At 36.5% G+C, this 72,089-nt stretch overlaps 2 protein-coding genes across 7 annotated transcripts; one reads left to right on the top strand and one right to left on the bottom strand.

Annotated features, from left to right (window-relative positions):
• Nucleotides 1–31,353: 31,353 nt before the first annotated feature.
• On the top strand, nucleotides 31,354–55,824 carry LOC306852620 (myocardin-like; the record flags this gene model as incomplete). 6 transcript variants are annotated; one of them, XM_079389599.1, is made up of 14 exons in its annotated part: nucleotides 31,354–31,543; nucleotides 37,827–37,892; nucleotides 41,202–41,257; nucleotides 41,671–41,746; nucleotides 42,070–42,234; nucleotides 46,028–46,203; nucleotides 48,318–48,413; nucleotides 48,552–48,832; nucleotides 49,761–49,905; nucleotides 51,592–52,455; nucleotides 52,885–53,025; nucleotides 53,642–53,770; nucleotides 54,859–54,916; nucleotides 55,307–55,824. In XM_079389599.1, exons 1-14 carry the CDS (start codon nucleotides 31,489–31,491, stop codon nucleotides 55,822–55,824), a joined length of 2,826 nt encoding a protein of 941 aa, XP_079245725.1. In that variant the 5' UTR covers nucleotides 31,354–31,488. The 6 variants fall into 6 exon arrangements, with proteins under 6 accessions (XP_079245725.1, XP_079245726.1, XP_079245724.1 ...); XM_079389600.1 differs by having other exon boundaries at nucleotides 52,879–53,025; nucleotides 55,370–55,824; XM_079389598.1 differs by having other exon boundaries at nucleotides 52,879–53,025.
• A 1,202-nt stretch (nucleotides 55,825–57,026) lies between these two features.
• On the bottom strand, nucleotides 57,027–71,647 carry LOC306852621 (dual specificity mitogen-activated protein kinase kinase 4-like). The gene is made up of 13 exons (XM_079389604.1): nucleotides 71,338–71,647; nucleotides 70,557–70,592; nucleotides 68,319–68,351; nucleotides 67,849–67,951; nucleotides 67,420–67,594; nucleotides 65,291–65,410; nucleotides 65,080–65,199; nucleotides 64,276–64,327; nucleotides 64,012–64,139; nucleotides 63,857–63,934; nucleotides 62,818–62,966; nucleotides 62,650–62,695; nucleotides 57,027–61,652 (listed from the first exon to the last, which is right to left on the bottom strand). Exons 1-13 carry the CDS (start codon nucleotides 71,429–71,431, stop codon nucleotides 61,539–61,541), a joined length of 1,248 nt encoding a protein of 415 aa, XP_079245730.1. The 5' UTR covers nucleotides 71,432–71,647; the 3' UTR covers nucleotides 57,027–61,538.
• Between the last annotated feature and the right edge of the window lie 442 nt (nucleotides 71,648–72,089).

Below are 72,089 nucleotides of genomic sequence, written 5' to 3'. Positions count from 1 at the left end.
ATAAGTCACACAGCAGAATGAAGTAAATATTTTCAATATACCCATGCCGTTGTTTATTATAGAATGGCAAAAGCTCTAAATCTTGCCAAATCTTCAGTTAGAAAGTCATTCGGCTCATGCTGCGACACCTTTCCCTGCATCTGTTTACTGTGGAGAAGCTCGTCTGTAAATACGACACGTTACTAACACATCAACAGATTCCACCTCGCTTTCCCATCTTATGGGAAGCTTTTATTTATATGTTGTCTGTCATCGGACTCTGGCCGACACGTGTTACTGTTTCTGAAATCATTTGTTGTGTGGATTTAGTGGTGCATAACTATAGGGAAATTATTGGAAAAAATATGTTGTATTAAAACAAGAAATGTTTGTAAATTGCATCAGCAGTACTGTCAAATGAATAAATCCTCCATCAATTTTGGCTGATATTTGTGATATTCCATTTCCAGATAATGAATGATGTTATTATATTTATATTTAGCGTTGAGAAAGTTAATGTGCTTGTTTTGCGTCAAAGGGAGGAAAAATGTCCTCATAGTGAATTACTGTGTTTTCTGATTATTATTATTATCATTAATAATAATAATGTGTTATCTCGGGTCTCAGGTGATGTATATTCTTTTCTATTGTTCACAATTTTGTTTTCTTCTAGAAAAGAGTTTATTGAGATACCTTGTGCATTATTTAGAGCTGCTTTTGTATTTCAAGCTGTTTTGATTTTATTGGCCAGATTAAGAATTTATTGTTATTAATTAGCTGACTCAAGAAAAGTATTTGATATATACTTATCATACAGTATGTCCTCATAAAAGTTAAAAATGCTGCTGAAAATGTTCCAGGGGAAAATCTTGCCCTTAAATAATGAAGCGAATTGTAGATTAGTTGACAGATGAAATCTGAAAGCAGCGACTCTTGTCATGCAGCACAGGGTCGTTATACAATGAATAGAGAAAAAATCATCAGTGTGTTAATTCTTTCACAAACTCATCCCTGGAAGTCCTGGAGAAACACCAACATAAATAACACAAGCAATGAAAACCTCCCATACATTTGGCAATCGCTCAACTCAACTGGTGGTCAGTTTGAAATAAAGTGGGAGAAGAGAAAGATTAAAAATGACACGGAAAAGAAAACACGCCTCATAAAACTGCATTTAAATGAATTCTTAAATGAAAGCTGTAAATTTATGTAAAGATATTTTTAATGCTTTTGAAAGACATCTCTCTACTGCTGCACTTATTTGATCAAAAGTACAGTAAAATCAGTAATATTGTGAAATATTACCATTTAAAATAGCTGTTTTCTATATGAATATGAAGAGTCCGTTTTTAATAATTCTCAGAAATCATATTTTTTCATTGTGCATTCCAATTAATCTCAATCAAACTACAGTTGGGTTATTTTGACTTATTTACTATGCGTATGACTTATTGACTGATTTACTATGATATACACAGAGGTGATGATGAATTCCAGTGCATCCCGATGGCCTTTAGTTCATTAGCGTTCCTCCTCCTGTGGGATGTTTTACTGCGGTACTGTCACTGACTCGCATGTATCCCTCACCATTCATCCTTAAACGCTCACACGCGACATAATGAGCAGGATTGCATCTGTGACGGAGGCTTTAAAGAGCTGCCCATCAGTTAAGAGTCTTTCTTCAGTCTGTGTGGTGAGAGACGCTTGATCAGATGTTTCTGTATCCAGAATATTCTTTTGTTTTGGTTTGGTTTGACCTCACCTTGGTGCACCCTTACATGAGAAACAAGATCAAAATGCATCCCATCCAAAACATTCCTTAACTTGTAAAAGATATTGGCAAGTTATCATGACTAACCGGCTTTATTTGTAAAATATAAACCTAATACACCATACATATTATACTCCGTGATTCCGAAGGTTTTATCAGTGCCGTGGCTTTTTGGCTTGTCGAATGTGCAATAAATTGGTAGTGTGGCTTTGATAACATGACTATTTTTACAAGCCATGACATTTTTAGGGAATTAATGTCCTTGAGACATCTAAGTGCTTTTGAAAACACAGCTTATTAAAGAAAACAGAGCTGTATGTTTGGAGTGCCCTATGCGGTTTGTTTCTGTAGATGGTGTATAAAGAAGTCTTGGCTCGTGGAAAGGAAGCCGAATGCCTCGTTTTTCACGAGGACACATTGCGGAGGCCCTCAAAGCTACTGGATTGAGAGCGTTTGTGTTTAAGGTCCGTCATTGTGAACTCAGTAAATGAATGTCACGGTGGAAGGAGGCGCATTTGTTGAGCTTTAAGAGAGCTTATGCTTTATAAACAAACAGAAACGATCTGCTCGCTGCTCAATATCTGCTTGCTAAAACAGATTTGAAGGAAAATCAACAGCAAAAGGTCCTGTTTGTTTCAGAAACACATTCTGTGGCTTCAGTTCAAGGCTTCTTAAAAATAAAGGTTTGCAGAGCAGTGCCGTAGATTTTTTCATTTTAATGATCTAAAGAGCCTTTTTGCACTATTAAGAACCTTTAGTGGTTTCATGGATGTTAAAAGGATCCTCTTGGAACCATAAATGTCAAAAAAGAACGAGTGTAGGCGATCAAAGATAGTCCAGTAAATGACAATGTTAAAGGTATAAACCAAAGATTTTCTCTTCATTTACTCATCCTCATATCTTTACAAACCTGCATACTCTTTTTTTCTGTGGAGCACAAAAGGAGATGTTTAGCAGAATGTTCAAACTTACATTGAGATTAAATGGTGATAAATGGACAACGAACAGATCTAATCATCATAAGAGTAGTTCATGTGCACTACATTTCAAATCTTTAAAGAATATTTCAGCCAAAAATTTAAATTTGCTGAACGTTTACTCACGTTCAGGCCATCCAAGATGTTTTTATCAGCTGTTTGGACTCCGTCTTGATTCTGACGGCACCCATTCACTGCAGAGGAATCATTGGTGAGAAAGTGATGCAATGCTCCATTTCTCCAAATCTGATGAAGAAACAAACTCATCTACATCTTGGAAAGCCTGAGGGTGAGCACATTTTCAGAAAATGTTCATTTTTGGGTGAACTCTTCCTTTATGGCAGCTTTGTGTGAGAACCAGGCTGAAATTGAAATCGCTATTTATTGAAAGTCTTGTTTGACCGCTGTTGTCACCATTTACGTTCATTGTATGTATTACGTTCAGTCTCTACTTTTTTATTCCATGCAAGACATGGGGGTGAATAAACAATAACCGAATTTAATTTTTTTGGTGAATGATCCCATGAACATGTTTGTCATCTGATCTTGTAACATTAAAGTCATTAAAGTTTATGGGTCCGTGGCGTGAATGAGAAATGATCTGTGGCATCACATGTTGAATATGACTGTGTTTTGATGTGTGTGTTTTGGCCTGGACAGACGGCAGCTGATTGGGACAGAGAGGAAGTGTGAACAGGGCAATGAATGCAGTGAAGAGCAGTGAACAGACTCCAGAGTCCAGCATGAGGAAGCCTGACCGTCATCGCTCCTCAAACACAGAGCACAAGAATGGTGAGTGCATCATTACACCCGAACAGAATCTGAAATTTAATTCAGCATCAAAAAGCTGAGAACACATGCAAGTGTCTTGTAAGTTGCAATGTCAAAATTTACACATCAGCATGGAAAACACTGCATGGATGACGACTAGTTAACTTGTACAGTCACAATTCTCGAGTCTTGAGTAATTGTCCAAAAGTAACATTGATTATGTGTGTATATACTTGCACTTTAGTGTGACATTAAAAGTCATGCAACAGATGCAATGAAGTTAGTCAAAGTGAGTCATGTGACATGCATTTCTCCAGGACTGGATGTTCTCCTAAATGTTAGTGTACGGTTCTCATTTGATGACTTTTTAGGAACTAATTCCAAACATTCTTGCAAAGCGTTTTAATTTTTAATAGCCATTAACTAAACATTTTCAGAATATTGCATGGGTTTTTTGTGTGTGTGTGTGACAACCTAATGTGAACCTAAAGTGAAATTTAACTAATGCTTATTTTGAGAGCTGTATTTCTTGCTTTATCAACATGCACTGACGTACTGAGGTGACGTTTATAGTCATGAAATCAGAGACACATTTGAGATGCATGCATGCAACATTTCAGCTGAACTCTTGAGATGAGGTGACCTGAGATGGAGGTTAATAGCAGCCATATATCTCGAGTTCTCTCTGCACATCACAAATCTGTCTGCAAAATGCAGCAACATACCTACAAAGAGACACACAGAGTAACTGCACTGTTTGTTCTCTAATAGCACGAGATTTTAGTCCAGAGTACAAAAGTACATGGGGTCATTGATAACCTCATACCAGTTTATGAAACTGTATGACAAACGATTTAATCATTTTCCTTCATTATCTTGAAATGCGAATATTCCTCTTTAAGAAAAGCGTTTATTTTTGCCAATATACATACCAGGTAAATAGGTAAGTATGCAAAGCACAGCTCTGCCAAGAAACTCCCCTGGCCAGATAAAACACGATTGTTTGAACATTTTATTAGAAGCAGCTGATGACTAATCCATGCTGAAATATCAGCGCGCTCTGCTTTTCCACTTCATAGTCTAATCAAACCAGCTTAAATGCCACTCGAATCACAAGGTTTAGAGATGAAAGTATTTGCGGAATGCCGCGATACAAACTGTATTTTTAGAATGATGGATCCCTGGACTCCCGGCTCATTCTGAGAGAGAGACTCGGCTTCCCAGTTTTCCATGATGTCATGTGTGGCGTTTGGGTGAAAGCGATCGAGGGGGCAAGAGAAGGTTTGAGCCGTTCGAGCTCTGACCGTGAAGATTTGTTGTGTATTTGCTTACATTGTTTGGGAATTGTAGCAACACACTTTAATGCTGTTAACAGAACAGCGCTGTTAATCCTGAAGCTCAGTTCCCACATGCAGACATGGAGTGGAAACAGGCATTACATCACAGTTTGTCAAATACTGCAGCTATGCGGTCTTGTTAAACAAAAGTAAGACTTTTCAAGTATGAAAAAGGCACGTTTTGTGCATTTGTTTTGGTCAAATAACCTGACTGAGCTGAATGTAACTGGCCTGAAGACACTCTTCAGCTCAAATAAAAATAAACACGCATGCATTCATCAAAGCCATACATGCATAAATCGAAAAACACTAAAAAATTGAAACTTTATCTCTTTAACTTAAGCTCTACAGATCACTGACCTCAAGCCTCAAATGGAAAAGCCGAACCATCCTGTGACGTGAGCTGGTCTCTTTAAACTGTCACACAGATGCTGTGTGTGGTTTTGTTTAGGATTAACACACATCAGAGTTTCATCAGTAAACTAAATAGACAACACGTCCCTGAAATAATAAGCAATGTGAATCTCAGTTGTTGTGTGCAGCATGTCAGTGTGTGTTGACGTGTTGAGAGGATCCACAGGATGGCATCCTTCACACAGCAGTGGCCGCACATGCTAGCTTTGTTACAGAGATGACACTTCTGTTATAAAATAGTATGTCATTATGAAACTGCATGGCGATCTTCTTTTTTCTGTGGAATACAAAAAGAGATGTTTAGCAAGCTGCTCTTCCATGCAAAGTATTGTATGTAAATGAGTGATGTCCAGCTCCAAATATGACAAAAAGCACCTTAAAAATCATCCATATGACTTGTGCATGTGATTAGATAAATTTCAGTCTGCTCCTCACACAAACTCATCTCATGAGCTTGTTCTACATTCATCTTTCATGAAAAAGAACAGCTTGAATATTATGCTGCACTGCAAAAAAAAATTCCTAACTCAGTATTTTTTGTTGTTTTCCCCGTTCAAATATCATTCTTACAAATAACAATCTTAAAGCTGCAGTCCGTAAGTTTTGCCTCTTTGTCGCATCTCTGTTTGAAAACCTGGAATTGCAGCTGCTTGCGGAATTATCTTCCTTGCGTGGGATGTGCTCCGGCACAGCTCCAGCGCGGATGAATCTAATGTTTTGAGGTGAATGTGTGGCAGTCAGTCACTGCACCGGTGTGGATGTTTACTGTACTTCGCAATTACAGATTCTAGCCGATAATTCTTGGAATATATGACCCAAATAAGAATTTTCACCGTATATTGTCATCTGAACAAGTAACAAATCTGCCACGTTTGTTCTGACCAACTGAGGAAAAAAGCATTACAATGAATCGCACTACTCTCAGGGTTTTGGACTTTTTCCATGTTTTACCCCTGTGTTTGTTCCTTATATGGTCTTTTTCCTTTTCTTGTTAAGTTTATTGATTATTCCTTGTTTAGTTTTATCATGATTCCTTGCACCTGTGTTTTGTAATTATCCCTTGCATTTTAGTTCCTGTTTGTTCTTTGTCAGGTCTACTAGTTGCTTTGATGTGCTCTCGTGGCTATCTTGTTGTGTTTGTTCATCTCCTATGTTGGATTATTCCCTGCGTTTTGTCACTAAAGACTATTTGAAGCTATTTCATGCCTCCTGCGTTCTCCCTGCTTCTACGTAACGTGACAGCTACCAATGGAGATTAAATCTAACGATCGGTTAGCTCATATCACATCAAACCGTGCAAATTATTATTATTGTTGTACTTTATTCTCAAATTATTAATGTTAACTACATCAGCATTGTGTGATTATGAGTATAGTGTGTATTAACGTGTAGATTTCATGCCATTCAAAGAAATTCTTTTAACCCAAAAAGCTAATTATGCTCCCTTCGAACTGGTTTTCTTTAAAATACAAATCTTGTGCAATCCCAGACTATCTGTAATCAGAAGCACATTTAAAACTGGAACATAATTTAATTTAATTCACATGTGTTTCATAAACGCATAATCCTTTCTGGATTACAATCCGCCATCAAAATGATACATTTAATTATTCTAGCTGGTGTGAGAAATATATATATACGATCTATAAACGATCCGCCACCTGCAGGATCCAGCAATATTTATAGAAACAATATTTTACTTCTCAAGTAAATGTATCTTGATTTAAGAAAGTTTAGATATTTGAATTGGAAAACAAGACCAAAACTGCAACTTTTCTGTTAATTGTTCCCTCTAAAAATTGTGTATGTATTTTTATCTCACGATCAGTTTCTGGTTTCCTTTGCACTATTCCTCTGGAGCTGAAGAAAGGCTTTTTGTCAACAAACTACATATGCTTCAGATCATCTCAAAGTGTGTCTGTCTGCTGAAGTGCTACTGTTTACATTTTTTTTCTTCCCATTAAACCATTGTTTGTTAGTTCATTTGTCAGCGAGTGCTGCTGCGGCCTAATAAAACAAAGCGTTTGACGCTGAGTGGATTTTCTTTGTTGTCGTCAGGCTCATTTGTCATTGATCTGAGGAACAGGCTGACTGACGTCATGATCAAAGCGAGACTCGAGCACTCATGACAGGAGCGAGCACAACATCAGCACCAGATTCCAAACACTCTCAAATCAACATTCTTTCCTCCACACTATATTTCATAACCTGCAGCGGCAAAACTCTTCGCTCTGCTGAGGAACGTTTGTGCTTCATGCAAACAATTAGGAGAGAGGAAGTGAATGAGGAACTTAGGTCAGTTCCTATCAAACACGCAGCCAATCACACCACAACGTCTGGACACACATGACTGCATTTGTTTCTGAAAAGGAGAGAAAAAAACTTTTGAAGTTGCTCGTAATTACTCATTAGTGATTAGGCTTTCTTTAATGAATGAGTTCGAGCAGATTGCTTTGCTTTGATTTGTTTAGCATTTTTGTCATTTACCATTTTTAGAAATAGTGATCAGATTTTTATATTTTATTATAAATTATTAAATAAGAATTATAAGTTATTAAAATAAAAAGTGATGAAAATAGTAGAAGAAATAAAGAATGAAGTAACTGTGTTCAGATTTTGTATGGAAGCCTGGAATAAAAAAATAAAATTATCTCAAAATTCTGACTGTTGACTTGCAGTAGTCTACTGAGTTTACACCCCATAATTCTTTTTTTTTTTTTTCCTGCCATGGAATAAAAAATGAAAATGGTAATTGTGACATTTTATCTCAGAACTATTCATTTTTCTTTCTTCTGTGTTTATATCTTGCAGTTTGGCATTTATATCTCACAATTCTCCTTTAATGTCTCATAATTCGACATTGATATCTCAGTTCTAAGTTTATATCTCACAATTCTGTTATCTCATGATACTGAGTTTATATCTCAGAATTCTGTGTTAGTATCTCATAATTCTGTATTTATATCTTGTAATTCTGACTTTATATCTCAATTCTGAGTTTATATCTTGCAATTAGGTGTTAATATCTCATAATTATGCATTTATATCTCACAAATCTGTCAATATCTCAAAATGATGTGTTGATATCTCATAATTCTGAATATATATGTTACAATTCTGACTTTTTTGCTCAGGATTGCAAGGGGGGGCAGGATTGTAAGATGAAAAGTTGCAATTACCTTTTTTTCATTTTTTCATTTCATTGTTGAAATGGCTTCCATGCTTTTGTCTTGTATTGTATATATGAATAAAGCCACCAGCATCTTAAAATAGAAATACCAAGAAGGTACAAACAACATTTGCGGCTAAACTTCAAAGCTTTCTCTCGCTCTCATTGACCCAGATAATAGCGCGGTCGCTCCTCGCACCAGGAATGGATTGACTTTCCCTCTTTGTTTTATAGCCATTTCATGCGAACCCAAATTTGACTTGATGCTATCAGGGACGAGAAACAAAGCGGCGGGCGGCTGGAGGGAGAGCCTCTGACAAAAGGCTTTTTGGCCCTTGTGTTCAAACCAACACCTGCCATAAAATACTTACTTTTACAATCTGGAATGGGTGGAAAGCTGCACTGGGAATCTTTCATGTGAATTCCATGCTGATTTTGTAGCAGCGATGGCTGAGAGATTATTATGCTCATCTGTTTGGAATTGCCGGTGAAGAAGGCTTGACACATCTTCCGAATGTGTGTTTTTCTGAAGCGTCCCCATTGATCCTAAACATCCCGTTGTGTCCGTGTGCCGTTTTCCTATCAGAGACGATTTCAAGAGGCCGAGATCGGCACGAACTGTTTGCATCGCAGTGTCCTCAAACAATGGATTTGTTTACTTCGAACAGTCTCACAACATTTATCAGCTAAGAAAACATAAAAAAGGGAAAAATGTATCGGAAGGAACTGCCAAGGCAGAGCTCTGATACCATCAGCATAAAATAAAAACAAAAATCTCCAGCGTTTTCTCATTAGGCAACAGGTGGAATGTGCCGTAATGCATTATTATTCTGCTTCCCAATTTATGCATGAAATTTCTCATATGAACATGCATCGTTTTATTCAACCTGCTAATGAGGATTAGTTGATGGATTATGCATTTCACCAAATATTATCAAACCCTCATGCTCATAAACATAAACAGAACCACAGAATGACTTTCGATAGAAAAAGTATCATTTTTAATGGCAAATGAAGAATGTCGGCAGCTGTGTTTCTGCTTTTTCCCGGGAGTAATTGATATCACATTGAGTTATATTAGAGTAAAACATTTTGTTAACTATATGCTCTGGGGTTGAAAACATAACTCGGGCATCATTACTCAAATGTTTTGTGCATATGGCAGTGTTCATTGGACTGGACGTTGGTAGTTGATTTTGTTGTAAGCTTTGAAATATTCATGTCCACAGCCAAGAGTTGTTCACCTATTAGGAATGTACAGTTGAAACTGGTTTGCAGCTAATATAAATACAGGCGCTGCTGCTAGAAAAAAATCCCTGTCTCATGAACACATTCACACACCTGCCAAATGAGACGGATATGTGAGAGAAACGAATCGGTGCCGGAAGGCCTGACTGACTCTTTGATTCACTGCAGAATGAATCATGACCAGTGTGTGATCCAGGACTTATCTGCTGCTCTTTTAATCAAATATTAGTCAAATATGTTTGTTCATTCCAGAGATCATTTCATACACTGTATGTGCATATTACTCAAATGAATATTTGAATACTTAGAGATTTTTGTCATTGTTTCGGCATATATTCTACAAACAAATAGTTCATGTTAAGTAACTAATATTTCAAATAAAAGTTATACTGCATAAGATAGGGTTAGGGTTAGATATTATTACTATTATTATTTATTTTTATTTTGTCTTTTTCAACTTTAGTGCAATATGACAAAATACACTTATGTTAAAGATACAATCTACGAAAACAAAACAATATTTTGGGAGAGAGAGCGTTATTATATCATTGAGATGCTTTTATATTTCTGATAATATTTTAAATCTGTTTTTATTTTAATTTTACTTCATATTTTAGTCATTTTGTTGTGTTTTTGTCATTTTTAGTCGTTTTTTTAAAATCGGTGTCTATGAATTTTTAATTCATTTTTTATTTCAGTTTTAGTTTTAGTTATTTTAGTATATTACGCTGAACTAAATGGAAATGAGAAATGTTGACACCTGGCTATGGCAACTAGTTATTTATGTTTTATTTTATTTCAGTTAACATTGTTTTTAATGGTTTTGAGTTTAGTTTCACTTTTATTTTAAGTTACCTCTCTTAACCCTGAGCTATTTTATTTGAAAATGAGATGTTCTAGGCTGCGTTTCCCAAAAGCAACGTAAGTCTAAGTTGGTGGCAATGGGTCTACAGCGTTTTTAGGCTTACGATGCATTTGGGAAATGCAGGCCTATACAGCTCAGCCACTTAAACTCTAAAACCAGCTTTAACGGTTTTACACTAATTAATGTGATAAATACTCCCTCAAAATATTTAACGAGGCTGTTTATGATTGCAAACCCTTCTAGAGAAGTGTGTCCTGAAATGTAGGACAGAGCCAGTGTTTACTGTAGTGACTTCGGCCCGCTGGTTACCTACTCTGTGATCTAATGCAACTGTTTTAAAGCTAACATTTAGACGGAGCAGATCCAGGCAAATCCACAACACTATCAAATAGCCTAATTCTTTCAGTGTTTACAGCAGCTGATAAGAGCTTTCAGCTATATAATATTCTCCGTCCTGCGCAGTCAAACCGGAAAACATGAGGTCATCGCATCCACGGCTCTATTTATAGCCGTTTAACGGCTGTATATTAAACAAAGCACTCAAGAAATTCAATTAAGAAAGCGCTGGGCCGCGCTGACCTGAAAACAACCCGCGAGCTGCTTCAGAAACGCCGTGCGGTGGCTAGCATGCGAGTGCAGCTTAAAGCGTGGATTTTGAGGCGGCAAAGATTAATGGGCACTTTCTTTTTCCAGGTGTTGTATTGTGGATACAAGAGATTTGGGTTGTGAATTTTACCAAGAGAGAAATCCCTTCCTTGGAAATGAAAACAGTAACACAATATACAGGCTTTATCCAGATCAACTGAGAGATGAACCTTCATTCCTCACTGCGGTTCTACAGCATCTCAACACATCTGTGCTGACCGGTCAAAATCACCAATCAGCTCAGATTAGAGACGCAAATAACCATTATTTTGACAGTCGATTCACCGGACAACTATTTCTTCAATTACTCAGATACAAATCCAAATATTATTAATTATTCAAATAATTGTATAAAAAATGAATGTGGTGCAAAACTCATTGTTTGATTAGAATAAAATCAAGAGTCAGTGAAAATAAGGGCAGCAACTAATGATTATTATGATAACTGTTTAATTTCATTGATTAATTATTAAATTTAAAATAAAATTTTAATAAAATTTAAATTATTAAACTAACTGATTGTTTTGCTCTATTTTTTTAAATAAATGTATTATATTTTAATAATTAATTATATTTGGATAACTTCTGATTAATTGATGAAATAGTTGACAGATTAATCGGTTATCAAAATAATCTTTAGTTGCCCTTATTTTAACTGATTCCTGACTTTGAATCTCATCAAACAAACAGTTTTGTTCCATATAATTTTTCCTTAAAATTATTACATTTTAATAATTAATAACATTTGAATTTGCATCTGGTTAATCAAAGAAATATTCAACAAATTAATTGATTATCAAAATAATTTTTAGTTGATTATCAAAATAATTTTTAGTTTTTGTTCTAATTTGAACCGATTCCTAATTTTGAATCAGATCAAATTAGAACTGCAATTGACGATTACAATAATGCAAAATGGCATAAAAAATGGCCAAAAATATATTTGCAAAAATATTTTTCCAAATATATTTACATACAAATGTTTTCTACCAATATATTTTTGGCCATTTTTGTATATTTTTGATAACATATTTAAATATATATATATATATATATATATATATATATATATATATATATATATATATACATATACAATTTTATTTTTTTAAAGAATTTAAAAATGATTTTGCCCTATTATTTTGCCCTCCATATATTTTCAAAGCAAGAAATTACATTCACATTGAGAGAAAAACTATTATATATTCATACAACACATTTGAAAAAAAAAAATCTTAAATTTATTAAATCATTCTAAATTTAGTTTTGATCTTAAAATTGTAAATATATTTTCTTGCCTCTGAAATACATTATAAAATAAGTATGTTCTCAATTTCAAAAATATATTTCATTTAACTTTATTGTTTACAACATATATTCAACATATATTTTGACCAGAAAAAAAATTATTAAAAATTGGGCAGCATCCAGATGGGATTAATTGATAATCAAATTCATTGTTGATTATTTTCATTATAGATCATAATGTATTTGATGGATTAGTTGTTGCAGTCCTATAGTTCAGATCCAGCGTGTGTGTCGTGTAGAGCCCAGTGAGTGACTTCATCTGCTGTTTTTGTGTGTGTTTTCTCAGTGTGCAAACTCAGTGTACTGTGACCAGCGCTGCGCGATTGAGACGAAGCCATCGACTCTAATTCACCAAAGATAAAAATAAACACAGACATTCTTGGTCATTACTTTATGCTCTTTATTTGAGATTCATTCTCTTTTGTGCAGCTCAGGTTGTACATCATGTTCTCCGAGACACATCCTTCAGCCTTTTTAGGTGAAATCCAGCGAAATCTAGTTTGGAGGTTATCAGAAAGCGTTCAGTACTTTCATAAGACTGTGTAAACGGAGTGGCACGGGTCTGTGACTGCGAACAGACATTTCCTCGCAGGCCCAGATCATTCACATTTGTACTGCAGCCGTTTCCAAACATCTGAGAGTGAACTGCAAGAATGAATTCGTGAGCAATGCGACCCAGGTATGTTTGGGGGTGATAGAGGAGGTAAGTTAGAAGCACATGTTAATTTGAAGGGAAGCATCTGGAGATGATGATGATGAGGAACGCAGCGGTGTGAGCGAGGACGGCAAACACACTCGTTTAACACAAACAAAAGCCCACTAATGTGTTGCAGCTTTGCATCAACAGAAAAACAGCGCAATGCTTTACGACTTTATTAGCCAGCGTTTTAATTCATCTCGCTGCCAGCTCAGAGACTCTCAACACAATACGGGACTTTATTATTCAATAAAGCAGCAATATAACCCACTTTACTATTTCCTTTCCAACACGAGAACATGCGGTATTGCTATGATTTGTTCTGCGGGAATCGGCGTGTCGGTGGTGGTCCTGCTTTAATAAAGCCAGAAGGAAGCGTGCGTTTCAATAGGAGCCAAAGGCTGCATTAATAGAGGAATAATTGGTAATGCTTCATTTGAAGCCCTCTCTCACAAAGGCCATGAAGAGCTTCACAACATCCTGATGAAGCCTGGAACCTGCTGATGTCAGGAGATAAAAATGTCATGCAACTGGTGTGAGATCGCATTGATTTGACCCGTTTATTGATAAAAGAACGTATTTCTGAAATAAAACAGATTGAGGAAAAAAAACAAAACATAAATTATAGCATAAAGACTTAAATAATATGCTTAATGCAGTTATTTATTTTGATGCCAAGATACTTATATTTTCTCTTTTAATTTTAGTTCAGCTTGTAGGCACGTTATGTGTTTTTCATCTGTTATTCTTTTTTTATATATAGTTTTTGTTACTTTTTAAAATTCAGTTTTAGTTATTTTAGTACATCAAGTAAACTAAATTAAAATAAAAACGAGCTATTTTGTTGTATTTCTTCATTTCTTCAGTTGTTGTTTTAGTTAACTATAATAATCCTGATATGTAGAATTTTGTTTGAGGATTTGTTGAATATAAATCTGTATTAACCCTTTTGACCTAAGAAAACACTGTTCATCTTTTAACCTTGGCTTACATTTTAGCCTTTCACTCACATTGAAAATCACTAACATTTCATATATTTATGAATGGAGTACAAAAAGACTGGACATTCATATGAGGGCTATTATAGTTAACTTAAACTAAAATTACCATAGATAAAACCATAAAATAAATATTAACTGAAATAAATTTATATATATCAGCTATTTGCCAAGACAAAAGTCATTTATTTTTGCTTTATGCACTAAAATAAAATAAAAACTACTAAAAAGTAACAAAAACACACAACAAAATGACTAAATCTGTAAATAAAATTAAAATGAAAACAGAAAAAATACTAAAAAACTATAATAGTATCTCAATGACACTAAAATTACACTGATACGTGTTTTCTTAATATTTATTGTCCATTTGTATAAGTTTGGCTGTCTGGTTTTCTGCAGCCGTAATTAGATGAATAATGGATGTGATTATTTGTGTTGGCTTTTCTTTTATTTTCTTTTAATACTTTTTCATGTATTATTAGCTAAGTGAATATCTCATCAGAGACAGATTGTCAGATTGTCATATGTGACTGTCTCTCATTAGAAGTGCAGGTCTGTGAGCGCTGAGCTGGATGTGGTATTCATTAAAGCGTAATGCGGTGAATCAATCAAACACTGCCTTACATTTCTTTTGAAAGCTGCCTATCCCAAAAGCCAAAGCAAACACGGCAGATGGGGTCATATTTTTAAAGGTTTCCACTGACATACCAGCAGCTCTGGGAATCAGCTAGAACACCAACAACAAAATACCACTTTCATATTGAAATTTCTGCAGGAGCCAACATCTATCAGACGGCATCGGCTCCAGAGAGATCACACGTCTGTCTCATAACCAACCAACAGACGCGTTTGACTAATTACACTGACGAACAAAACATCTTAGTCTGAGAATAATGCACTCTCATTTCTGAAGATGATGGAATGGAGCTTCTGTCTGTGTGTTTGAGTGACAGCACTGGCTCATCCAATGGTGCGTGTTTGTGGGCGGGGCCAAGCAAACACAAAACGTTGCCATATGGTTCGCATTTGGTTTTCTTTTGGCGAATCAAATAATAAAGTTCTGGGAATGTTCTCTGTCGGTTTTTTATTTGCAACCCAAAACTAACCTTCCCAGAATGTTGCAGGAATCTTTTGTTTGTTTGTTTTTCGATATCCTAAAGACAGCCTATACAGGACATTCTCCAATGGTTATTTTTAGCTTTTTTTATGACCTATACGATATGTTCCATGGGTTATTTTTTGGATTTATTTTTATAACCATGCCAACTATCTTTTCATAGCTTAACATCCGACATCATAATATAATCTCTAATTATTATATTATATTATTATTAATTGTAAGGATACAGACAACATTTTTAAAGAAATATATTGTTTTTGTATATTACAGTAGTAATGCAAAATAAATGAATTTTTGATCATTTTATTTACAGTACAGCTATAGTTTTTATAACCATGCCAACAGACTTTTCATAATCATAAACAACATTTTGCAGCATTCCATGACTAAAATTTGTATAGAAAATTGTAGAAATGAGATCAGTCAAAATGTGTTATAATGATATTATTATTATTGTTATTGTTGTTGTTTTAACTCTAATTATAAGGATAAATACATATATTATTAAAAATAAATATATTGCTTTTGTAAATTACAGTTATACTGTAAAATATATATATTTTTTGATAATCGTAATTTTATTTGTAGTACAAGTTGCAATCAGGGCCATCCTTTGGTGCAACTGGTGCGGTTACACCGGGCCCCGTGCTATGAGGAACGCGATCGCGAATAGACCGAGGGGGGCCTCGCACTGGGCCCCACGTCAGCTATGGTCGGCCCTGGTTACAATACTAATATGTTTATGTTTTAAATTCTTTAAATGTTCAAACCCGTAAGCTTTTACCATTTCAAATGTGAAACGCTGTAAACTGTGAATGTGTAAATAAATTAAACCTCACACACGGTGTATTCTCAAATACATGTTTGGCTCCGATCACAGTAACTCACTGTTTAACATCATCTTAAAATTAAAAATGTGAACAAAACTGTGGTTAAAAAAAAAGCATTTAAATGTAGCTTCACCTGTATATAAATGTGCTTTGTGTCGAGTGTTTCTCGTTGAAACTCAAAATACATGTAAAACCAGTCCGCCATAAAGACACTTTTTGTTTTTTGTTTCATATAATCTGTAATTCTATACAGATATTTAAACTTTCAGTTGACAAGTAGTAATGAAATATATTTCGACGTGCACACTAGTAGTGTTTGTTCAGTGGATTGACTGTCTGTTGTCTCACGGTAATGGAGTTCAGAGAGATAAGCATGAGATCGGTTCTGTAAAGTATGCGGCCAGTGAAACTCTACCTGTCATCACACTAGAGGTGAAAACTCTGAACATATCACACATTCATCTGAACAGCACCTCACACCTCACACTATCTCATCACACACACACACACACATATATATTCTTATATATATGGTTTATGGGTTCATAGGCGTACTGGTTTTTCTACTGTAAAAACCACAGTGTTTTCAGACTGGTCACTCTTGAGATTTTGGGATATTTGACTTTTCATGTTGTTTCAGACAAAAATACACATTTAAGCATTTATTTTATGACACTTTATCTATTTTTTTCTGTGGATTTCAATTCCAATTTGTATCTTTCAAGAGTTTTTCTCTTACATACAGCAAATTTTACCGTTTTATTCCTATCTATAATCTGAAGGCTTTTACTGTAGGGTTTGTTCATATATCATTCACACTGATTTTTTATAAAGGATTTTTTTATGGTGAAAATGTATTTGTTTTCTGTGTGTTAACAGTGTTTTCTGATGTATGGAGTGATAAAAAGAGAAATCCAAAACCTAACAAAACCTAACCTGATCACTGTGACTGTGTGATTCAGAGTCAGTCTGACCACAGCAATAATGTTTATATCTCCACCTCTGCTTTCCTCATTGTTTTCAGTGGAAGAGCTTTGAGAGAAAGTAAGATCACCTGAACTGTAAACTCTAAGAACGGAGTTAAGTGGGACTTTAAGAGCACAGCCGTTTAACCTCCAAACCATGCTTAAAATAAAGCCATTACGGGTGAATTCATACATTCTGATCTGTCTGTCCGTTAGATTAATGAGTATTGAAACAGTCTGAAGGACCTGTGGTGAGTTGATGATGCTTAAATATTCTAGGAGGAATAACATTTAGACATTCATGCATTTGGCAGATGCTTTTCTCTAACGAGGCATGCATTGCATCCAAGGTATAGATCTGATCAGTTCATGCATTGTCTGGGAATCGAACCCATGACTGTGGTGTTGCAAGCACCACGCTCTACTATTTGAGCTGCAGTAATGCTCTAACAGTACTGAGTCATTTTAGTCTCCTTAGGGATAAACAAAAAATGCATGTTTGTAGAATAACAGCATGTAGTTTTATCATGCCAACATAAGCGTCAACACAAGAACACGAGCAGTAAATACAGCCGATAGCTATTCTGTCGAGCATGTGTCGCGCTGGCATAACGGGATCATGTGCTTGTTCAAAAGTATTATCAGAGGCCATTTTCTCATGGGTGTTAAGAGCAAACATATGCCTTCGCATGTTTACTCAGGTTTTCAATCTGAAAAGAAAGCAGAAATGCTGAAGACGTAATGTAGCGAATCAGAGCGATGATAAGCCACGTCATTTCCTACTGACAGCTCATTTAATCATCAGCGTCTCTGCCGTGTATGTTTGCAGTGAACACAGAATGGCAGAAGCTGCCGTTGTCCTTTAAGTCACGGAGGTAAAGTTGGACCAGAGTTTTAGGTCCTAGTTATTCTCACAGGGTTGCCGTACGGCTCCTTCATCTCCGTCAGACAAACACAGGCCGCTTTATGGCATGTGACGCTGTGGGAACCTGCCTGGACCAACACAAATACAGCCTCGGTCCTTCCTCGTTGGGAGGAAAAATGGAGCGCTTGACAGCATGTTTCAGTCTGGGCCGTTTGGAGGTGTTTGGATCAATCCAAGACACGAAAAGCCAAATATTTGCACTATTCAAAACTCAATCCCTTTTGATGCAGTGCTGCTGCGGTGTGACGGGAGACTGACACTTCCTGTCAGAATAAAGGTCAGAGGTCACAGAGATGCAGTGAGTTAACAAAGATGTTCATATTTCAGCTACAGGAAACATAGAAAGCTTCACTGTAAACCGTGATATTTCCTAGAAGTGTGTTTGCGAGGTGCATTGACCCGAAGGTTGAGTTAGATGACTGTTACTACATGCGGTGAGTTAGTTAAGAGCTCCAGAAACACGTGTCTTCAGGGTTTTTTTTTTTTTTGCTTGGTGTCAGGGATTTATGCCCCTGTGGCCAGCATACTCTGCTGCGATGCGACGTGTCCCCCACTGTCCCACACACATATGTAAATAACATGCTGGATATAGGTAGAACATATATAAGTGTATACATACACCCACATAAATCTCTCTTCTGCTCATCAAGGCTGCATTTGATTAAAAAAACTAAAATATTGTGAAATATTATTGCAATTTAAAATAGCTGTTTTCTACATTTTCTATATTTTCAATATACAGTATCTTAAAATGTCATTTATTGCTGTGATCAAAGCTGTATTTTCAGCATCATTACTCCAGTCTTCAGTGTCACATGATCTTCAGAAATTATTCTAATATGCTGATTTACTGCTCAAAAAACATTTCTGATTATTATCAATGTTGAAAACAATTGTGCTGCTGAATATGTTTGTGGAAACTGTAATACATTCTATTATAGATTATTTGCTGAATAAAAAGAGCATCATTTGAAATAGAAATCATGTGTACCCTTAGCAAATACTTTCTTACCAAAGTGACAAAGCGCTGCACAAATTACGTTCCTGACAAACAGCAGAACAGTCTGAGAAGATCAAACTCCAGCAACCGAAGATATAAAAAGACCTCAAACGCAATTCAGTTGCTAACCAATTGAAAACCTTGGCAAGATGCTACTGCATAATACAATGGATGAGTCCCTAAAGACGAGAAAGATTAAACATGGGTTACACAGACAAATGTGAAGCGTGAGTTTAATGGCCGCCATAAACAGGGGGAACGTCTGACGCTGTCTAACATCTCCTGAACATTCACACAAAACACGGACATCCACATCTCACACATGTAGCGTGACGTCCTTCAAGAGGTTTTATATATAATCTATGGGGAAAGCATAGCTCCACGCTCAAGAGACACACGCCAAACACATTCCTCAACATATACAGTAGTCTTCAGACTAAACACGCATGTTACATGGAGTTCATCTGATCCAAACATGTACAACTCTTTCTTTCCAATCATAAATCAAACTATGAAAGCAGATCTCAGTTTATCTGACAGAAACTAAGTAGATTTGTTCTTCCAGATTGAGAGGAGACACACGGCATACATCTGTTATTTTTAATACATGTTTTTGTTTTCATTGAAAGCAGTAGCAATGGATTCTTATAGGACTAATGTATATCTACTTGGAGTGATTAAATTTTAATGTGTGACTGAGGTTTTGCAGACAATATAAAAATCAAAAACATTTATAAATCTTTGTGTGCCATTGTGTGCCATTTTTGTATCATGTCCCTGAATTTGATTCAGCAGTGTGTGATTTCAAATTTGATATCTATACTTGGGTAAATTTAAGTTAAATTGGTCTATTTTGCTTACAAAGAAAAAAATTATTGTTGTGCTAATGCTTTACAATAAACTGTAAAAACATCCAGCCTATAATGGTAAAAATCCAATGGTAAAACCTCCCTCCATCTGAGCTGCTGAGGACACTGTGGTTAAGTTTCATTGTCTAAGGAAATGTCCCAGGAAAAAATCAGTAAAGTCCCCAATACGTGTAGGGATCAATACCAACACTTCGTGCGCGAATGTCTGCTCCAGACAAAGTAAGTATCAAGCGTTTGTTTTCCAAATTGCCTTTCTGAAAGAGCTTCGTGGCACTCTGTAAGGCTAATGATGCTAAAGCTACCATTGTCTCTGTCTGTTTTCTCTGGTGCTGTCTTCATGAATGATTGTGAATAGGAATGTGGTAGTTAAAAGTTGCATATGAAAGCAATGTGAGTCGATCGCTTGAGTTTGTTGAGCTCATAATCACGAGTGGGACTTATAAAGTTTGTGATAGCATGCCATGCACCATGAGACCAGCTATGTTGTTATTTTTATCCCGCTGTGGTCCCTGTCTGTGCAATTCATAAACACAAATTTATTATGCACAGTACAATCAGATGACTGACTTTTAAACAGAGTATGTTTTCTGTAAAGATAACAGGCTTGTACTAGTGAAATGTTTATTTGTAAAGGCTAGCACTGCTAATGCGGGAGCTCGAGCTCTTCTCCGGGAGCACCAGCTCATTTGCATTAAAGCAACATACTCAAAATCAGCGTTTTTTGGCTCACACCCTAAAAGTGGCAATTTTAACAAGCTATAAAAAATTATCTGTCGGGTATTTTGAGTTAAGACTTCATACACACTCTGGGGATATCAGAGACTTTATTTTGCATCTTGTAAAAAGGAGCATAATAGGTCCCCTTTAGCTAAAAATAACCAGCTCATAAGAGACATTTGTTTGTGAATTAGGCTACATGTGTTGTGCTGGTTTTGCATGCAGCTCAAAAAGAAAACTCATAACAAAGATGTTTCTATTTATTTATTGCATCACATGCAGACAGCAATCTGCTTTGAGGATTTTTAATTTTTAATTAATTTAACTGAGTTTTTAATACATTTTTAATTTATATATGTGTTTATTTTATGAATATATGTTTTATAGACATGTGTATATATCAGCAAAGACTATAGAATACACAAGACGTGTCACTCGTATAGTTTTGAATGCAACGCTCAATAACGCCCCACCTTCTGATTGAAAGAGCCTATCGCTAATCGGTAAAGTCAGCGCATCACTGCTGCTGCCGTTAGAAGTCCCGGTTTCTATAGAGACAGTCAGCGTTCAGAGAAGTGCGCTTAGGACTGTGCATGCGCACTGGCTGATCTAGCCCGAAAATAAGCTTTTTATTACGCTATTTGAGCAAAAGAAACAACATTAATGATACAGTCATTGTCAGATGTCATTTGTGATTTCAAATATGAAATGTAATCGTAAGCTTAATGAACAGTTTTGGAGAATTTGATGTTTCCCCATTCAAAGAGATAGGAGCTGCACTTGCATCCCCAAAAGACGTTTCAAAGATGGCTGCCGAGTGGCATGACTTGTCTTAAAGAGACTTTGATATTAGGAATATCCCGATCTGATCAAGTATTTTTTTTTTTTTTTAACCGAGCGGTAGGTATCGGCTCTCTAACTGTGCATTTCCACTACAGCGTCAAATCTGCGCTCAGTGTGGCAACGCTACAACACCACTGCTTTGGGGCATGTCAAATTTAGCCGCTATTAAAGGTTTTTCTTTTTTTTTATTATTATTACCTTTATTTAACTAGGAAGAAACTCGTTGAGATTAAAAATCTCTTTTTCAAGAGTGTCCTGTCCAAGATAGGCAGAGTACAACCATACAAACATACAGACACAAAATTCACAAAAATAATAATAACATAAAACAACTCATTTAAAGTCAACCACAATCCATAACACATCAGGCAAAACATCTACAGCTAGATGTGGCTGCCTCCAAGTCAGCCAACATCCTCTTAAAAGTGACCAATGAGACCAGCTTATTAAGTTTCATGGATTTCTGTAACTTGTTCCATGTATGGGGAGCAGCATACTTAAACGCCTTTTTTCCCAATTCAGTTCTAACCTTAGGAACAGACAGAAGGAAAAGATCCCGATATTATTTACATTGATGTAGGTCAGAAGGTAAGATGGAAGTAGACCTAAAATAGCCTTGTATATGAAGATATACCAGTGTTGAAGTCTCCGCATTGATAGAGAAGGCCATCCAACACGTTCATACAGTTCACAATGGTGAGTGAGGACTTTAAAACCAGTGATGAACCTCAGAGCTCCATGGTATACAGTGTCCAATACATATAAACTTTGAGACGAAGCATGCATATATAAAACATCACCATAGTCAAGTATAGACATAAAAGTGGCAGCAACCAGCCTCTTTCTAGATTCGAATGAAAGGCAGGATTTGATTCTGAAATAAAACCCTAGTTTAAGTTTTAATCTTTTTGCTAGCTGCTGAATATGAAAGGTCAAAGAAAGAGATTAATCTATTAAAATACTAAGATATCTGTATTTCGAAACACATTCAGTCCTCGTACCCTGTAGAGTGAGGATTGAAGGCAGATTTGATTTGGACTTGACTTTTGTTTTTTCAGCATTTAGAACAAGTTTTAAATCATAAAGATTCTGTTGAAGCGTGTTAAAATCAAGTTGTAATTGGGAGAGGGCCTGATCTGCGGTGGGTGCTGAACAATACAGTACAGTGTCATCTGCATAAAAATGAAATTTTCCTTTAGACACGTTACTATCAATGTTATTTATATAAAGGAAAAAGAGCAAAGGCCCCAAGACTGACCCCTGGGGCACACCTTTTTTTATTTTGAGATAGTGAGAGGTGTTGCCATCCGCCTGCAGTTCTGTCTGTAAGATAATTATCAAACCAGCTGACAGTTTGTTCAGAGAGTCCAGCCCGACACAGCCTGTGCTTAAGCACTGTGTGGTCCACTGTATCAAATGCCTTAGAGAGGTCAATAAAAATGGCTGCACAATGCTGCTTGTTATCTATAGATTCAATAAAGTCATTTAAAACCTTAAAAGCTGCCGATATTGTACTATGCCTTTTTCTAAAACCCGATTAGAAGTCAGATAAAACATTTTTATTGTTAAAAAAATCCTTTAATTGATCACTAACAAGGGACTCTAAAAGCTTGACCAGAACAGATAATTTAGAGATCGGTCTGTAATTATTTAAGATAGAAGGGTCACCACCTTTTAACAGGGGAACCACAAAGGCTGATTTCCAAATGGGTTGTGGCTAGAAGGGATACAGCTCTGCTATATTGATGTGCAATATATACCTTCTAGCCTTTACCGCTATTAAAACCATAAGAAGAAATGTGCAAGCGTGAAAACCAGTTAGGTCTGTTCTAGTATGTCACATGTGTTTGAGCTTCCTTGTTCAATGCATTTGATGTGCACTTTTGTAACAATCACTCATTCATTTATCATTTACTTTTAGATGTCCTTGTCATAACACGTTGCTATGGTTTGCATCTTGCTTCAAATTTGACTGACAGACTGGCATTCTGACACTGCCAGCTTCATGCTTTCTAACCTTATATCTACTTTTTTTGTTGCAATTATTCTGTTTCTAGTTTACATCAGTAGTCCCAAATATATACATAGAGAAAGTGTATCTTACACACATATTGGATTGATTTTAATAACTTGAACGTACTTTAATTGTGCATCAAACACTATATACAAGTATTGGATCTCAGAATATTTCAGAGTATTGGATACTCAGTATCGGCAGATACTCAGTATTCAATGACTCGGTTCAATGACTCGAATCCAAAGTATATGTGTGTGTGTAATTCAAATAAACTAAGTATAATTAAAATAGAATATAATATTATAATATATCATTCAAATAAAACATTAAATATATTTTTTTTATTCAGTTTGTTTATACTGAAGTCATTCATGCACATTTCTCTCTCTTCTAACATCCTGCATCCAGCCTTGCAGACAAAAGTTAAGTCTCAAAACCTAAACAGCCTCAAAGACACAAGATAATAACAATAATCCAGATTAATGGATATCCCAGCCTCTGCTATGTTTTTCTTGTTGTGTTTTGTATTCCAGGTGGATCTTCTGCAGCTCAGAGCAGATCTCATCCCTCACAACACTATAAATCTCATCTTTAGTTTCTCGTGAGGTTTAGCCCGAGGTCTTCACTTGTCAATTCTGATTTGAGGTTTTTCTTCTTCTGACCAGCATTTGAAGAAATATCAGTTCAGGCTAAGATGTGTTTAAACTGGCCCTCAAGTGTGGCCTTTAATAATACCTACTATATTCAAGAAAAAGCAATGTGTGTGAAAGCTCCGGCAACTCTGATAACGTTTGATTGGAGCTGATAAAACCTATGAATCATGTAAATAATGAATTCCTGATGAGGTTCTCAACGAAGCTCTTTGTTAAAGAGTCATAACCTCTAAGAACGTTGAAAGACCTAGACAAGCGTTTCTTCACATGCCAAGAAAGAGAAGCATATTTCTTGAGCGTAGCACACAGACGGTTGTTGCAGAGCTTGTGAGTGTTTACCTGTGGACGTGTGCGTCTGAGAGACAGCGTCAGCATCGACAGTAAGCAGAGACGGGTCATTAACGACTACAGCGCTAACTGTGACAGATATCATACAGCTGCTTTTCTGCCTGTCTCTGCCGCTGTGTAGTGTGTTTTGAGATTAAATATGTATACATAGACATATAGTAAAAAAAATTCAAATATATATATATATATATAGTAGTCCAAAATGTAATTATAATAATTTACATATAGTTTACGTGTAGTTCTTTCAGGTCTGATTGGCTGAGAGGTCTTTCTAACCATGAAATGGTTCTCAATATCGTCACGGGAACCGTTTCACCATTTGTATCACTCTGCTTACAGCATCTCTCACAGCGAGTGTCATTGTGGACATCCAGATCCACCATCGTTTTCTAAGTGATACTGTTTGTGTGTCACGGAATGTAGTTTTAAGAGTCTTTTAGTTGAGAATGTAGTGGGAGATGTGAGCTCCAGGGTATATAAGCAATCATTCAGCGCTAATGATGAATGATGTCTGTAGTGATTGCATGGGATATCATTTGTTTTGGGTAAATCAACGGGCAGCCTTTGGTCTCATTAATCTATTATTTGTTCCAGAACAAACAGTTTTGGCCGAGGACAAAACCTTATCGTGTTATATTTTAAATAACTTTAAATTTAATGCTGTATATCAGAGCGCTGCCTTTGTACTTTTGACTGACTGAATTGATTTGCATCTTCTATGATGCTGTTTTTGTTTATTAAAATATTATTATTCAATAAATAATATTTAATATAAATAATAGTATTTAGTATTGGGAAACGGTGTGTGTTCGTGATAGTCATTTTAGTTACATTATTCCGTCATTAGATTGCGACAAAAGATTGTTTTTTGAGTGAGTCAGCAGTTTTTTTGAATAAGACTATTATACTGAAAGACACTGAAAGCTGTTGTAAACAAGGAGGTTATTTTTACTTTCAACAAAACCTTGTAAGACGCAGCCAACAAATGCACTGAGCACCGCTGTCTTCGGAAATCCCCCTTAACAGCACTGTAAATTTCAGACCTCTCAACTCAAAATTTTCTAGTGACTGATTACATCTAAATTTTTCCATTGGCCCAATTTAATTTCTGCTAACTGAATTTTGTTAACATTGGCTCAATGAGAAATAATATGTTGAGCCAATGGAAAAATTTAGATGTAATCAGTCACTAGAAAATATTGAGTTGGAAGGTCAGAATTTTTTACAGTGAGATGAAAAGATAGTACGATAAAGAAATAGCTTTCCTCAGCGGACATTCAAACTAATGCTTTATTGTGAATATGAGAATGAACTGAAGAATGAATGCTGTATCAGATGCAGATAATCACACTCGCTCAGTCTCTCTCTCATAATACTCTACTCTATATAATATGCAGCTTTTAATATAGGAATACAATAAGCTTTTAATGAAGTGACTCAATGTTCCTCTGTTAACTAGTTCTAAATTGACGTTTTCAAATTAGTAACGGAGGCCTGGGCTCAGCTCTTAAAGGCAGGGTAAGCGATTTCTGGAAGCCAATGTTGATATTTGAAATCACCAAAACAAACACGCCCCTATACCCCAAAAGTGTCTCACCCCTATTTTGATAGATCCGCTCCACATATACGTAGCCTACGCAACCCAGGCAACGATTAGTTCTGTGAAACATAAGCCACTTTTCCACCGAAATTACAAGGAACAATATTTCACAGGAACTTTTTTCCCCCAGACCTGTTGCTGTCTGCGTTTCCATCGCGGTCTAAAGTACTGAGAAGATTAGGCAAATAGTCTAAGTGACGTAACGCTACGTCTGTGCGTGTTTCTCAATACCAAGTATGCAAATTTCGGACTTGCATCCTTGGTACTTCAGTTAGACTCAGGAGTGTGAACTCCCGTGGACGGAACGACGCAAGTCCGGTAATTCTGCAAAGAGCAGCGTACTTGATAACGTCAGTCAGCTCGCCTTAGCTGCTGCAATCTTCCTCACTGTATAAGATGAAATATATCAAACATCACTGCCTCTTTTCGTTTTCATTTAATAGCCGCAGAAATGTAGTCCAGGGAAAGTACATACATTACAATGAAATGAAATATTATATCAAACATTGCCTGTTTTCATTTTTATTTTAACATATTAATAGAACAATAGAATAAAGACCAAAGATCGCCTGTTAGATTTACCCAAAACGAATTATATCTTATGTTTAACCACTACAGAGACATCAGAGCCAGCTGAAAATGTCAGAAGGACTAGCTGAGGTTATGCTCCTCTCTTCGGGATACATGAGCTCTGAGCGCCTGGTGATCGCGTGGAGCTCACGTCTCCAAAATCGGCTAAGCACATTTTCAAATAGGCACTGTTTTTATAAATAAACCTTAGATTTGAGTTTTAAACAACTACATTCTCACCTGAAAAACACACGTCCAGTGTAGGCAGGCTTTAGCTGTCGCGGCACGGCACGTCCGGTGTAGACACGGTTTTACTCACCAATCGGGAAGAAACAAAGCAACCTCGGCGTCCGATCGCAGGCCTTCCGCTACTCGAGTTCTCTCCAGCGCTGGAAAGCTGATTGGATATTTACACGGGTCCTACTTCTTGCCTTATCGTTCCGCAGACATTTTCCTCTTTTGTTTTTTATCCGCCATTTCTATCTTTCTGTTGCTCGGCTCGGCTGTTCACTTGAACGCTCTCTCCTCCACATCATGAGTAGACACGCCCCTTACTGCTGATTAGTAACAAGTTTGTTTTGGTACTCGGCCCCGACTCAGTTTTCTAAAAAGTTTTTGAAAAATTACATACCCCACCTTTAAACTGTCAAACTGAGATTTGAATCCATGATGGAAGTAAGTAGTTCTACACAAAAGAGGGTTTTTAAAGACACTCTGTTGTTGTTCCTTTTTTATTTATAACAGCACAGCTGTGCTGATATACAGCCATATCACACTGCTACTGTGATATTGCTATATATATATATGGGGGGTAGGTAACCTTCTTAAAAAAAATAGTGTCACTACATAGGCTAATCATGACCGATCATTGTTTACATTATCAGTCATCGCTGATTCGCAAGCTCGTGCACATGCCTGTTAATAGTCCTACTATGTATTATATGTTGCTAGTGTTGTTGTAATGCTTAAATATAACAATTAATTTGGAATAACCCAATAAAATCATTAAATAATTCTTACTGTTTGGGATTTAAGACAGGTGTGGGGCTGTCCTAAATTTAAGAAGTTATTTACAATGATTTTTAAGAAGATTCTTTTCAAGAATTTGAATTCTTATTAAGCTTTTTCTTAAGAACAATCTTAAGAAATAAAGATAAGAACATTCTTAAGAAGAATTTTTGGGAATACAAAATATTTTTAACTTTTTTTCTTAAGTTAAAAAATAATAAGAAAATGTCAGTTAAGAATAAATTTCTTCTTAAGAGTGTTTCGTGAATCCGGCCCCTGATGGTAAAATATGCGATCTATTTGAAATCTATTGAGAAACTGCTACTTTAAAATGCTATGCAGAAAGCCGAACATTATCTTAAAAAAATTCACAAACTAAGAAGACTGATGAAAAGAGGAGAAAACAATCTTGCACCAGCACTAACAACATATTAAAATATTTTTAAACTACTCATGACCACCTTTACTATAATTTATCACATTTTACTGTAGGCTTATGTATTGTGGTAAATTTTGTCTAACTTGTAGAATTTATAATAGATCATCTGTTAAGGAAAAATATTTTTTCCTAAAGATTTATATTACAACTGTGGCATGTAGCTATTGCTTCTAAAGGCTGTTGTTTCTCATAACAAATGCAATATAGATGAATGAAAAAGTCATTATTGGCCTGGAAATGATTAATATTATTATAACAAATGCTACAGTTAAGAACTATGGTGCTTTTTCATAAGAGCAAGTACAAGTCAGAATCGAGAGCCAATGGGTTCTAATGATGAGTGATGGAAAAACCTGTCCTTCAGATATTCCAATGATGGCACAGATTAAAGCATTAAGAGCCAGATGAACTGTTAAGGAGTAAGAAATAGACAATAACAATATCAATATAAGAACATGTTGAGTTAGATTGACTTCCCATGGCGTGTTGTATTAGAACATTCTGTCAAACTATAGGCTAAGTGTCTAAATAATATAAAATGCATTATATATCCTATATAAACAAGTAATTGTTAACTAGCTTATTACTTTATTGCAGTTACGCAATCAACCAACTTTGCATGTGTGGTGGATAGCACAAAAGACTGCACCGGGAGCATGAACCGGGGTCCACTTCAACCCCCCCAATGTTCAAACCAAAACTATGCCCTTGTATCCCAGACTTTTGAACCCCGCTGTATGTCCGTTTTCTATCAGTCCCAATCATGTTTTTCTGAGGACATATATCTCTCTGTGTGTCCCGTCCTCTGCTCGTCCTCCTCCTTCTCTGGCCTCACTGGCTCCAGTCGGGACCCCGTCTGTCTGCGTGCGGGACCCTCGTCTGAGACGCAGCCAAGAGCTGGACAATCCCTCACAGAACTCCTGCTCAGAACAATTCAGACGGAGCATATTATATAATTATTGTAAAGCATTGTTTTAAAAAGTATTTCATAACATCTCAAACCGGACAATTCCTGGCATTTGGAAATGCATCAGCAGTTAAAAGACATGAATAAAAAATGACACAAATAGGTCCCTAGACACGTGTATTACTCAAAGCGTAGACTATCTGCTGACAAAAACCTTCACTGTAATTTGAATTTGATTTCAGTTCAGCTTTTTTTTTTTTATCATTGCACTTTAAATGTTCCCAAAAAAGAACCAGAAGAGTTATGCATTCATTCAAAGTGTAGAAATGTTTTCACTGGAAACTGATGAATGATGTTTTTGACTTCTAAACACATTAAATTATACAAAGACTAAGACATCATTTATATTAGATCTTGTGTAGAATGTTTTGTGATTTTCTTTTCACAAAAAAAACTCTGTTCAGGACGCCAATAAACACATGCTGAGAGATAATGAGTCTGATGAATCCAATATGGTTTGAAACGCTGGATCCAGTGAAGAAAACTTCACGTTCCTGAGCTCATGTTAAGACGGATGCCCCGTTAAAGAACATGTGTGTGTGTTACTGTATACAGCCACATATCATGAGCCGGAGGTGTCAGATGTAAGATGTCACGCTGCAGACTCAGAGCCCAATTACAGGGAGGATTAGGACGGGGCTCAGTGACCTTCGCAGGAATTCACAGGGATGCTCTGTGTTCACTGTCAAACTCTGGGTCGCACCCTGCCTTTAAGTACTTTCACCTGCTAATTAAGCCGTCCAAACTCCAGTCATGGGGAAACGTGTGCGGCCAGACGCTCTTCCAGAGAAAAATAGTCGGATCACAACTCAAGATGTCCTAATGTAAATATTTGAGCTGGCTTGTATACTGGAGCGCGCTCTACTACGCGTGGCAGAGGGACCGGACCGGACCGATTCTGGTGCCATTAGTGAGTTTAAACCATTTGCTTTGCTTAAAATCCAGCTGAAGAATTTGAAGACATGGGGCCGTGGGTCTCTGGACAGGAGGAGTTTCATCACAGTTTCATCTCATATGGTTCTCCTAGAATACATTTGTGCTGTTGTATTAGGTCTTTAAATCAAAATCTTGCAATCATAACACATATTAGTGTGGCTTTATTTATTTTTCTCACAATCCCAAATCTATTTCTCACAATGTGGCTTATCTCACAATTACATTTTATCTCACAATTTAACATTATATCTCACATGTGACCTTAAATCTTGCAAAGTGCCTTAATTTGAAGTGCAACTTCATGTGAGAAATAATCGCAATTATGTCTTTAAATCTTGCAAAGTAACTTTTTTTTCTTGTTCCAGCTTTATATTTTAAAATGTAACTTTATATCTTGCAATTACGAGTTTCTTATATATATCTCTATACCTCTATATCTCACAATTCCAACACTATATCTCACAATGTGACTTTTTTGCAGTGGTGAAGATTTCTCGCAATAGTAACTGTATATCTGGCAATGTGACTATAAATCTCACAAAGCAACGTTCTTAATATTTCACAATTGTGACTATTTTTCCTCACAAGATGACTAAATCTCGCAGAGCAACTTTGTTTATAGCAATTGTGACTAGATTTCTCTTTATATTTCTCACAATGTGACTATAAATCATGCAAACGTGACTTTATGTGAGAAACTCTCTGAAGAGATCTTATTGAGTTAAGACTGAGTGATGTTGTGGCGACACGCGGTCATCAGTCAGATTAGCAGCAGATGAATGCATTACACAATAAATAAGGGGAACGAATGGGCACTGCCATGAAATCCCTGCAGCTCAACATCTATTTTTAATTCCATATTTGTACACATTTGATTAAATTGATTTGAAAGGCCTGCTCAAACCACACAACGGCACATCACACAATCCTAGATGTTCTTACAGCTAATTGCACAAAAGCCCGTCCAAGAGCAGCGCATCAGTGCCAGCACTTGTTTAATGCGGGCCGGAGATACAGCGAAGCCCTGACCAATGTTTTGACAGCCTGTAGGAGCCGGAGGAAGGGCTGCTTGTTTTCTGAGTTGAGAATCCAACACTACAGATAAGATAACGTGTATCGACTGAGCGACTGGCAACACGTTACCACACTTAACTGCTCATATGGGAATTTAAGTATTAAAGTCTCCCACACTTCAAATGCAGATCATTCTGCTACTAATTACGACCACATGTTAATTTGAGATTGCTCAGGGTTTGTTTGTGCATATGTTTGTGTGTGTGTGTGTGTATGTGTGTGTAAGAGAGCTGAAGGAGGTGGGACTCAGTCGAGCCTCCTCAGCTTTAAGACCCTCCCAGCAGCGCTGCATATCAGTTTCTCTCTCATGGAGCAGAGAATCAGTTCTGCATGGGACCAAAGCGCTTGAGCGCTTGAATGCATGCGGATAGTGTGTGCTATGAGAGGCTGAAGCGACGCACTTGATGCTTTAACACTGGAACACAATGACTCTACTGGGATCTGAACATTCCATTCTGATTCGCAGCAAGTTTAAATCAGGTGAGATCTTTGTTTCAAATGCTTTTAGGAAACTTATTAGGAAGCGTTGATTATTTACCAATGCATGATGAGTTTTTACAATTCACAAAATGTTTGTATGTTACATACACTTTACTCTGGAATATGAAGCTATTTTGGTTTTGTACCTGTTGGTCGTTGCATACGCTTTTAGCCTCACTGCTTCCAAAAGCTTCAAGTGCTTTGATACAGGGGTCAAAGGTCATCAGGTACCACTTAACCTGTGCAAAAACATGATTTTCTTAGTATATTCATCTTCTTGTACAGTACAATTATCTAAACATTCTTAGATACATTTATTTGATGATGTTAAGATATTAACTAATGCATCAAAATGAAATGAGTTTATGCCAAAAATAAGAAAACAAAATATATCAGTGGGATCAGAATTTTTTTTTGTCTTGTTTTAAGCATAAATTCACTTTATTTTGACATTTGTGAGTCATTTTTGATTTTCAAGTAAGCATATCTTTATTTTTAGAATGTTTCGATATTTGGATTGGAAAACAATGCAAAAATACTGAGGAAGAAAATCATTCAGTGTAAACAAACTCTTACATCTCGCTTTTTCAATTATTTCACACTTGTATTGTTTACTACTATCCACTCTTTGTGTTTCTTTCAAACGCTTTCTCTCTGTTTCTGTTCATCTACTGAAGCTGTTCGGTGTAACATGTACATGTACTGTGAGCAATGCTGCCACCTTTCTGATGAAAGTGTTACTGAATAACCACAATGTCAGAGTCACTGAAGATCTTCTTTGCTTCTGTCGGCCAACCATCAAGATATATGGCCCAGCAGACAAATTCTCGCTTAGCTTTCCTCTCGAACGCTGTGTTTGATTTCACAGCAGTGCTCGGGTTTGGCACAATAATGACTTGCTGCTCAAAATTACAGACAAAATTGAGCTCTTCCTTCAGAGAAGGGAAATGAGCTCTATGCTCAAGGGAAGTGGAGATGTAAGGCTGTTCCACACAGTGGCATGATGGGAAAACTTAAACATTGGCGTGTTGTGAACAGCACACATTAGCGCTCTGATGTAGCACAGATGTGAGGTTTGTAGCTGTGTGTGTTGGCTGTTCAGCGAGTGTGTGTGTGTGTGTGTGTGTGTGTGTGTGTGTGTGTGCGTGTGTGATTGAGCTGTTCTGATAGGAATCATACAGTATGTTCCCTGTGGACGTGTTTGGCTCATTGAGGTTCTTCAACAGGACATGATATTACATAACCCGTTTAAATGTTTTCTATACTCGTGCATCTGAGGTCAAGGTCTGAAATGTTGTCACTGGGCTTTTAAAGAGGATTACAGACACGTTTAACTTGTTAAAGCTCACAGGCAACTAAAGGCTGTTAATGTTTTAGGGTGACAATAGATGTTTTTATTGCCATACACATAGTAAGAGCTTTTGATAACCTGCCCAAAGTGTGCTGTGCTGTTTACCTGGCTGTTGTAGTAAATTATAGGTAAAACTCTATTGTCTTTTCTTTGAATGCTCTATAGAGATAAATCGCCATATGTCATGAAAACATTTAGATATAAATGTAAATGCTACTGGGTTACAGTATGGAAAAAAACACACTTAAAGGGTTGCTTTTGAAAATTGAAAATTGCAATGAACTGCACAGTACATGCGGATGGACAATTGCAAATAATAAAGAAATCTGGGAAATAATTGGTTGATTTCCACATGCTAGAAAGGGTTTGAACAGTGATCAATGCTGCCATTTCAAGGTGTTTAGTCAAAAATGTAGTTTTAGTAGGTATTGTAAAAGCCCTTATTATAGTCTTTCTACAGACATTTCTATAGAGATATGTCATATTTAAATCATCTTTATGTAAAAAATCTAATCTAAATGATAGAAATGCACTTAAAAGTTACATATGAGGTGCATTAAAAAAACTGCAAATAAACCTGCATTAATGGGTTAACTGCCTCAAATTAAAAAGGGTCTGAGCAACGACTTTGATAAATAGCTTGACGTGCCGTTGGCATGAAAACAGAACATGCCAGGCAGAAGTTAAAGAGCCATCGCTGGTTCCTGTTTGCTCTGTGTTTGCTTGAAAACACAAAACTGTTTGGCCTCAAATCTCCCAACATACTTTACAATCATTCCTCACTCACAGAAAATGAACATCATGACCTTCAGAGCTTCAGGTTTCCCTGATGAGCACGCATCTATTAAGTGTGTGGGGGTTTGCCATAGAAGAACTATTTTGTGTCCCAAAAAGAACCTTTGTTTGAACCTGTGAACTGTTCTTAAAGGAAGAACCATTTTTCCTTCTAAAGAACAATTTCCACTAAAAAAGAAGGTTTCGTAGAATGGAAAGGTTCCACGCTCTTAAAAATAAAGGTTCCAAAAGAGGTCAGTTCTTAAAAAAGCCAAATCTTTGGAACCTTTAGTGGCTCCATGGATGTTAAAGGTTCTTCAGGGAACCACAGATGGAAAATGAAGAACCTTTATTTTTAGTGTATATAAAGTGCTTCATGTCTGAACTCCAAGTTCTGCTTGAGACGCGTCACCATGTGCCTCAGAGTCTGTCTGAATGTGTCACGGCTGCCTGTGTCATGTCAAGATTACAGCCTTGCTATTTACAGGCAATGCAGTTAACGTCAAAGTTCAGGGCATTTGTCATGCAGCTCATGACATTTGAGTTTCATAGACTTACACAAGCCAAAGTGTGTACGTTAATTTGTACTGGAGTTTAAATGGGGATATTCTAACATAGCATGAGTATTGTGCAATTGCATAATTAATACGTAATTGTTCTCATTAGGGCAAATTATACAGGGTACAAGTTGTTTTTGCAGGTATGTGCCTTGAAGACAACGGATGCAGCTATTTTTGTGCTATTGAGTCAGATCATCTGGTTTTGATTGTGGAGTGTTATGTGATCCAGTTTGTCTGCAAAGCTGTGATAATTCTTATTGAGGGCAATCACTGAGGGCAATCATGGGTCTGGTGCTTTCGTTTGCCCTGCTATAATGTGTCACTTTGCCAGAAGGCATTTTTCCACTTTGGGCTTTTATGAACTCACCTGTTTCTGGAGAGCAAACGTGAGGTCCTGTGACTGCCCTTATAGCGAACAAACAGCATAAAAAGTTTGATCTAGATTGGTCCAGATTGAGTTTCGTTCCATCCGCCAAAAGCAGACTGGCACTGCTTGTCTCAGTTCATATCAGCGATCATGCGAGAGCTGGCAGTATTATTGTGCGTGAGAGGTTGTGTCGGTGTGCCAGAGCTCGACATCATTAGATTTCTCTTGTTTGTCCACATACTTGCAGTGCATGACAGATGCTGGCGCTGGACACAGAAGCGCAGGTTGTGTGACCTAAACAAAAGCAGATGTATGTAGATAGCTGATGCATGATCTCAGCGCTACGAACACAGAGCCATCAGTCAGTCTGCCTGCCTGCTTTTGTGTCGACAACACAATTGTGCAGCTGGTTGATTGATTGCGATGATAAATGGAAGAACGAAAGGACGATCAAATGAACTTTGACAAGTACAAGAACTGTTGCATGTCCACACGTTAACCAGCGTTCATGTTGCGGGAAATGTATTTCAAGAACATCTTGCGAACAAGAATGCAATTTTTCTGTACTTGTTTGATATTGCTGTTATACAGTTCAGTAAACATCACTGAGTAACTTACATTTTTAGACACAATATTGTCTTTTACTTTGTTTATTTTTCCTCCGCCAATGGAAATGAGGCGAAAATGCAATCAATACACACAGTCATTGAATGAATTCCTTGAGTGGGTGATTCAATGACTCTCTCATAAAGACAGTTACATGCTTTGTTCCTGAATAATTCAGTGTTTTGAACAAATCACTTTAGTGAATGACTCTTTAGAATTAGAATTCACACCAAGGACGATAACTATGAAGATAACGATATAGCTCTAAAAATTGTTCTCAATATTAAAGAATAGCAGAGTCCACACTACAGCTGTAATGATAAAGGCACAAAGTAACAACATCGTTGGAATCAATTTCAGAAAATTTTTTCTAGCTGATAAATGATAAAAACATTGTTATAAAACGGATAGTTCCGGTCCTTGATTCTGATTGGCTGGAACAAGTTCGAAACTGTTGTAAATTACTCTACAAACATACACCTTTGTTTACATTTGTGTGTTGTTCGGCAACCACTTTGTTGGAACCACAACTGTTTCTGAGGATCTACATTGTTTGGTGGAAGAATGTAATGTTTTTATCAAAATCATTACACTTTATTTCTCAAAACAAAACAAATAACTGCCTTTATGAAAGAATCATTGAATCACTTACTCAACGATTTGTTCAAAACACTGATTCATTCAGAAGTCCAAATACTCACACTCGCAGTCTTGGCCACTTGAGAGCATTTCTCCGCTTCACGTCGTGCCTAATAACGCCCCTTAGCTGTTATAAATTCACTGTAAACCACAGCTTCTTGGGGCTTATTGCTTTAATATAATGAGCTTGCGAATTTAAAATAGCAGATGCGCATGTGCTTAGAATAAACAGACGATATCGTCCACTGTTGTGGACACTAATATAGTTATCTTTATAGTTATCGTTTTTGGTATGACGGGGCCTTTTAAATGTTTTGTTTCTGAATGAATCAGTGTTTAGAACAAATCACTTGAGTGAATGATTCAATGACTCGCTCATAAAGACAATTACTTGTTTCGTTCCTGAATTAATCATTGTTTAGAACAAATCACTTGAGTGAATGACTCAATTACTCGCTCATAAAGACAATTACTTGTTTCGTTCCTGAATTAATCATTGTTTAGAACAAATCACTTGAGTGAATGACTCAATTACTCGCTCATAAAGACAGTTGTGCCTTGTCCAAATACCACACACCTGCACTTGACCACTTGACTACTTATATGACATATTTCCTGTATTTGGCCCAAGGGTTCAAGTGAGGATGAGGACCACAAGTGTGTGTCAATCTTTTCATTACATGATGGGATACAGTAATAGTGTTGTAAAAATGCAAGTGTTTACAGAGATTTATTTTTATTTTAAATACTGTAATGCATTCTAAAATCAACTGTCTGCTCAGTACTCCCTATATCATGACACAATTTAATTTGTGGTGCTTAAGTGATAAAAAGCAGTTGCAAATGTTGTACAAAATAAATATCACCACTACTTATCTTTGCACCAATAAAACGTGCAACACTTTGTTTTTTCCTCGACTAGCGCTCCAGAGTGTGGCTTTAGTGTGCCTTAAGGGCACTACGCTTTGGCATTTTTCAGACCTGGGACAGTCTTGGGCACTTACTTCCTGTCATGCGCACATGCTCTCAAGTGGCCAAGACCGCGAGTGTGAGTATTTGGACAAGGCATTACTTGTTTTACTTCTGAATGAATCAATGTTTTGAACAAATCGTTTGAGTGAGTGATTCAATGATTCTTTCATAAAGGTGGTTATTTGTTTTTTTCCTGAATGAATCAATGTTTTGAACAAATCACTTCAGTGAATGACTCATTAACTCTTTCATACAAACTTGTTTCTGAATTAATCAGTGCTTTAGAAGAATTATTTAATTGAACGATTCAATGACTCACTCACAAAGACAGTTCATTCTTTTGTTTCTAAGCAAATCAGTGTCTTGAATAAATCGCTTGAGTGAGTGATTCAAAAACTCTTTCCTAAATCCAATGATTTGGTTTGTGAATCAATGTTTTGAACAAATCAGCTTGGAGAAAGAGTGACTGAAACATTCTCAACACAAATGTTTCTACTAACATCTGTCTGGAACACGCAAACACATTCAGAGTGATACAAACAACCCAATGTCCTATTGCTGTTGAACTAAATATCTGGAAACCCATAATTTATAAAGAAGCAAAGCCATTTTTTCACTTATTCTTCTTAGTCTTACATACAGAGATATATATACACAGACGTAATACATGGATGCTCGTGCAGTGACAGGGTAGATTGCCATGATGAGAGACACACCACCCAAAACAAAGACAAAAATGAAGCAACAGACCCACAAATATTTCTTAAAACAGGATGTAGGTCTATGATAAACACAGCTCCTGGCTTTAAACAAATCTTCCTTCAGTGTGTGGTCCTCCTGAAGTCTGAGGGGAGGGAGGCGCTCATAAACGTAAGAGGTGGCCCATTAATGTGTGTGTGCAGCATCTGCCCGTCCGTGCGGGATGATGTGTTATTTCTCCGGACACAGATTTCTGTCTGATTTGTCCAGCTTCACTCATGATGAGTCATTATCTGTTTCCTCCTCCACCCACAGTCCTGCAGCTGAGACTCCAGCAGAGGAGGACGCGAGAGCAGCTTGCTGACCAGGGCATCATGCCTCGTGAGTAACACCAGCACTCCTCTGACTACATCACACTGCATTATAAATGACCAAACCGCTTTCATGGCAGCGTGAGCCAGCGAGCATCACGTGAGCTGAAGATCTGCACTACAGTCACACACTCCACACCTGTTAACATTTACAGCCGTTCACACAGCTGGATCTGGCACACACACACACACACACACATTCAAATGGCTGAGAGGAACAATAACAAACAGATGATCAGGCAAAGCAGCTTCACTTTATAACCTGAAAATGAGATCAAGGACATTCTGCATGCTTCGGTTTCAAGGGTTTTTAGTTGTTTTTAAGCCATCATTACTAACATATAAGTGTGGCCACAATAAAAAAATAAAAATTTACTTTTTGTATTGATGTTCAGTTCAGATGGTTTTCAACAACTTCTATACCATTTTTTTTTTTTTTAAGAAAAGCTTTTATTTAATGACTATTTAAAATGGACCCATCAAGTAAATCTCATTAACATATTGTCCTTACACCTTAAATGTAGTTGTAGTTTGAAAATATTTTTTTCAAAGTAGAAAGTGGTCTCACTTTATATTAAGTGGCCTTAACTACCATGTACTTACATTTAAATTAATAATTTGGTACAATGCACGTATTGTGTACATACATGTTTTTACATTGTACTTATATTCTAAAATTACCTGCATGTAGTTATATCTGAAATTAATTACATTTATAATTACACTGTTGACTCATCCCTTACACCTTAACCTACCCTTAAACCTACCCATACCACCAAACCTGTCCCTAACCTTACCCGTAGCAGCAAAATTGTTTTGCAATACAATATGACCACAATAAGTACATTGTACTTATTTTATGATGTAAGTACATAGTAGTTAAGACCACCTAATTTAAAGTGGGACCGAAAGTTTTTTTGCAAACACAAAATGATTGAATTATAAGTATCATAATTCTTTTTTAATTAATTAATTTGTTTGGGTTTTATTTATTTATTTATGCATGCATGCATTTATGCATTTTACAGCCTGAACAACATTTGTTTTACATTAAAAGGCACTTGACTCCATGACATCATTTTCTGCGTTTGTTTTTTTGTTTATTATGGAAAACGTACTTTTTCGTCCTCTTTCATCATCATGATTTCAAAATATAAAAATTAATTCAATTCAGACATCACAGAAGAGCGGCTTTCAAGTCAATTTATGTATGAAGAGCATTTATGAATTATTTGTGAATAAAGGGACCATTGAGCATATATATTTAAAGCATTGTAAGATGATTCATAGCTAAACACACAAAGATATTAAAGAAAACAGCTTCTAAAATATACCGCAACCTTACCGGTGTACCGGAGAGTTTAGATTTAGGTTTCATAAATACACCAGTATCTCTATACAAATACAGTCATAACTGTATATTTTGTTTGCAGTTAGGTGTTTTAATTGAACTGTTGACGGGTCTGTTGATGTAATAGAAGATTCAGCTGCTGGAGTCTGGATTTCAGCAGGTCTGCTGGAGATAAAGCACACAGATCTGTGACTGACCGGGTCTGAGCTCCTAAAAAAAAACTTTCAATGGCTGTTTATCTTTGTACAGCAGACAACAGGTCGGCAAACTCAGATAAACAGATTTTTTAAAGCTTTTAAATAGGTGCTGATCTAAATACATAAGCATGCATATTTATAGAAAAAGTGTTTAGAAAATTGCTTTTTACTGCCCGCGTGTGTCATGTTTTATTCCGCGTGACTTATGAAAATTGTTCTAGTGTTTGTTTTATTAACATATAGCGGTATCTCATGAGGAGTACGTCCAGCAGAAAGCAGAAGATCTAATGCTAAGAGCTAGAGCTCTCTCATAAATCAGAATGCACCTTACATTTCAAAGGCTGGAATTATGCAATTGGTTGCATTCTTCAGAGGGGTGATATTTCAATATTCGCTGTGGTTTTGCACATATGTGTACATTTCTCTGAGCACATCTGTTCTTCATTAGACGGTCAGGCGTGTGTCTGAGGAGCCGCCGATCTCCGCAGCCTCTCTCCTCTGACATTCACACTTCCTTCTTTGACTTCTGTAGCAATGTAATGAGACTGTAAGCTTTTGAAGAACCATTGAAACAAAAAGTAATAGATTTTAGACTGATAGAGACAGAAAGTAAAGCTTATGAGCTATTAGAGAAAAACGTGACAGAAGTCCACCAGTATCATTTGAAAGATATTGTTAACAATAACAATTTGAGAACAAAGTATAACAATAATAATAATTTGCACGGTTTGATGTGATACTGTATTTGCTAGCAGATCATTAGATTTAATCACCATTGGTAGCGCGATTTATTTTAATGTTTTTTTTTCCCTCAGTTGGTCAGAACAAACATGGTAGACTTGTTACTTAATTGTTCAGATGACAATATCTAACAATATCTTATTTGGGTCATATATTCCGACACGTAGGCGAGAATCTGCGATCCTAAGTATAGTATCCACACCGGTGCGGTGTCTGACTACATGAGCTACACATACTCATTAGATTCATCCGCGCTGGAGCCGTGCCGGAGCACAACCCACGTAATGAAAATAATTTCGCAAGTAACGGCAATTGCAGGTTTCAAACAGAGATGGCGACAAAGAGGCAAAACTTACGGACTGCAGCTTTAATTAAATTATATTGCATTAAAATATAGTAATTAATGTGATAAACATGCAGAAAGTGTTGTAAGAAATATGTCCTGTATACTTTTTTGTGTGCTTTTATTTTGAAATGCTTTAGATGTTCTTGTGTTGTCTGAATCATTTGTAATCGGTTAATGTTGTAATGTTTAGTTTGTCTTAGTTTCTTGGTGTTTTTCCTGTTCCATGTGATCTAGATTCTAGTATGCAATGAAAGGCTGCAGTGAGACACACCTGAGCAGAACTTCTGTAGAAAACACTATAAATGTTTCCAATAAAATAACAATAAGTCAGCCGTGTGTTGAATATCAATGACAGACCTCAGATTACCCAACAGTGCTGATCAACAAAATAATCATACATTTTTACATTAATTTTTGAAGAAAACATGAATGATGCTCATCTGTGACATTTAGTTTCACTCAGAAAACAACTTTAATAGCGATGTTTAGCAAGCAGCACTAAACCAAAAGCAGAAACCAGTGTGTCTGTATCAGTCAGATGTTTGATTCAGGACTATAATTCAGCTTTAGCAGAGAAACACGGGCCAGATCAGACGCTGGCAGAGATGATTTATGTAAGATTCATTGACAGTGTGTTCACAGATAAACGATCACATTTACTCAGTTTCTCATTTGTTTTTCCAGCCTTGAAGAGTCCGGCTGCGTTCCACGAACAGAGGAAAAGTCTTGAGCGATCCAAGGTTAGAAGAACCAAACAACGATATAGCAAAGAATCCTTCACAACCAAAGTCACGCAGCACACACCATCAACAAGAAATGATTAACAGACATCAATACTAGTTAATTGTCTCATAATTATTGTCTTGCTCAAATCAAGTCAATACAGATGAATACAGCTGTAAAGCAGTTCTACAGAAGACAGGAGAGTTAGTATTCAGCATTTAGTTCAAACTTGATTCAGTTCCGTTTAACCTTCTGGTGATTTATTTATTTTTTACTTTATCTGAATGAAAATATGAAACTTGGTCACGGTTTTGGCACACATACACATTATGAAACTAATTTGATTCAGGACAAATCTACGGAATTATAGTGAAAGTGTGTAAAAATCCAACTCATTATATTTAATGTTTTTTAATATTTGACATTGCAGACTGGAGATTATTTAAAACACAAAATCCGAAGTCGACCAGAGAAATCAGAGCTTGTCAACATGCGTATTCTACAAGGTAAGAGCTTTTAAAAATAAAAACTAAATCAGTGCACTGAAAAAAAAAGATGTTGAAACAGATTTCACTCAAAAATTGCTTGTAAATTTCACAAATAATTTCAGAAAAATAGCAAGTAACACACTGAATTGAATACTACTTTCCTGTGAAACATGCTCCAGTAATCTTTGTTTTATTTGCACCCGTCCAACTGTTTATAGTGCAGCGTTCAACGCTTCGGTCTGAGTGGCTTGTGACATGATAACTGCTTATTCTCCGCGCTGCATCATGTGTGTGTTTGACTGAAGAGCTGCTGTGCTGGATTAATAGTGTGTTTACTGCAGAACCCGCTGCCGAAGGTCCCGCACATGACTCACAGACCAAACTAAAGCGAGCCAGACTGGCCGACAACCTGAATGAGAGAATTGCTCTCAGACCTGGCCCTCTGGAGCTGGTGGAGAAGAACATCATTCCTGTTGATTCCACTGTTAAAGAAGCAGCTATGAAAGGTATCGGAGCAAAGCACAGCTCATTTATTTCATGAAATGGTCTTCATTAACCACTGCAAAAAATGAAGTTCTTCCTCCAATATTTGTGTCTTGTTTTCAAGTATCTAACCATTTTTAATGGGAGAGTTCACACAAAAATGAAAATTCTCTCATTATTTACTCGATAGAATTTTGTGTATGTTCCTGTATGAATTTCTTTTTGAACACGAAAGATGATATTTTGAATGATATTTTGGGTAATAAAACTGTTGATGTTAGCCATTGATTTATGTAGTTTGGGGAAACAAAATATTTGGAACCAAGCAGTTGACCGTTGCCAATGGCTTCCATAGTATGGGGGGGAAAAAACGAAAGAAGTTATATGGAACCAAACAGTCGATGGTAGCCATTAACTTCCATAGCATGGAAAAAAAATGGGACCAAACAGTTGACAGTAGCCATTGACTTCTATAGTATGGAGGAAATAAAAGAAATTGTATTGAACCAAACAGTAGACGGTAGCCATTGACTTCCACTGAATGGGAAAAAAAAATGTATGAAGGTCAATGTCTACCGTCAACTGTTTGGTTATACTCATATTCTTCAAAATATCTTCTTTTGTGTTCAGCAGAAGAAAGAAACTCATACATATTTGGAACAACATGAGGGAGAGTATATAACGACAAAGTCATTTCGCCATTTTTAGGTGAAATATGCCTTTAAATCAAGTTACATATACAGTACTTGTAAAGCAGAATAAGATATGAAGTCTTAAGTCCAAATGAAGTGGGTTTTTCCTTTAAAAAAATCAGTGGGGTTGGAAAAATAAACTTCATTCTTAAATAATGAAGTTAATATCTAAAAATATAGATAGCATCATATCTAAAATACACTTAATATCTAAACTTAATTATTTGAGATATTTGAATGCAAAAATTTTTTTGCGTGTTTGTAGTTGCATCACTAACTCCTTTCATATCATTTCCTATCATTTCAATTCATATCATGGCTTTATGTTGCATCTTTTTGCATGAGCGAATTCCTCGCTAGTGATGTTGAGCGAGATTCCTCACAATCCTCCAAACCTTTGGCTCAACAAACACAGCTTGATTTAGGAGGCCGTGGGCTTTCGCTCATGGGTATTAACTCGCACTGTGTTTACTATGTCGTCCGACCGCAGTATGTTGTGCGCTAAGATCCTGTGTTTTCAGACATGCTGAAAGTAAATATGTCCATGTTTCCCCTGAGGCTGTGGCTGAATGTGTTGCGTAAGCCGCGTGAGGCTGGGGACGGTGGTTTATATTACCTCTGCTGGAGGAGCAGCGTGTTTTATTGAGACAAACAACAGCTGTATTTAGATCCACCCTGTTCGCTGGAGATCAAATGAATGTCCCCCTCATTCTCTGTTTTGACTCGACGTGATTTATGCGGCTCCGTCGAACCACCTACAAAGGTGTCTGAGCCCTTCCCAAAATGCTCATCTTACCATTAGGCCTGCTAGACTTCTGTCGTGTCAAATTAAAAATATGATATATGTTGAACACATGCTTCTCTGCAATCTGCTGTGTTGTCACAGTCTCTTCTCAAATGTGCATGAAGTCTTCTGGCATGATGCCACTTTCCATTAGTTTTTTTTTTTTAATTGCTTGGCTATTTAAAGTTGCAGTTGAGGCTCAGTGAAACCATTCACTCGAATATGCAAGCAAATTATCTGCTTTACACTCAGTTTGCAATTGTAAAACAAACCTTTTGCAAAATGTTAAACACAGTTCTCTACATTAGACACATCCTTCAAAACAAACAGCTCTTGTGTAGCTCTTGTACTTAAGTATTAAAAGTAAAAAGTACTGATTGATGAATATTTATTTTGCAACTTTATATACTCTATCATCTTGCTAAAAAATACGTCATACGCTGATCACTACTGATAATTCAAGTGTGCAAACAAGTGAAAATAACCAAATATACCATATAGTATATGTAGAAATGAGGGAGGAAAGTGTGTTGGCAAATATAAATATAGCTACAAAATAAAAACACATTTGGCAAAATGTGTTAGCATTTTAGGAAAACACTTTTAAATAATTTGAAAGTGCTATGGCAGCAGGGTAGCATGGGCATTGATTTGCACTATTTTAATATTAACCCCATTGAACATCAACCCTGTTCAGGTGATAATACACAAATATGGACATGCATTTCATACAGTGGGCTTAAACTGCCCTTTTACAGCAGCTTTAGTTCGCAAACAGTGGACTCTCATGACCTAAATATGATATTTATATATAGTAATAAATGCTAAAATTCGACATTAGTAACTTACTTTTCACACCATCAGCTGCGCATACACTCAAGCTCCAAGGATTTCCCATTCTTGGCACATTTTGAGTCAGACCTACCTGTGAATTCACATGAATCGGTGATTTGTTGACTCAAAAACAGCTGCAATTCACTCAATCCAATTCACGAATCAATCATTCAGTGTGATTTGCGAACCAATTTAACAGGCTCTTTGAAAAGAATCAGCTCTTTCACAAATCGTACATCGCTATCGCTTCTCGTAGTGCGTGACAATTTCTCCAGTTCAAAATCACGAGGAACGACATGTAATCGACATGAGTAAAAAGTACAAGATTATGATTTGGAATGTAGAGTGAAGTAAAAGTAAGCGTTTCCCAAAATAAAAATACTCCAGTAAAGTACAGATACTTGAGGACTGTACTTAAGTACAGTAACTTACTGTCCACCATGGTAAGAATTAAACGAGTTTTTAAGTAGTTTTGCATGCAGGAGATGTGTAATGTTTTGCATCTTGTGTGCATGTTTTAAAGAGTTTAAAGAAAAGGAGGTACAGCTTCAGAAATTGTAAGCAACTGTAAGCAAAAAATTAATAAATAAATAAAAGAATGGCAATATGGCATTGCACAGACAGGGCATTTTCTTTACAAACACTGTCTCAGATGATCTAAGATAGAGTAAGTGGACCTCATCATAACACCGCAACCATCCAACATCAACATGAGAAGGAAATAACTCACACATGAGAGAGAGAGAGAGAGAGTGATTTTCAGTTGATTTTCGAAAAAAACGCTTTCTTTGTTGTCTCAGTGTTTTGGCAATACAAAATGTATTTTTGTCATGCCAATAAAGCTATTTGAATTGAGAGAGAGATAATAATACCAGTGCATTTTGACCTTGTCGGGACATTTGTCGGTCCCCACGAGGAAAGCAGTTTATAAGGTTATAGAAAATACAATTTGTACAGTATAAAAACCATTACACTTATGGAATGAACCCATAAAACATGAAAACATGAAACCTGTGTGTGTGTGTGTGTGCCTGTGTGCCTAACTGAGAGAGTGCTTGTGCTGATTTAAACCAGTCCCTGCACTGCTGCTGCCAGCTCACATGGTCAGATATCTCACACACACATACACACTGACCTCTCGTGACCCCTTGTGTGACCTGTGCTCTATTAGGCTCCTGTCACTGCGTCACAAGTGTTCAACCCCCTGCACATGACAAACTGTGAGGTGCGTTCAAAACTGGCACACGCATCGATGTTCTGGCACGCGCTTAACACACACACACACTCATCAGACACAAACAAACTTTCAGTCAAATATTTACACAGACACAGAGTTCAGAGGCTGTAATTCTGTCAAACACTGCTGGCGTTGAGATGTTAATCAGTCTCGTTCATGTTCGCTGCTCTCTGTACATTTGTTTTTCTTATCTTTTCTTTGTTTCGCTGTTAGACTGATCTTCTCACTGAGTTTATCTGAGTTTGAGTCTCTATCTTGTATCTCTGCAGTGAACCATGGGAAGTTCCCGCAGCAAGAGGACTCGTACGTGTTTGAGGAGGACAGCAGCAGTGAGAGTCTGTCTCCAGAACAGCCGCACAGTGAAGAGTCGCAGTGTTCGGCTGAAGCACTTACAGAGAACAAGAGCAGCAGCTCGAGGTCACCGGCACTCACCAACACCGAGCATGTGAGTCACCGTCCAAATCACAAAACATGCCTTTAAATGCCTATCTTTGCCTATAAATACAAATACAAAAATAAAAAACTTAAAACTAATAATATAATAAAAAAAAAATTATAATAACACTACTGGTAATAAATATAAATACACTATTAATCAAAAGTTTGGAAGACTGTTTTTGAAAGAAGTCTCTTCCGCTAACCAAAGATGCATTTATTTGATCAAAAATACAGTAAAAAGAAAAGTAAAATATTATTAAATTTAAAATGACTGTTTTCTTTGTGAATATGTAGTAAAATATAATTTATTCCTGTGATGCGCAGCTGTATTTTCAGCATCAATACTCCAGTCTTCAGTGACACATGATTGTTAAATCATACTAATAGGCTGATTTGCTGCTCAAGAAATATTTCTAATTAATATCCATGTTGAAAACAGTTGTGCTGCTGAATATTTTTGTGGAAACTGTGATACGTTTTATTTTTCAATTTGAATTTTTTTTTAATGAATAGAACATTTAAAAGAACAGCATTTATTTGAAATAGAAATCTGTTGGAACATTATAAATATCTTTGCTGTCACTTTTGGTCAATTTAACGCATCCTTTTTGAGTTTATGTTAGCCTAACCCCAAACTTTTGAATGGTAAGTATCAGAATTGCAAAAAATATATATAATAATAATAATAAAATAAAAAATAATAATAAATAGTATTGTATTTTAATAAATTATAAATATATTCACATAGAACATTTTAATAATGTCTCACTGTTTTTACTGTATTTCTAATCTAATTTCTGTACTTTTTTTCAAAAACATTGAACAAATGAATTATTCCAAACTTTTAAATGATAGTAGGCTATATATTGTAAGTCTAATCGATTACATACAATTTAAATAAATAAACGAGCTGAAGACTGAATGCACTCCTGACTGTTGGTAGTTAGTCTATGGCCTGGTTTCACAGACAGGGCTTAGACTAAACCAGGATTAGGCCATAGTTCAATCAGGACATTTAAGTAATTTTTATTAATGTAAAAAACATTACTGGTGTGCATCTTGAGACAAAACAAAGGAACTGATATAGTTTAAGATCAGTCAGTGCAAGTTTCTTTCAGTTGTAACAGCTCAGACTTACATTTTAGTCTAGGATTAGGTTTAAGCCTTGTCTGTGAGACCGGGGGTATATGTGATATATGTGATGCTAGTGGTGTGTTTTAGTGTTCTGCCCCCTGTGGTGATCCGGTGAACTGTAATGTTCTGCTCAGGCTCTGGAGGAGCCTTATTTTCTGACAGCTCTTTGACTCTGAGCCCAGATCAGCATGTCAGCGTGTTTCTTACACACTCAGAAGTGTGTTGTACTCTCTGCTGTTCCAGCATTGCTCCAGGCTTCAGAATGATTGCCCGTTCTCTGGCAGCAGGAGTAATAAACCATCGGCTGAAGCTGTCAGGAGACCTGGCATCAAATCCTCATGACCGATCGCTCAGATCACGTGGGGCAGAAGCGTGTACAATTTAGGAATATTTATTTAAGCTTTGTGGCTTACGAAAGTTGTAAATTATGTACATGTTTAATAATAGTCACCTTGGGTGTGGGTTTTTTGAACATAAAGTACTTGGGAAATATAAACAATGTCAAACTTATGGATTTTCAAAGGTTTGGAGTTTGCATAAATGTTTAACAGAAGAAATTATTTCTATGCAATTCCATTTATTTAACCCTCAGCTTACTGTGTCGTATCTGATACACAAATGGCTCTAAATGATCAAACTTGGCTGTTAAACCTGTTTCACACAGTCTTCTGTCATCTGATTGATAGTTTAGAATTTATTTTTTGTAAATCAAGTACATTTTTACCATCCGCCTTCAGCTCATGCTTCATGTCTCTTTCTGCTGTCAAATCTTTACTAATTTTTAAAAAGGAAAATGCAAAAATAACTTTAGTAATATTTCTAGATGAACACTTAGTGGACTGAAACAGCTCAGTTTTACTTGATTCTCCATCAATCGTTTTTTAGCAAAAATCAGTCTCAAATCTGATGATCAGGATCTTTACAGGCCATGACACTCAGTTATTATTAATAGTTTAATGACAGTATTTTAATTTGATTGTTATGCAGGGGACTCAGAGAAAAGACGGCAGCCCTCAAAACCAGGGGGAGAACATGACAAACAGCCAGGAAACTCCACGCATTCCCGTTCCTGCAATAGTCAAGGTATGACTAAACATCTCGTCCATTTCAAATCACTAAACACAAAACGGATGATAATAAGTTATTGTAATGCAAACCTTTAAAGCACTCACATAAATCTAATATCAGCCGATTTCATGATGTTTTTCAATTCCTCTGCAGTCCAAAATGTCTGAGAAGAACCGCCACAAGAAACCCAAAGACATCAAGCCTAAAGTAAAGAAGCTGAAGTACCACCAGTACATCCCGCCGGACCAGAAGGCAGAGAAATCTCCTCCGCCGCAGATGGACTCGGCGTATGCGCGTCTCCTGCAGCAGCAGCAGCTCTTCCTGCAGCTGCAGATCCTCAGCCAGCAGAAACACCAGCACAACTCCTCACATTCACATCCACATCAGCAGCAGAGCTTCAGCTACCAGACCCTCAACCAGAGCATGCTCAACAAGTGAGTCAAGCACTGCAAAAAACGTCTCTTTCAAAAGATGGGGAACATATTTGTCAAAATACATTTATACGTTTACATTCATAAAACATGGCCTGATTATGTACATACATTCATTTAATAGAATTGAAGGGGGAAACCTGAAAATGTTTTGCACCTTCACTTGTTTTTTACATTTACATTAACAATTAGTCATTTAGCAGACACTTTTATCCAATGTGACTTACAAAATAGGACAATAGAAGCAATCGATATCAATAAAAGAGCAATAATATGTAAGTGCTGTGACAAGTCTTGGTTAGCCTATACGCAAGGTTTTTTTATATAATAAAAAGAAAACAAACAGATAAAATACAATTAGAATAGAGAGTGCTAGAGTTAAAGGCTCAAATGAAGATGGAAGTTTTGATGAAATTTTTACTATGAAACTTTCCTCGGATTAAAAGTGGAATTCTGTTCTGCTTCATAGTTTTTAGTGTTTATTTTTTGGAGTTTACACACTTGACATTTCGGTCTTTACCAACCCCAAACATTTGAATAATAGCGTGCATATATGAGGTCAGTAAGATTAAAAAAAAAAAAAAAATGCTTTTATTCATCAAGGATGCATTGAACTGATCAAAAGTGACAGTAAAGACATTTATAAGACATTAATGCTGTTCTTTTGAGCTTTCTATTCAGCAAAGAATCCTGAAAAATAAAATATATGATGGTTTCCACAAAAATATTTGGCAGCACAACTGTTTTTAACATAATAATAATGTTTCTTGTGCAGCAAATCAGCATATTAGAGCCTCAAAAACATCTTACAGACACCAAACGTTTGTACAGAAGTATATATAAAAAATACTTTCAAAATTCCATTTTTATTAATTACTTAGGCAATTTTCTGATCATGAGAAGCATAATTGTGTGTTTGTGTGTGTAACAGGGCGTCCGGTGAACAGCAGTCATCATGTGCGTCCAGCGTCCAGACCAGCAGCAGCTCCTCGTCTCCAGTGAAGAGCAGCTACTGCAACCCGTCCATCAGCCCCGTCAGACCCGGACCACTGCCCGCCAACCTGGACGACCTGAAGGTCAGTGCTGCGCTTTGACACGTCATGATGTGATGGAGGGGTAAAAGATCTGGACTGGAAACAAGCTTGTAGATTTTAAAGAGGAAGGTGTGTGTCATTTAAGGCAAAACACTACAGGTCTCACTAATGGGCATCAGCGTACTAAACCAGCTGATTAATACAGTACATTCAGACAAAAGTCCTGTTTTAGGAGATTTCAGAAATGTTATGTTTAAATATGCAAATGAGGCAGTCTCATTAAATATGCACTAATTTGCATACATTTCAACAACATAAATCTGATCATTCAATAAATTCAGGTTCCAAATTCTTGTTTTGATTTTGTTGACATATTAAGAGTTCAAAAATTAAAACTGACCAGTGCCTGAAAAAAACACTATAGGTTTTTAGTAAGGAAACAGAACTTTGCAAATGTTATAAGACCCTCAAAATACACATCATTCATCTGTTTTTTACACTTGTTTTTTAAGATCTATATCTATTTACATTTTTGTTTTACATGTTTATGCAAGTAAAATAAAAAATTTGAGCAATCATGAGTTAGAAATTCAAAAGAATTTAATTAAATCCTATTCGTTCCAATGGATTTATTCCTAGTAATTATAAGATTATATGTTATAATTTTCATACAATGATATATTCAAATTAAATTCCTCAACAGTATAGAAAAAATGGTGTTCGTGTGTAATTTGAAGTTGCAAAGAACTTTTCAATTAATAAAAGGTGGCGAAAACCAGTAATAACGTTAAAAGATGCAATACGATTTTTACTGAAAATTAATAGTTATGACTCATTGGGTCTTATTTGGGTCCCAACATACCCAGAATGTGAAAATTTTATATGCAATATGCACATTTTAAACTTGCGACTGTAAGTATGTTTTGTTATTAGTATTTGCTATTGACTGTTCAAATGCATTGTTTTAAACGTAACGCGTCGCTTGTGTGTGTGTGAGAGAGCGAGAGAGAGAGAGAGAGAGAGAGAGAGAGAGAGAGAGAGAGAGAGAGAGAGAGAGAGAGACAGGGTCACATCACAGTGGAGTCAGCTGTCTTAACCGTGGCTTGTGTACTGCAAACACATACGCGACTCAACTGATGGTAAAACTAACTACATTATTAAATGTCTTCATATTTACTATGAAAGCTGAAGCTCGCAATTATGGTAAGGGGCGTTACATTTCCGATGCGTGCTTGTGATGTTTGGCCAATCACAATGCACTGGGTCAGCTGGCCAATCAGAGCAAACTGCGCTTGTCAGAAGGAGGGGCTTTGTAGAAAACTACGCGTTTGAGAGAGGCACTGTGAAGTGACCCTGTCTCTCTCTCTCTCTCTCTCGCTCTCTCACACACACACAAGCGACACGTTACGTTTAAAACAATGCATTTGAACAGTCAATAGCAAATACTAATAACAAAACATACTTACAGTCGCAAGTTTAAAATTTGCATATTGCATATAAAATTTTCACATTCTGGTTATGTTGGGACCCAAATAACATACAATAACCTACAGTATTTGAAAAATAATGTTTTTTGAACATTAAAGCATGTCAACATATTCTGTTACACCAAACACACAAAATAATGATCTTTAAAAAAGCATCATATGACCCCCTTTAACGAAGCAACTAAAGTTTTTAAGTTGAACTAGTTGGAAACGTTTGCTTGACTGTGTTGTGTTTTGCCAGGTGTCTGAACTCAGGCAGCAGCTGCGGATCCGCGGTCTGCCCGTGTCCGGCACTAAGACGGCACTCATAGAGCGTCTGCGGCCCTTCAAAGACTCCACCTGCGCCTCTCCAGCCGCTTCTGCAGACGTCAGCGCAGCCGCGTTCCCCGTGACGCCCACCGGCTCGCTCTCGTCCTACCAGTCGCACGGCGCCAGCTTCTACCCGTTCTGCAGCAACGGCTCCACGCCGCCCATCTCTCCGGCCTCGTCCGATCTCTCCGTCAGCGGCTCGCTGCCCGACAGCTTCAGCGACGTCACCATGTCCTCGCCACAGTTCGGCCTGCAGCCGTCGCCGGCCCAGCTGAGCGCAGACGAGGCCCAAAGCGTGCTGGGACTGGACGCCGAGAAGGACAAGATGCTGGTGGAGAAGCAGAAGGTGATCGAGGAGCTGACGTGGAAGCTGCACCAGGAGCAGAGGCAGGTGGAGGAGCTGCGAATGCAGCTGCACAAGAGGAAGCGCATGCAGGACTGTCCCGCTCCTCCGCCGCAGCACATGATGCATCTGCAGCCTCCTGTGCAGATGCAGCAGTTCTACGGCGTGTCCGTCAAGCAGGAGCAGGTGGCGTCCAGCTGTCCTCTGGCTGCCAAGCAGATGAAAGGCGGCTGCATGGCTCACTGCGATCTGCACGCTGCGCCGCACTGCATGGAGCCGCCGTCATCTGCAAACCCCGCCAGCCTATCTGCGTTCCTGAGCCCTCAGTGTTCTCCTGAAGATTCACCTGTCACCAAACCCTCCAGCAGCCCCTCGTCCCCTGGCCAGCCGTACCTGCTGAGAGACTCGCACACGCTGCCTCAGAATGCAAGCAGAGCCGCACGCAACGTACAGGTGATCCACGTCTGCACACACGCACACAAGCCTGTCAAGTCACATTGATTTCTATAGCATCTATCGATTCAGAAATACAAATGCTGTTCATACACTGTTTGCTAAAATATAAGTCACGACTGACATAAACAGAAAATAATATCATAGAGATGATTATATATATTATACCTATATAGGCAAGGTTAGTTCAGGTTATATAGTCACATTTTGAAACAATACAAGAAATCAGGCACGGTATGTAATAATGTATGTATGTGGATAAAGTTGGATATTCTTCCATGTATAACTTTATATAAAAGTTATAATTTGCCACAAAAAGAAAAAATAACATGAAGGGTACTTGGAAGCTGGTGTTTGTAAAATATTCTTTCTTTTCTTTATCATGGACACTGATGTTTGTCACTGATTGCTGAAATCTCTCAGTTACAGCAGAAGAGCGCAGGACAGACGGCGAGCTGCTCGTATCCGTCAGATCAGAGAAACCTGCAGCCGCTTTACCATCAGAATCCATCAGACAACATCAGCGCCAGAGGATCCACCAAAGCCAAGAGCAGCAGCATGCAGCAGAAAGTATGTGATGAATCAAACTCGCTCATCTAATTCATCACTCACACAAACTCACAGCAGAACATCACACATTCTGATCGGCTCCTGTAACAGTAAGTCTCAAATACACCGGGCTTCTGTTAAAAGAGGATTCACTGTATCAATCATGCGTCTCAACCAATGAACACTAACGGTCAATAGTTTGGAATAAATCGGATTTTTTTATGTTTTTGAAAGAAGTCTCTTCTGCACATCAAGGCTGCATTTATTTGATCAGAAATACAGTAAATACTGTAATATTGTGCAATATTGCTACAATATAAAATAGATGAATTCCACGTGTAAAATGTAATTTATTCCTGTGATCAAAGCTGAAATTTTGGCTAATGTTTGGCTGGTCGTGTATGTATTTGCTGAGATTGTTTAATCACATGTGCTGCTCAATGATCATGTGATGTCAGCACATGCACACACACATGGATGTTGTGCTTATTGTAACTGTGTCAGAGGTCACACCGTCCTGCTGAGGAAGCGTCTGATAGATTCGGTGCCACTGCGCACACACACACACACACACTGATCAGAGAGCTGGGCTCCTCTGGCTCCTCAGAGGTGTAACATTTGGCCCTGTCTCCTGTAGGAGGCTCTGTCTCTCTGTCCGCGGCACGTTGAGCCCAAGTCTCCCACATCCAGCACTGCCTTCTGTAGCTCAGATCCCCCTGCCTCCGGCAGTAAAGGGCCGCCGTGTTATGAGGATGCAGTGAAACAGGTAAAGCAGCTCAGGATCCGCTCTCGCTGCTCACGCTCTCAGAGCTTCTGCCTGCGTCTCTACAGCTTTACTGACTGCGTGGAGACGTACATCGCTGCATCAGTGTACTGCAGGGATTCCCAAACACTTCTGTCAGACAAATTATTACCCTGGTGTTTTAATTGAATAATGATGATAATAATAATACATTTTATATATTGTAAATATTATAACTATACATATAATGAATACAAGAAATCATTGTTATTATTATTATTATTATTAGTTATTTATATTTTTAACTAATTGGAAAAAAATGTGTTTTATTTTCAACCTGTAACTGGACTTTAACACTGCGCTTTTTCTAGTTGTGACAGTATTTCAGTCCACATTACATTCACTCTAGTGCTTTAGGAACTCAAGCTAATTTAATATTATTATTTTAACTGTAATTATAAAAAATAAAGTTTACAATATATTGCTATTGTAAATTACAGTTGTAATGTATAAAATGAATATTTCATTATAATAATAATTTGATTTTACAATACAGTTATAATAGTGATATTTATGAAACTTCTGTCCACCAAAATGTTGGAAATTATATGAATGTATGAATAAGGCTAGCACACATTGTGTTCCCTGATGCATGTTAAACTCACAGACAGTGATGGAGTTCACTGCATTTACTGTGAGACGCTGAAAACACCGGATCATGAGCTGATAGCATGAACACAGTGCTGCACTTCACTCTGAAACACAGAATATGCAGATATTGAATTAAATCACTGACTTTGATTTGATAATCGCTCTGATTACTCATGCAGCCCCATTGATTTGTTTTAATTTGACATATAATATGAGCAGTTATTAGCATCAATCTCCGTTTGGGAAACCCTGCTGTACTTTCTAGTGATTGTTGTCCTTGAAAGCGCCTGCAAAAACAAGCATTTGCCAACAAGTCTAAGCGTAACAGTTCCAGTACATGTGTTTGAATGCCGTCAGCTACAACATCTGTTCATACATTTCACACTCTTAAAGCAGAGGCATGGAATGTGTCACATAATCAAATACTAACTCAATTAAATGATCCTGTGATGTTCTTGCAGCAGATGTCACGCAGCCAGCAGATGGATGAGCTTCTAGACGTCCTCATCGAGAGCGGAGGTGAGTCTCTCCTTATCAGCTTTTGAATTTTGTCATTATTTACTCACCCTCATGTTGTTCCAAACCTGTAGTGGTTTCTTTTTTCTTTTGAAGAAGATATTTTGAAGAATGTTAGTAACCAAACAGTTGATGACAGCCATAGTATTTTTTTTTCTCGATACTATGGAAGTCAATGTGCACCAGACACTGTTTGGCTACCAACACTCTTCAAAATATCTTCTACAGATTTGGAACAACTTGGTGAATAAATTATAGAATTTTCATTTTTGGGTGAACTATCCCTTTAGCCCCAAATGGCACATTCACAAGGCCCCTCATTTCACACAGTAACACCCAGCTGTTATTGACTATTAAAGTCATTGTTTGTGGTGTCATTGTCTTGTTTTAAAGAAATGCCAGCTAACGCCAAAGAAGAGAGGTCTCCTGTAACCAAAGTTGTGCCTCACCTTACAGTTTCGCCAAAGTTCCACCAACACTACAGTCACATGTCGCCCTCCATGCTCGCGTACGATCACGCGACGGCTCACGGAGACGCTCATCTGGAGGCGCTGCTAAGCCCCATGAGCCGGCCGCAAGGAGACGTGGCGCTCCTGAAGATGCCTGCCGAGGACGGACGCTTGGAGGAGGCGGGTGACGGATTCAACAGCCGTGACATGATGGACACGCCCGTATCGCCAACGGCTGGAAAGATCTCAGCGGTCGCCGCCGAGGGTCACGGCCTCGGAATGACCTTTGCGGAGTCGCCGTGGGAGAAAATGGAATGGCTGGATCTGACTCCGCCCAGCTCCGCCACTGCCTTCCACAACAACCTGCCTCCGTCCGGGCCGAGCATCTTCAACACCGAGTTCCTGGACGTGACCGACATCAGCCTGAACTCGGCCATGGACCTGCATCTGGAGCACTGGTGAGGAGAAACATCACGTCCACACCCAGATCTCCAGATCCAGTGTTTGATACTGTTTTATCACGTTCCATCAAAACTTGAATTGTTTTGACTGTGGATTCTGGCAAAGAATGTTTTGATTACTGGAAACAGAAAGACACTCCAAATGGAATTGGATTCAAACAGAGACGTCCGTACCATCCGTCTGTAAATATATGAAAGCAACTCAATACTTCTTTATTTTGTCTGCACATTTGTGGTGTGGGAAAAACACATATTAATGCATCACACTAGTATATCACGTGTACTCTCTCTTGTGCTGTTGTAAATATGAATTCACACTTGCACCTTGAGTTTACAGTAGAATGTCACACTTTTTATGAGCATTTCATTCCTTCCTGTCAACGTTATGTCATTAATTTATTTTGAGAGCACTAGCCCTTTGGTTTTCACATGTGATACAGAAGCATGTTTCCATCATGGTATAAAAAATAACGGTAATTGTGTCTTTTTTATCTCACAATGCTGACTTCTTTGAATTGAATTCTTTGAAAAACGTCTGAATTGCAAGATATCTCAGAATTTGGGCTTTTTTTCTCTCTGAATTGTCAAGTAGTTTATAAGTAGTAAAAATAGGTAATCATGACATTTTATCTCAGACAGTTTCAACTTTTTTCTTGTAATTGAGTTTATATCTTACAATTCTGTCTTTTCATCTTGTAATGTCCAACTGTCTCATAATTCTGATTTTATATCTTGCAATTCCAACGGTTTTGTAATTCCGACTTTCTATCTCACAATTCCAACTTTCTCTCTAGTAATTCTAACTCTCTTACAATTCCAAGTTTCTATCTTGCAATTCCAAGTTTATATCTCATAATTTCAAGTTTATATCTCACGATTCCAACTTTCTATCCCATAATTCGAACTTTCTATCTCACAATTTCAAGTGTATCTCATAATTCCAACTTTCTATTTTACAATTCCAAATTTATATCTTGCAATTCCAAGTTTATATCTCATAATTTCAAGTTTATATCTCATGATTCCAACTTTCTATCTCGTAATTCTAACTCTCTCTTAATTCCAACTTTCTATCTTACAATTCCAAATTTATATCTTGCAATTCCAAGTTTATATCTCATAATTCCAAGTTTATATCTCATAATTTCAAGTTTATATCTCATAATTCCAACTTTCTATCTCATAATTCCAACTTTCTATCTCATAATTCCAACTTTCTATCTTGTAATTCTAACTCTCTATCTTACAATTCCAAATTTATATCTTGCAATTCCAAATTTATATCTTGCAATTTCAAGTTTATATCTCATAATTTCAAGTTTATCTCATAATTCCAACTTTCTATCTTGTAATTCTAACTCTCTATCTTACAATTCCAAATTTATATCTTGCAATTCCAAATTTATATCTTGCAATTCCAAGTTTATATCTCATAATTCCAAGTTTATATCTCATAATTCCAACTTTCTATCTCGTAATTCTAACTCTCTATCTTACAATTCCAAATTTATATCTTGCAATTCCAAATTTATATCTTGCAATTCCAAATTTATATCTTGCAATTCCAACTTTCTATCTCGTAATTCTAACTCTCTATCTTACAATTCCAAATTTATATCTTGCAATTCCAAATTTATATCTTGCAATTCCAAATTTATATCTTGCAATTCCAAGTTTATATCTCGTAATTCTAACTCTCTATCTTACAATTCCAAATTTATATCTTGCAATTCCAAATTTATATCTTGCAATTCCAAATTTATATCTTGCAATTCCAAGTTTATATCTCATAATTCCAAGTTTATATCTCACGATTCCAACTTTCTCTCTCGTAATTCTAACTTTCTATCTTGCAATTCCAAATTTATATCTTGCAATTCCAAATTTATATCTTGCAATTTCAAGTTTATATCTCATAATTTCAAGTTTCTCATAATTCCAACTTTCTATCTCGTAATTCTAACTCTCTATCTTACAATTCCAAATTTATATCTTGCAATTCCAAATTTATATCTTGCAATTCCAAGTTTATATCTCATAATTCCAAGTTTATATCTCACGATTCCAACTTTCTCTCTCGTAATTCTAACTTTCTATCTTGCAATTCCAAATTTATATCTTGCAATTCCAAATTTATATCTTGCAATTTCAAGTTTATATCTCATAATTTCAAGTTTCTCATAATTCCAACTTTCTCTCTCGTAATTCTAACTTTCTATCTTGCAATTCCGACTTCCTCACAATTCTTCGTTTAAATCTTGCAATGCTGACTTTCACAATTCTGACTTGCTATCTCGTAATTCTTGCGGGGAAGTCCAAACTGTGAGATAAAATGTTGCGATTATCTTTTTATGTCATTTCAGAAACAAGTTAATGCTCACACTTCATGTGAAAGAGAAAATCACTAAATCTCTGGAGAATTGAGCTGTATTTATCAAGCCAACATCTCTGGTCAAAAGATCAAAGCAGATGAATTACTTAAAAAAATGTTTCATATTTTGCTCATTTGTTTCCCCAAAGTCTGTTTTGTATTCTAGATTATCATCATTACTGCCACTTCTGTTATTCTGAACATTCATTAGCTTTTTTTTTTTTTTGTTGGAACTTACTCTTCTGATGTATTTATTTCAACCTTTTCTTTTCATTGGCATATTTACATATTTATGAGACATTCCTTTTCATTAACAACAAAAGTTAAGAGTAAACGTACTCGCACTTAAAAGAGTGATTAAAACAATGAGGACACAAGTGTGAAAAATCATGTTTACTATAGTGGTGACATTTTCTAAAACACACAAACAGTAGGTTTTTAATACTGTCTGATTTATTTGACTTGCCATCCCTGTTTCTCACTGAAACCTCGCTGAGTCCAATAAATCACATTGTATGAATCTTAAATGACAATCAAAACGTCCTGAATCAAAAGCAATACATCACTAGCTGTGATGACCATTTTTACCAGCACTTGTGAAGAATGAATTCTAATATATAGATTATATAAATTCAACTGTGAAACTGTACTGTGGCAAATTTGGGACCTGACTTTTTTTTTCAAGAACTTTTTAAATAAAATCTTTAGTTTTAGATTTTAATACTGGTCACTGATTTAGCAGAGCATTTTTTTATATATAATAATTAGCTCACCAAAACCTTAAACTGTGAATACATTTTTTTTTTTCCTTTCATGAAATATGTTTGTTATTTACTGGTTTTTAAACATATTTTGTGCCACTGAATTCTTTTGTACAGATCTTTAGAATATCTTTACCGTGCCTTTTCTAGAGCTGTGAGGCCTTAATTAATAAAGCATAATTCAGACAGTCCAAATTTTTATAAACAGTTTTGTAAAAAATTAAAATAAACCCTAGGTTTTAGTTCAGTGAATAAGCATCAAGGGCATTACACAACGAGAGCAAGCTCTGTTTTATATTCAAGACTCAGTATTAAACACAGTAGAGCATTAGAGACTCTATTTTTACACATGAAGTAGTTTCGTACAGTAATTTAATATGACCAGCTAAGAAATTGGGTCTATATTCAAGATGAATTGTGTGTAAAGTTTATGTTGTGTAAAGAACGTCACATAATCCTGTAGATTTTATTTTTCTATGTTTGATATCAGCCAATGAATGAAGCAGCCCCCAAGAAGTGACTTTGCGATCTTGTATTTTTTTCCCCTTTATATATAGTGTTTCTTCTCGATTGTAAGCTGATCCTGATGGCAGAAAGCATCTGTGCTGCACAAATGTTCACTATTATTCTTCGCCTCTGTGGAAAACAGAGGTTTTGTCTAATTTCTTGATCTTTTGATTCTCCTGGGGGAAATATATACGTTACGACAGAAAGCTTTTGTACTGCTTGGCCACTGAACAACGTTACCATATAAACTGTCCCAGTATTTGTCTCCACCGCTGTATTACTGTACCAGAGTTCAATAAACCAACATAAAACAAACAAACCGACTCCGTAAGTCTTGATGACTAACAAAAACCTCATTTTGAGCTTTTTAATGTTGATTATTTATAGTTTCAGACTGCGTGCACTGTATGATTTTTCAAAGATTACCAGAGTAAGTTTTACAAGAAAATGCAATATCAATCTTTCGGCTTTTCACATTTAATTCAATGTTTCTTTGTAATTGTGAAATTTACAATGAATTTCTAACACCAATTTTTTTTCAGTGTAGCACGCAGCTCCAGCGTTTACAGATGATTGGTTGAAGGTTGCACAGTGGTGTTGAATAAATGCGAGACTGTGAATGGCTGAGTATTGGTTTTATTCTAGCATTGAGCCCATCGTGTGTTCAGATCTAACAGATCAGAATGACAACAAACCGCTGACCTGCGGGCAAACACGCTCATCATATTCATAACGCCAGCTGATGTCCTTGTTAACTGTGACGTGTATAGAGGTTAATACATACCCAAACCTGAACATATAGTACGCTGTATCCCTGCACATTTCCTTTTACAATTTTTACAGATTACTCTTCTCACCGTACACGTAAAATATTTTCACAGTGATTTTTTTTCTGTACATAGTTTCCTCTCTTGATACAATATAATAATACACATCGCCCTTAAAATGATTTAACCCCACATTCGTGATGTGCCACTATTATTATTTCTTAAACTGCATTTGAGAATATTTTGAAGATCTCTGAACGCTATCCGGCACCATGTTATTATACAATCAGACCGATGTTTGATGAACGCCGTGCATCTTTTAAAATGAGTGACCTATGAATGAATTATCAGCTGTATCCCACACGAACCAACCAAACTCGTGCCAGATCCTCTAAAAACATGCTGAAAGTGAGCTTGTGGGAAATCTGTGAATCCGACGTGGAGTCTATATAAATACACATTTACAGTGACGAGCAGCGCCTGCATTCAGACGCCAGCCTGGATTCTCTTTGATGAAGTGAAAACCATTTGGATCATCATGACATTATATTGCATACTGAGCGAGTAAAGCTACTTTAACACACGTCATTGATGCAGAACAACACCTTTGCATACCGCTTCATTAAATCAAGAGAGAGTGATGTGATGTGTCTGTACACGTATGAAGAAAAACACCAGTACGGATGCTTTTTCCTCCTCTTACGATTCATTTTGGTAAGCACATCCACTTATCTGATGGTCTTTGTCTTAAATGAGCAAATTCAAGTTTTGCTTCTTTATATTTTGAAATGATTCCCCACACACACATATACACATACATACGAATGTAGCATGATGCAATGAACTCAGAAGGTTGTTTTGCTAAATCTGAAGCTTGGTTACACACCATGATGTAAATGGCTTTTAAATGAGAGCCGATTCTTATTGCACAAGATGTTTTTGGAGAAGTATTTCTCTCTGAACGCAATCACGTGCTCACACTAAAGTGAAGGTACAATTATGGTGTCTTGCAGAAATACTCCGACCCTTAACCAGGACTTGCATTTCACAAGCGAGAACAAATCCTACACCCAACGTTTGTTCTCCGACTGTGTACAGAAGCGAAGCCACATTATGGCACAAAAAGTGGCACAAGCGTTTTAATGTGGCACTGTGAAATAGAGTTTCGCGTCAAACGTTGCGAGTAGGATGTGCTGCGGTAAATGCAGTGAAATGAGAGTTGGTGAAGGGCCGTGTGTTTCGTGTGAGGCGCTGTATGTACACCAAATGGTGGCCGGACCGTCTTGTGTTCCCAACAGGCCGCTCACCATCAGTCGACATACATCGGCGAGCCGGGAGACGCCGGCATTTCATCCAGAATCCTGCACACGTAACTGGCCACGTCCACGATCCGCTCCTCGTACATCAGGATGAACGGATGCTTCTGCAGGAACAGCACACATAGAGCACGATTACAGCAACACAAACACACGTTCAGGGCATGAACCAACATTTCAGTTCTAGCTGATACACATTATTTTCATGCTATAGTAAATAACCAATAAATGGCTGATATTAAAATGCTACACTATTTTGTCAAGTCACCTTTATTTCTACAGTGCTTCAATACAGATTATTTCAAAGAAGCCTCAAATTAATAAACAGGAAAATACCAAACTTGCTCAATTTAATTTACAATATCTATTAATATTAATGCTATGCATTTTATTATTTTATAAAATTCTTAGAATTATTGGTAAAAATAATAGCATAAAATAACAAGTTTTTATTACATTTTCAGTTCTGCTGTAATGCAGATCTACAGAATATAAAAGCTTTTATCAGAGTTATGTGTTTTTGAAGATTAATTTTATGTGAGCAGCAAAGGTCAACTACATTTTGTAAATTAGCATGCATAATTAAATATCCAATATAACTCATATCGATTAAACAATCAATTAAAACTTTACTACCGACCAATATGTTAGCGGTCCAATATTGCATCTCTAAAAATCAAGGTTAATTAAAAACATAAAAATATAATTGTACAAGACAGACGTCCATATTTCAATTAAAATCTTTTCAAGTACAATCAATAAGTTCAAAAGCTGTAGTACAAAGACACACACACAATAATAATAAGTAGTATACAATAATGTATAATGTATTATGTTTTAAAAACATTATTATAACAATATTACTATTATTATTTTTAATAATAAAAACAACTATGTATTATGATTTAGAAATTTTATTTAAATATCTAAAATCGACCAATAAACAATAAGTACTCATCTAATATTGCATCCCTAAAAATTATGACTAATAAAATCATAATAATATAACTATACAAGTCAGACGTGCATTTTGAATTGCACTCTTTTCAAGTAATATCAATCATTTCAAAGGCCGTGGTTCAAACAAACACAGGTTTAACGTACCAGCAGTTCTCTGTACTTTGGCCTTTTTGACTCGTCCTTTGTAAGGCTGGAACACACATGATTAAACAAAGACGCGTCACATGAATGCTTAGCAAAGAAACGCATGCTTTTTTTAACATTCATCTCCTTCAAAGCACAGGAAAACAGCTCAGCCACATGTGAACGCACCATAGATTGACAAACTGGATGAATTTGGGTGAAAACTGTCTCTCCTCGGAGTTGCTGAGATGCGGCGGGTCTCCCTTCACCACCTGCGTCAGCTGATCAAACACGCTGTTCCATTTGGGGTACGGGAAGCGCCCCGTCGCCAGCTCGTACTGCAACACAAACACATTCACAATGTTAAAGCAGAGGAGCTGGTGCTTTAGTACTAGAGCTGTTGAATTAACAGGTTAATTAGGTGCAATTATTATGAAAAAAGTGCTAAAATTATGAAGGCTTTTAATGCAGCGCTCCGTCCAGACCGGTCCATCATCTTACATTGATGCAGTAGCTGATGCACATGATGCGGGACGACTGACTGTGTGAAGGAGTCTATTAGAATGCAGCTATATGAGCCTAAAATGCAAGATATGAGCGCAAAAAATAAATGACACTCCTAAATTTAGATCATATGATATAGTTTAGCAATATCACACCAGCAAGAGTGCTGTTTCTCCCCAATATCTGCACCATTGCTAATGTGATATTGATTTATACAAGTTCAACAAGACGTTAAACTTGTGTTTTAGACACAATATTGTCAGTATTGTTCAATTATGCAAACGAAAACAGTTCCAATCCTAGCCATAGCAGATTTGGGTCTCAAAGCGACACACACAGTAGTGATTTACTACTGATTAAATCCAAAGTTTTGAACACATGGAGTGAGTTAATGAGACAGTCACTCGCTTCATTTCTGAACTGAATTTGGTTCATCATTGTGAAGGGCTCCTGCTCAAGACCGAGACGGCAGAAAGGGTATCCTGTATGTTTTCTTTATTTTACAAAAGCACAGCGTTTTGTTGATATTGTGAGTGCACACAAATAAAAGAACACCCTGGCTTTTACAGTTCCGAATTATGTATTACTCATCCGTTTATGAGCAAAAATGCCGGCGTATTTTACGTTGTTTCCACCATCAAGAAAAAAATGCAAGGGATCGCACTGGTGCCTCCATATCTTGCATATATGTATGTGAGGGAGTAGAAGAGAGAATGAGACGAACCAGCGTGATTCCCAAACTCCACACATCCGAGCGGACGTCATAGCCCTGTCTGGAGGCGCTGGGGTCGATCCGTTCAGGCTACAAGAACACAGTAACATCATCATATGCTTTAAGCGCACACCGTGTTTATTAGAGGAGCAGAATATGATGCTCACAGCCATGTATGGTCTACAGCCAGCATCTCTGGTCTTGGCGATGGAGTCGACCAGCTGCCCGCTGATGCCAAAATCACAAAGCTTAATGTTGCCGTTTCTATCCAGGAGAATGTTGGAGGGTTTGATGTCTGAAAAACACGGTAAAAGAACAATTCAAGCATTCACTTCAGATAATGACACCGAGGCTCAGAAAACCGTATTCAAAAAGCTACAATTGATTTAATGGGGAAACTGCTTTAAACGTGCTGATGCTTGGCCACTCACCTCTGTGGATTATTTTCAAGTTTTCTTTCAAGTGATTCAGTGCTTTCACAGTCTACAAAAAAAAAAATGGCAGCTGAATGTGACAACAACAATAATAATAAATGTATCAAGTGTTAAAATCAAGTATATTAATAATAATAATACTACTGTGTTATATTTAATACATTTAATTATAACAAAATATTATAATTTATTATAATCATTACTTGCATTAATAATAATTATCATCACTGTTGTTGTTAAAATTATTCAAAATACATTATATACTGTTATAATAAACGCATTATTACTACCATTATCATTAATTATAACAAAAATTATAATTATCACATATCACTAATAAAAATAATATGTATTATTTCATAAATTGTATTATATTATAACAAAATATAATTGTAATACAATACCAACATTATTAATAATAAGCATATATTAAGTTTCATAAAGGTTATATACATTTTGTTCTAATAACAAATATTATAATCATTATTTATAATAACAATAATAAACATTATTAATACAAATTATATTTTTTTATTTTGTTATAAAGGATCATCATTATAATAATAATGTATTAATTTCTTTTAATTGTATTATAACAAAAATATTGCTGGCATCATGCATAATATTATTATTACTAGTAATAACAATAACTTACATTTTTTGTTATTATAATAATAATAATAATAATATGCATGCATGCATGCATTATGTTTTACATGTTTTATTATAACAAATATATTATTATTATTATTATTACTTCTACACATAAGCTTTTGATAATATATGAGATAAGTGACTTACTGCTAATGTAATTTTGCCTAATATTTCCTCTGGAATCACATCATCTAATGCACAATATACATATTTGTAGAATTTGTCGAGGGAGGTAGACATTAGTTCCATACATATCCAGCAGTCGCCCTGAAGACAGACACAAAAACAGTACTGTTAGAAAACAGCAAACACAATAACAGTCATTCGAACCCTGAGAAGAGCGGTGTGTCTGCGTCACCTCTCTGAACAGGGCTCCGTAGAACTGGACGATATACGGGCAGTCGCTGCTCCTCATCACCACATCTAAATCCATCAGAAGCTGTTTCTGCTCCTTCTCATCCACCGTGGAGCGAATCCGCTGCAGCGCAGGCAAGAAGACTGAGGTCAGATTCATCACACACAGATGATGTCAGATTTAACCGGAAGATCAAACAGAACCGATGCTCCTCAGAGATCCTCGTCATGTTTGATCCACGCAAGCATTTCATATCAAATTATTGATGAAAACCAGATTCAATTTGTGCTGATTTCTATTTGTTTCTTTTCCAACCTAATAGTCTAAACCAGGTTTGATGATCTCACTCCAGTGCAGTGACGTGTGTCTGGCTCTAGGTGGCGCATTCACACGTTTGATAATATCAGGACAAGCACATGGTGGGCTACAATCAAGATAAATTTCCTCTTAGTTCAATCAAATCTGATGGTCATAGGTTTTTCTATACAGTGTATTAGTGCCGTCCACTTTTTCAGCAATGCTGGTTCATGAAGTATTTTTCCTATGTGTTTCTCCCAAAGGGTTTTTAAAAACATCTTAAAGCGTTAAAAGCTATAAACCAACCGGTCCAGCGCCAGAGGGGGAGCCGGGTGGGGGGGGGTGTTTGGATCAAGGGGGACGGCCGGACTTTAGTTTAGCATGTATAGTCTAACTTATTGTGTAAAATAATCTAACTGATTGCTTTTAGATGGAAAATCTGCCCGTAACTCCTGGTCTAGGATCCGTTTTCTGCGTAATTATAGCATGACGAAATAGATTTGGCAAACAATCCATCTTAGGAAAGCGTCAAATGATTTTACAATGCATTTTCGCAGAGGGGAGCAAAGTAACCAATCAAAGACATGTTTGTTGATTTCTACAACACAAAGGCCGATCAGAGGTATTTAGGTTGTAATCCATGCACTCACTGCTGTTTGTCCAGCACCGAGTTCTATCATGTTCGTAACTTCATTAAAAAAATAAAGAGTTTCATTGTGTGGTCAAATTCGTTGGTTAAAACGGAACTTTGTAAGATCGTGATGAATGAGTGACAGTTTTTAATAAATTTAAGGGGAGCGCTCTTTGCATGCTATATACGATAATATATTGAGAATTTAAATCAAACTTGTGTTTTTCATGCTTGACAAGCAACCACGTACGACACAGAGATAGCTAACTACACTATATAGACGAAAATAATCATTTCAGAAGCACAGAGTGATGTGATGTGAAAACAACCGCATCCCCCGCCCGGCGATTCGGCCCCCCCAAGACAAATAAAAAAAAATTATGGTGATATATAAAACTATTCATTTAAAAATTTTGATTTTATATAGAAACTATATATTTTAACTTTTTTTTTTTTTTATATGCATAAGTACACAAATATTTCATTTTCATATTATATATATATATATATATATATATATATATATATATATATATATATATATATATATATAATAAATAAATATATATACATATATATATATATAAATAATTGTGTTTATTCATATGTTTGTAGTTTGTTTTGGTTCATATGTTCAACTCAAAAAAAAAAAAAAAATCATAGCATAAGGAGATGACTTATGCTTACATCATTCATGGTGCTTCATGGGAGTGGGCGGAGCTAAAGATCTAAGTGCACTTTGCTCACTGTGACTCTCTGATTGGTGGAATTATGGGTAATGCAGTTTTTCACCATGAATTCTGCTATTGAACAATTATTTAAAACAGAAGCTGACAATGCAAACAGGCGGGTTCCCTTCAAACAAAAGCATATACAATCGATCAACATTATCTTGGAGCTCACAACATGTCTAATATTAAAGGTTTATCAGTTATTGCTAAAAATGTATTATATTTATTTTCCCTATGGAGAAAATGAATAGAGTTTCTATATCCATAACTGACTGTTGTGCTCTATTTCAGTATCTATGAGAATGTCTACAGTTGTATAATTTTTTATGAGGAAAAGAAAAAAGAAAAAACTTTTTCTAAAGGCGTCTCAATTATTCCATTCCATTTTCCAATGTTCCCAGACTCCAGTCATTTCTGCTGGATAATTCTGATATTTTGAGAATTGATTATAGAGCACGTATAATGTGAATCACCTTGACAGCCATGATTTGTCCGCTGGGTTTGTGCACCATATTGTTGACGGATCCGTATGCTCCTCTCCCGATCTCCCCCAGGTCCTTGAGGTCCTCGGCCGTGAAGTCACAATGTTGCTCTGGAGAAATCTTCAGCTTCCCTGAGGACTCAATGCTGTGCGTCCGCAGCCGCTCTCTGAAACGCACGAGTCAATGCTTTTACACACAGAAACTACAGCACAAACTCATGAAACCATCACTAAATGGAACTGCAAAAATTATGACTGTTGCCAAACAGGGTTTCCCAAACTCTGCCCATCTGTAATTGGTTGGTAAAACAGATTGTCCCGCCCCTAAACTCATGCCATTGGCTGACCGTTTTCTCTGCATATTCAACATAAAAACGACACGTGACCTTTAACAAAACATTATCAGTGAATGAAATCTCACATGTGTGGATTCTGGAACGGAGGGTTAGCTGTCGTGATGGGGAGTCGGGCGGTCGGTTTGACTGGCGGATTTGCAAAGTTTAACTTAAGTGCTTTGCGTTTGCCTGTAAAAGAAAAAAAACTTCAGATTGCTTTGCTATGTGTAGTGGAGATCTTATGTTTTGTATTTATAAAAATAAAAAAACCTAATTTAACAGAAAGCATGCAGAAAGAAATGAATATGGAAATAACTGAGAATCAAAATATGAGATGATTTCAGAAAACAGCTCAAACTGTGTGGCTTGGTGAAGTGAAGTTTATGTATTTTCTGCTAAGGCAAGCACTAATCATGATTTCTTCAAAAAATGTCTAAATTATTTCAGATATTTCATTCATATGTGGTTCATTTTGGTCTTAAACTGCAGAAATCACACTGTATTTTCTGGAGAGAAGTGAAGCAAACCATTATAACAGCACAGAAAACCAGCTTACTTTGGGTTACTCCAGACAGATTGATCTGAAATCCTAAAGAAAATAAAAAAAATTAAAAAATTGAAAATCCATGCAAATGATAAACTTATGGATGCTTATTTATGTCATGGAATAAAATAATTAAAAAGGTAGTTGTGACTTAATCTCATAATTCTGACTTTGTACCTCACAGGTCAGATAATTGTGAGATATAAACTTATATATAAAGTCCAAACTGTGGCTTTTTTTTTTTTTTTCAATTTTCAAAAAAAAAAAAAAAACGTTTTTTTTATTTCATGGTGGACACTAATAAATATATATATATATATATTAGGGCTGTCGCGATTCGTCGATTTTAGTCGACTAGTCGATTTTTAAAAATCGTCGACTTCATTTTGCTCGCGTCGACTAACCGGCAAAATAACGGAAGTGGCGCATTTCAAGGACGAACATCCATAAAACACAATTTCAGACTATATTCCAAGGCTGCATGATATATTAAAAATCATAATTAAGCATAATTGTGAATTCACAAACGCTATGACTTAATTAAATAATTAAATGCGATGCAGTTCACACAGTATATGCTCTTTAATTATTTACATGCGTGTAGTTTAAGATCGTGCGTCTCACAGTAGCTCCACAGAAACTGTTATCATTTACATCTGTGGAGGGTCTCAAACTCATCTCTGCATGTTGTTGTGAGTTTGTGTTTAATATAATGTTCATCTGGGAACGCAACATGCACCATTTCATTCGATTTCTAAGGTAAATCATTTATAAATCTACACAAACACAGGAGAATACATCACGATTTCAAAATAAAAGCTCTAACCCTCACTCTGAGTTACACGGTTTGATGTCCACATATTCATTTAATTACAACGGCTAGCATTTCTGTCCTAAAGAAATGGCCAAATATGAAAGATTAAGTGTACGTTTGAATTAAATGGTGCTTGGTCAATATTAAACAGTAATGTGTAAAAATAATCGGTAGGCCGTGCAAGCTGGTGTTGTAATGCGTAATCTACATTAGCTCTATTGTTTATTATACATTATTTATTTTAACAGTTTTGTTCAATAAAACCATATGATTTCTTGCTTATTTGAACTAAGTATTATTGCATCATTGCTATTATATATGTACTTTTAAGTCATTTTAAAAGCTATTGTTCACTTAAATCCATTTTTATTACCACAAAAAAATATATTATAATTATAGGGCCCTATGAAATCCGTTTTATTTCCAAATTCAGTTTTTTATATTTTATTAATCAAAAAGAGTGTCTAATTAATTGAGTTTTTCAGTTTTATCTGTACCAAATTCTGTTTTCCATTATTTTCTGGATTCCATTTGAATTGTTCCATTAAATTTTAATAATAAAAAGCATCTCCAATTAATTGATTTCATATATATATAAAAAATAAAAAAAAATTCAGAAATACTGCACATTTACATTTTTCACCTAAATAAATTGTGGTAAATAATATTTCTGGTAAATACTCCTTTAAAGAGTGTTTTTTGATGATAGTTGTATTATTATTAGACTAGAACGCGTGGATGTGTTGTCATTCTCACACTATAATACTGAACTGATTTCAGTGATTTGGATGGACACTTGCTTCTTGCAAGTGATATATATATATATATATATACACTCACCTAAAGGATTATTAGGAACACCTGTTCAATTTCTCATTAATGCAATTATCTAATCAACCAATCACATGGCAGTTGCTTCAATGCATTTAGGGGTGTGGTCCTGGTCAAGACAATCTCCTGAACTCCAAACTGAATGTCAGAATGGGAAAGAAAGGTGATTTAAGCAATTTTGAGCGTGGCATGGTTGTTGGTGCCAGACGGGCCGGTCTGAGTATTTCACAATCTGCTCAGTTACTGGGATTTTCACGCACAACCATTTCTAGGGTTTACAAAGAATGGTGTGAAAAGGGAAAAACATCCAGTATGCGGCAGTCCTGTGGGCGAAAATGCCTTGTTGATGCTAGAGGTCAGAGGAGAATGGGCCGACTGATTCAAGCTGATAGAAGAGCAACTTTGACTGAAATATGGGCCAACATTTCTAAAGAATGCTTTCAGCAACTTGTTGAATCAATGCCACTCGCAATTTATCAGAGAATACTCAGAACTGTGAGATAAAGTCACAATGACCTTTTTTATTCTGTGGTGGAAACAAGCTTCAGTATAAACTGAACTGATGATGATGTAAATAAGTGTGAAGTGTATGTGAGCTGCTTTACCGGTTTCATTCTGACACCTCCAGCATGTGCTGGAATCTAAATGAAGAGGAGAAATCATTCATTTAATAATAACACAATCAGACCACTGGATAATATGAGACTGTCCCGATATGATCATCTTAATGCAAATACATGCTACAATTAACTCAAATTATATATTACTAAATTAACACAAAAGTAGAAAATAGAAAAAATAAAAACATTTAGTTTCAGCTAGTTGCAACATTTCTCATGTTTACTCCGTTGACGTACTAAAATGAAACTATAACAGTATTATAGTTAACCAAAACTGTAAAAAAAGCTAATAAATGTTAACAAATAAATTAAAATATATAGAATAACACAAAATACTAAAATGTTAACTAAAATTAACATTAAAACAAAAATAAATAAAATCTACTTTTGAATATGAAAAAATGTACTTGAATATTACTAAAACAACTGAAATATTTTACCTACAACAAAATGTCTTATAAACTTATAAATGGGCATCAATCAGAATCACCATTATCTATAAATCATCAGTATGATTGTGTTACAGCGGTGCTAAAGAGCAAGAGAACCCTAGTGAGGGAGCTGTCCATATAGACAGCAGTGTTAGCCATACATGATGATGCCTACACAGGCCTACAGCCTCAGCTCAGAAAGCAGCCATGCAAACTCGCTCAGACGCTTCTGAGACATTATCATGGAGCTTCGCGTTCATGTGACACTGTAAACACTGGCGCGCGCGGCCTAAACGCGTTCATTAGCCGCGTCACGCGGTGTTTGCGTCTCTTACCCTGCATGTTGCTCATTGTTGTGAAGTGTTGCGTGTGTAAGGCGGATCCCGCAGCGCTAGCTGGTGAACTGCTGCTGGGACTGGGAGTCGCCATTGTGGATCTGTTGGACTCCAGCAGCGGAGCAGATTGACCCTTCGGACACTGGATTCTCGCTGGACGCTCAACACACGCGACTACTGCAGCGAACCGACAGGCTTTCCGCACCCCATTCGGTTAAGTTTAGAAGCGAGGGGTTAAACGGTCGTGAGGCGGGACGGGCACCAGCTGCGGTTGCCAGGTGCGCGAGGACTCCCCGCTCGAGGGGGCTATTACGACTTTTAAATATCTCTGTATACAATGTAACATCTGTTTTATTATTGCCGCTATTTCTACATTTTAAAATATTTATTTTATTATATAATGAAATTAAATGTAATTGTATGTAGTTATTTATATACTACAATTACATCTACATGTAGTTTTAAATGTAAACATCTTGATATAATTAAATCATAATTATTGCATATACTGAACATTGCTATTATTCCCGTTTGTTTTGTTTTTTGTTGCTATACGAATATAAAATTATATTTATAAACGAAGTAGCCTAAACATATATAAAAACACATTTTATTGCATTAGACTGTGTGAGTGTATAATTTCATAGTAACGTACAGTAGTATACATTTAGTTTTATATATGCTTGTTGATGAAATCTTAATATTATTGTATTTCCTCTTCATAAAGGCTAGCCAATGTAAATGTATTCATT

Source organism: Barbus barbus (assembly GCF_936440315.1).
Source record: "Barbus barbus genome assembly, chromosome: 32".
NCBI lineage: Eukaryota > Metazoa > Chordata > Actinopteri > Cypriniformes > Cyprinidae > Barbus > Barbus barbus.
The sequence above is the reverse complement of the archived record's forward strand: the minus strand, read 5'-3'. Positions and strand labels throughout refer to the sequence as shown.

What these genes read in the sequence shown, in the direction of transcription:
- LOC306852621 (XM_079389604.1), bottom strand. Translation starts at nt 71,431, where the DNA reads ATGGCGACTCCCAGTCCCAGCAGCAGTTCACCAGCTAGCGCTGCGGGA. An exon ending in AACAATGAGCAACATGCAGG is followed by an intron (nt 70,593 to 71,337) that starts GTAAGAGACGCA and finishes CTCTTCATTTAG; the next exon opens with ATTCCAGCACATGCTGGAGG. An exon ending in ACGGAGCCCTGTTCAGAGAG is followed by an intron (nt 65,200 to 65,290) that starts GTGACGCAGACA and finishes GTCTGTCTTCAG; the next exon opens with GGCGACTGCTGGATATGTAT.